Source organism: Mercenaria mercenaria, chromosome 14 (genome assembly GCF_021730395.1).
Source record: "Mercenaria mercenaria strain notata chromosome 14, MADL_Memer_1, whole genome shotgun sequence".
NCBI lineage: Eukaryota > Metazoa > Mollusca > Bivalvia > Venerida > Veneridae > Mercenaria > Mercenaria mercenaria.
In genome coordinates, this window is record NC_069374.1 from 13,811,163 (window position 1) to 13,883,251 (window position 72,089).

The following is a 72,089-nucleotide window of genomic DNA, read 5'->3' on the forward strand; positions in this document are numbered from 1 at the left end:
GAATAAAGTGAATAAAGAGATGAGCATCTAGTATGCGCATACAATGCCACAATGTTTGTAATAATCATTCCATATCGTTCTGAAACGGCAAATTTAATCAAAGTCAAATCAACACTCAATGTGGCAAACTAACGTTTCACTGCAGATGATAAAAACAAAACCGGAACTATTACGTTGTTTCGTCTTGTAACGTCATGACGTACTTCCTGTTTACCGCACTTTGTTGATACGCTACTGTAAGTGCTATAAGTGTATTATTTGTTAAACATTGCATGCAAAAATAAAGATTCAATCCCTGGTGGAAGGTCCGGCCCTCGGGTAACTGTTTAAGCTGTAACGAGGCGTTACCGCCTAAAAGAGTTACCATCGAGCCGGATATTCCCATCTGCAACTACCTCCAGTGAAAAAATCTTATATTCTTGCAAGCCAGACAGGATCTTTGCAGTGTTTTTGCCCGTGCTAGAAAATTCATCTTACACCTCGGGGTGAATGAATGCATGAATTCATTACGCTACTTTAACAAAAAAGTTCTTATTAATAACAGAAACACATTCTTTTTATTTTACTTCTTCTATTAATTGAAGAACACGGTATACAAGAAAAAGAGTATATCACTAGTTGAAGGAGCGAATGGAAATATCTAGCTCTCGGATAACTGTGTCGCGGGGAGTCGGCAGGGCCTCGTTACCGCTTAAACAGTTATCCTCGATTACTTCAACCAGTAAAAGATTCTTAGATCATAAATGTATATGTACAAAAAAGTCAAGCATTAAACATGGGTCTGCCTTGACATCGTCATTCAGCTGATCTTAAGATAAAAAGAAACAGAAACCGAATTACTTTTCAGGCAGTCCATATACAATAATTAGATATTATCAATTCCTAACTAAATTTTTAATGACAAGTCGCACACAGTCGTAAACTGAATTTATTATGAATTCATTAAACATTATGTAGATGAGTATACTAAGCAGCTGTGAAATTTATAATGAATGGACGTCTGTTCGCTGAACCATTTTCATATTAACATTTTTGTAGTATAAATTTGTGCAAGGTTTCTTATAATGACATGAAATAAGGCACTGCTTCAATCGGGAATCGCTCCGACATAACATTTGAAAAGAACTGTTTAATGACAGCACGGGACACATTTTTTAATTCGATAGTGAATATCTCATTCGGTATATCGCATGTTACCGTAGAGGGATTGATCCCGATTCTCCTCGCTACGCGTAGGATCGATTCCCTATCAATTTAAAGGTAGATTTTGGAACAAAAAACACTGCCAATATTGTATTGTATTACAGGTATTTTCCGCCTCTTGGATAGGCGCACTCTCCGAGGAGGTATATCTATTTATATGAACTGTGCTCACTGGGTGCTTTTATTTACAAGTGCAGACTACGTGTACGTGTACGTATACCATATATCCATATTTGTACTGATGTGCAAGACGTTGCGGTTCGGACAAGTTATGTGTACGCTTATTAGGCACAAGGAAAAAGCGTATTCTTCCAAAAAAATCCAAAATTTGATAGTATATATCTCATTCGGTATATTGCATGTTACCGTAGAGTGATCGATCCCGATTTCCTATAATTATCATCCTATTTATTACAAATTATTGTTTTGAACAAGTGGCAAAAACGTTCACATGTATTTACATTAAGTTACTGCAATTTTGAATTGAAATTAGACGTTTCTAAATGATACAAATAATAACAAAAGCATCAAATACATATCATTTTATATTAAAAATCAGTGATGAAACGACGATCGAGTGCAGTCGAGTAATTGTTGCTAACAGTGACAGATCGAAGTTAAAGTGACTGTGTTTGACTCGATGTCACTACTCAGCCTACTGACTCTGTTTGTTGCTTCGTGTCTGTGTCTATAGTTAAAAAGTTGCAATAAATAACGCTCAATCGTAACAGTAAAATTGATTTTCTTGAACAATATTTTATGGTTGAGCGTGCCTTTAAAGAACATTTACCGGAGTGACTTTTCGGTTGTCTGTGGAAAGCAGCCATTGAACTGTCAGCACCGGTCTTGTTATTTCCAATTTTATCTTCTGTAAATTACTTTAGCCATAAAGTTAACGTTCTGTATTTCAGCACAATGGCATTTTGTATTAAGTTAACAACAAAAATACCTCAGCAGTTATCATTTTATAAGGTTTTTACAAGCATTTGTTCAATAATAAAATCGAGAATTTGATATTGCAAGAGAAACACCCATCATAAATTTCAAATAGAGTACAACCTTTCCAGAGCGGCACTCTAAGCAAAAACCTTCCTATAACAACATCATCAAAATTTCCCTTAGCATAAATTTACTTTCAAATTTACCTCTCCCGAACAACAGCCTCTACATAACAGTCAATATTTGTATCTCCCAAACGGTGTTGCTCTACAGAGGTTGCACAGTATTCAATATTTAATAACATTTAATTAAAGTATTCATGTAATAATTTGTAGTCGAAAAATTTACCTTTGAACAGTAATTTAATCTTAATATTAATATTTTATCTACAAATACAAATAGCAAACACATTTTACCCATACAGAGAAAAAAATTGCAGTGCCAGCTAAATAGTTTGTTGTTAGAGCAAACTTGTTTGTTATATTTTTATAAAAAATAGAATAACTTCATATTATTTAAAACTTTTTTACTACGTTAAACGGTGAAGACATACTTTTAGCAGCCCGTACTCAATAGTCTGAAACTCGATATTAATACCATCCTATTAATTTATAACCTACCTACATAAATATAAAGATGAAATCAACCCATCTTATTAGCAGTTATAATTGTTAGTGCGATATTATGTGTACTATAACCGCTTACCCGAAAAACAAGTTATCATAACAAAAATAGTAAATGATACTCTCGCATTGAAACCGAAACATCTTTAGTGTAGAAATACAAGTTTATCATTCATTATCATAACACTTTAGGGAATATCAACTGACAGGAACATTTTTTGTACAAGTATAAATCGTAAGTTTATTTGATTTTTAAATAAAAATGTCTTCTTTAATTTAGCGTAAAAATTATGCTTTTTTATGACGGTTATTTAACATTGTTCTACACAAGACCGAAATATATTTAGACCGAGGAAAAAAACCCGTACCGGATTAGCCGAAAGGTTAATCGAATATGTTTTTTCGAATTGGTACGTTTCCAGATATAATTCATATATTAACATAAATTTGCAACACAAGATTTTATTCAATGTTTTTCTTAAAACAGTCGATTAAAAATAATTCATGCGGACACTTGTCAGTCAAACAAATTTTCACACTCCTTATGGACAGGAATCACATGTATACAGTTATTATATTCCATCTACCAAATTGTCATTAAACAAAGATATTCTAAATTTAGTCATTATTTACTTTTTTGATTGGGTTTAACGTCGCACCGACACAATTATAGGTCTTATGGCGACTATCCAGCTTTGATGATAGAGGAAGACCCCAGGTGCCTCTCAGCGTATTATTTCATCACAAGCGGGCACCTGGATAGAACCACCAAATCCGTAAGCCAACTCGATGGCTTCCTCACACGAAGAATTCAACTCCCAGAGTGAGGCTTGAACACACATCGATGAGGGGCAAGTGAATTGAAGTCATCGAACTTAACCACTCGGCCACGGAGGCCCCACTATATTTAGTCAGTAATATCAATTGAAACAGAAATTGTAAAATGAAAAACATGAATGGAAACAACGCATTTATAACAAAATAATGCAACATGGCATGAAAGTATTGTTCATACATGTTGAATTTTTAAAAAGTAAATCACATAGCAAATATCAGAAGTTTTAAATATATATTTTGCCCAATAAGGGCCAAGTGATACAACGTAAAATTTATATTGCTGTGCAATCAATCTGAGCTTTTCATGCTTTGTTTAATTATTTACCGTTACATGCTTGTGGAAATGCATTTGTAGGATTAAGCAAAAAGGCGGTAAAATAGCAGACCGATGAAATACCTTTTGAAATAATATTGCAAAATGTAAAGTCGCCATCAGATATTGCAAATGTAAAGTCGCCATCAGATATTACAAATGTAAAGTCGCCATCAGATAATATTGGACAAAAGTCTTAATTATATAGATACACAAAATAATGTTAGAAATACAATCACACACACTTTCGAGGTCGTTTTATGCATTAAGTAGAGCATTTGAATATTTACAAAAATTGTTGATAATACAATACAATATATTGCAATTTGATTCAACAGTAGGCTCAAAATATCTACATCTTAATGTATGCGTAGAAAGTAATAAATACCTTTTTTCATTCTTGTGACAACTATTAATACCGCTTAGTTATGTCGTTGTGGAAACAATGTTTTGACTTAAGATTGCTTTATTTACAATAATGGCTTAATAATGGCTTTCATTTGTTTTGTAATTCTTTTCACAACTACGGTATTACGGGAATGAAAACTCAAAATAACAAAACTACGATTGTTGTACTTTTTTGCAATCATCGTAGGTTTGTTTTAATGATCGGTACTGTTTGGTCAGTGGACGGCGTGAGGAATGTTGCATATTGTGTAACCTCTCATGAACAGACGCGATCAAACCGAGTCTGCTGTTATTTTGCCTGGTTTAAATTTGTGCTATGCTCAGAAAATTTTATTCATCATTTCTTGTTTTGACTTTTTAACTGTGGTAGGTTTTTTGCTTTTCCAATTTTACTTGACTGTTTTATTTTTAACTATCTTTGTTTCTGCAGTTTGTAATAATAGTAAATTTGGTTGTCGTACAGTATACATATAATTTAAAGTATATTGTGAAATGTTGTATATTTGCATTACAATATCTATATTCAGTTTTATAATGTTAACAATTGTCTTTTTTCAGTAAGACGGATAATGTCAAAACGAGGCAATTGGAAGAATTGGTACGAGTTTATTTTCTCGTGCATCGGTTGCCTGGTTGGGCTCGGAAACATCTGGAGATTCCCCTACCTGTGTTATAAAAATGGAGGCGGTATGAATATATTTAGAATAGATATCTATTATAAGTTTACTAGATAGAATTGCATTTTGACTCGCCTATGGATAAAGTGCTAGTATTGCAAATAATTCTGATTCACTTTTGAGCTTGCCTCAGACTGACTTCTACGATGTGCATACTTATAATCATATATACAGTCTGTGATAATGGCAACTGATGTATCAATATACTGAATTATTTATGTAATAATGTTTAAGAAGAGAGTTAAAACTTGCTATAAAGATGGACAATTACTTATCAGGGATAAAGGGCAACACGTTGATGATATAAATGTGATCCGATTATTTTAAACTTTACTTTATTTTTTTTCTATTTCAACACCCTCAGCGATCCACTCTACACGAAATAGAGTGTATCATAAGTTAAAAGATAACAGTAGAACAAACACAAGCATAGGGTATATAAAAATACTAGCTATTGATACAGTTGTGTTTCATATAAATATGTACAAAGTCCGCTATGAAATTTGCTATGTTATGTCCTTCTATGTCCTTTGAACAGGCTCAGTTTATAACACTTTCTTTTACAGGAGCCTTTCTTATACCTTACTTTATATTTGTGATGCTGTGTGCCATTCCGATCTTCTTTGTGGAGATGGCGTACGCCCAGTTCTCAAATCTTGGACCAGGAAAGGCATGGATTTGTGTACCACTACTAAGGGGTAAACACTCTACTTTGTGATAAAAATGTTCACATACATATATATGCGACACCGTTTATAACACGTCTATACGTTTTGAATAATAACACAGTGTAACTATAACAAGTTTATCTTTCAACTTAAACTTTAGCCTGCTGGCTACCTTTGCAGCTTACGCAGATCAAGATGCATATGTATGTTTTGAATCAATGCGTATCTCATTGTGTAATATATGAATGAGATTGCGAGGTTTTTTTTCAATGACGTCACGTTCAAGTGATGCATTTAGCAAGTTGATGAAATTGATGTTCGTTAATATCTTTTTCTGTAATAAAGTATAAAAATGTTTATTGGTTTTGATAAAGAATGTTTTAAGGCGATCCAACCAAATCACAGAAGTGAATAAACAGATTTTCACACGTTTATACATTCAAAACCTGTCGATGACATTCTGTAAAATCATTCCACAATGCTTTGACTTAAAATAAGTATATTTGAATATCACCGTGGTGATTGGACGCTTGTAAATACATACATTTATTATTATAATAAACATATCGTTTAAGGTATTGGTTTTGGTATGGTGACCATGACAGGTGTAGTCGCTATTTACTACACAGTGATCATGGCCTGGACACTCTACTTTTTTGTGATGTCATTCAGCGCTACACTACCTTGGAGCAATTGTAATAACCACTGGAACACTGACGTTTGTTACATGCGGTTATCAAAATCGGCAAACAGCTTATCAAATATTTCAAACACCTACATCAACCAATCAGATATGGTATTTACTGCAATCGCCAACCAGTCAGATTTGTCATTTACTACCACTTCCAACCAGTCAGATTTTATACTTGAAGATAGCACAGAAACATCTGTGACGCTGAAAACACCAACAGAGGAATTTTGGGAGTATGCTAGTATAGTATTTAGAATGTCAAACTTTCGGCCTCTAAATTCAAAATATTTTATCCTTTCTGTAGAGTTAACTTAGCTTGGACACCTCTTTTACATATTAACCGTGTCCATAGCTTTTTGAAAACGATGAACTTATTCTTTGTTTTTTCTTTACACATCTTGTTGCAAGACAATGGAATTCATCTCATTGATGACATATTCAGTAGTCAGACCGCTGCAGTTGCCTTACTTTGCTTGTATCGTACCTCTAATAAGCGCTTCGTATGCGAATAACTTAGTTTCTAATGCGGATAACGTTCGGTCCGTGTGCTATCGTTTATCGTGTAACGTTCTCGGATCAATCTTGCGTATACGAAATTGATCTGTGTGAATACAGTATAAAGATCTACATTAAATTAGATTGCATTAACATTTCAGGTATAGTTTGATATTCCCTTTAACATTTCAAGAGTAAGATGGTCTCGCATCTTTGCATCAACATATCTTAAGCTTTTTAAACGGTCTTACCGAGCAGTTTATTAAGGAAACAATGAAACTTATAAATAATTTACAAGTGCTGGGTAAGAAATATGACTTCTCTCAAATTTGTTATGTTGTCATACATTAAACTATCGTGCGTGAAGTGTTTTGTTTGCGTATATTGCGCGCCTCGTCTGCGTATATCGTTCGTGCAGCGTGCGTTGCGTGAAAACTACAGCGTTCTGACTACTGTATGAGTAAGAAAAAATATTAATATCTTTTTGAAACATTTATCCACATTATACAAAAAACTGGTATACTAATAAATTTAAAATAATATTTCAATAAAACAGGGGAAAAGCAAAGAACAGATAAAACAAATCAGTCTGAAAATACATTATTTTAGATCCTAATGGAGATATATTTTTATATAAAGCTTACATAGAATTGCTATTTATAAAATAATGTCTATGGAATCATATCTCGGTTCATGAATAAAACATCAACCAAATGTTGGTGTGAATTATGATGTCGTAAAGACAGATATAAAGGCTTTACCGCAGAAAGTTTTTTTTAACCTTTTGTTACAAAAACACTTGGTTTAGATTTCAGACACTGACGAAAAGACAAAAAGGTCACCTTATTTGTGATTTATGATAGTAAGAGTATCAAATTAACATATTTACCACTGGAGTTTAAAATTAATGCCCTTTCAACCCAAAGATGCAACCTTCCTGTTACCTAAAATAGCCTTCTATGCAATTAAAAAATAAAATACCTGACCTTCCGCACAGTAAAAGCAACCATTACGTACAGCATGTTCAAACTTACTTTTTAAAAAATGTTTCAGACGAAATGTATTAGAGCTCACAGATGGCGTTGAACATCCGGGCACTATACGCTGGCAGCTGTTGTTGTGTCTTCTGGGTGCGTGGACTATCGTTTTTCTATGTTTGGTCAAAGGCATAAAGTCATCTGGAAAGGTTACTATCGCATATTCTTACATAAAAAACATGCACATTTCCGTCCAAGATGGCAATATTAACGCCAAGACGACATATTATTTCGCGCATACGGACACCGAAAAAGAGTGCTGTAACATTTGATATACTCGCTAGATAAAAGGCGCTTCATATTCGAAGTTATGGTGGCATATTTCTGCCAACCACATATCCACTTATTTATCTCGAAATGTTTCGTAAAAAATGTCACTTATTCAGTTATTATCTGGCAAGTGACAAAACTGCGTGTTATTCACTTAAGCATCTTACCAGACAAAACTATAATATTATGTGTGTGCCTGCTACTGCCATCCACGTATTCACTTGCGTTAACTAGGTATCTTGATTTTTGTCAGTTAGTTAGTTATGATTACGATCTTTAAAATAAACACAGTTCAGTCCTCCTCTACATCAAAGCGCTCAAAGCACTTCTGGTGACTGCAATTACTGCTAATCAATTTTGTAAATTACTGGGGGAAAAACGTGATATATTAGCATAATTAGGAATTTATACTATAAATCAGATAAACAAATACTTTTTTTGTAAAACAATTAGGTTCTGAAATTTCTTTCAAAACTAATGCACGGCCTGTCATTGCTGATAAATACACACTGATTTAGTCTTTAGTGGATAATTTTTGGTCTTTATTTGAGTTTATTTTGGGAAAAGAAACACCACAAACATGCAAGCCAAATGTACCCCGCGGTCAGTATATGCCAGTAAGACATACAATAAAACAAGTGGAGATGCACAAAATGCAAAATATCTGTTACACACTAAAGTCCGCTATATATAAAAGCAGGCATCACAAAAGTGCTGGACAGACTGCCTTACAACTTTTGTCTGACCAAGAAAAAAAAATCGAAAAAAATGAGTAGCTGACGAAAAACAAAACCTTTTTAATGTTGACACATATTTTTCTAGAAGGGAAGGAGCATAAAACATTTTTAAAACCGTTTGGTTTAAACAATATTTTATTAATCACAATTCATTTACAATATGTACATATATCAAAAAGGCATACAGGACTGAGTAGGAAGCTGAAAGCTTATTTGAAACTCTCTCCTTATATATTTACGTTTACATGTTAAATCACGGTAACTTATAGTGATTTATAATGTAATTTGCTTGCAGTTTGTTCATCTACATTTGTTTGTCTTATTATAGGATTTTAGGTAATAACCATGTTACGCGCAAGAACGCAAAAACAAAATAGAAAATAATATAACATTAAAGTAAGGTTGTTAATTTATTAGATGTACTAAAATGTGTATGTCTATGTGGCAAAGAAAGGAAGTAGGAGGCGAAAAATAGGAAATTAGAGAAGAAATGAGTTGAGTGGTCGCTTTAGAGACTAGCTTGGATTTGAACTTTGTGTATTTACCGTGTATATATCTATATGGGTTAGTATGGCAGTGCATAATAATTATGCTTCGGATCTCTTTGTTTTTTTGTATGTACCTTTTATGTGCAGGAATATTGAGCTGTTGTGTGTGTTTGTAATCGAGGTATCAGCATAAAGAAGTGTGTGTAAAGTAACAGTTGTTAGTGGTCTGATATTGTTGAAGAATTTAGTGCGTTCTATGATATATTTTGGACAAAGAAATAAATAATGGTAGGTGTTTTCAACTTCACCGCATGTACACAGAGGACTGTTGACAATGCTTTTAGAAAAGAGGTGTTCATTAAGAGAGCTACAGTGAGTCCGAAGCCTACCGTGCAGTATTTGATATCTATATTGTGTATATTGTGTATGTCAGCAAAGAGTCTTCTTTTGAAGGTTGGCAAAGTTGGAGTGTTTCGAATGTCCGGTGGCAATTGGTTCCAGTCAGTTATAGTTGCCTAGTGTTTAATAAATCCATAGGCTTATACCAACTTTTTATAATTCCGATACTTTAAACACAGTTCTTTTTTATATCATTTCAAAAACATACAATGTTACAGGGCTAGTTTATATTATTTATGAATCAGTATTACTTTTCTTACTTGTTGTTATTTTCATTATAAGTACAGTCACAAGGTGTACATACCGTTGTAATACGGCCCTTTAAAGAGATTACTTTAATTTCTTTAACCTTTGTCTGAAAGCATGATATATAAACGTTATTACGTAGTAAAAGTATATGTTTAGTATGTGTGAAAACAATTCTGCAAAATGATCAATAATATTTCCACGACATTTCATCTTCTCTACGTTTTAGGCTAAAGGAATTACAAAAAGAAAATCTTTCTATAATAATGTGGTTCTATGTGTTTGTACCAAATAGAAACACTTACTAGGTAATAAGTCTCTAGACAAACGTGTTTTTTTATAACAAAATTATCTAATACAAGAGTATTTTATTTCTATTAAAATTTTCCGTTTAATTTCACTATTATCATGATTATAATAGAATTCCGCTTTTGCCGGTGTTCTTGGGCGCGAGTGGTGTCGCACATTACAGATACTGTCTGCTAGTATTTTACTTGGTTGTAATCTATGGTTCCAGTTTCAGTTTATTTGCATTAAGGCCTCCGGCCCATACACATAACATATATACATACCAATAGTTAAAATATCATATACATCATCATGACACAGTATGTTCATTAAAATAGCATATTTTAACAGTCTAGTCATAACATGTATAATAACAATTACAATTTAATTACGCATAAATTTTAATGCTTATCTACATGAAAGTATCAAAAGTTAACTGAGCAAACATTTTTAATTCTCATATAATCATCTTACATTTTGTTGTTCCCCAGTGTATAAATGAGCCGTGCCATGAGAAAACCAACATAGTGGGTTTGCGTCCAGCATGGATCCAGACCAGCCTGCGCACCCACGCAGTCTGGTCAGGATCCATTCTGTTCGCTTTCAAAGTCTGTTGCAATTAGAGAAACTGTTAGCGAACAGCATGGATCCTGACCAGACTGCGCGGATGAGCAGGCTGGTCTGGATCCATGCTGGTCGCAAACCCACTATGTTGGTTTTCTCATGGCACGGCTCAAATATGTTGTTTTACCTGATATGATCATTATTCCGACTGTGATGCTTCTTACAGGTTATGTACGTTGCAGCAACAGCCCCCTATGTGCTACTGACGATTTTGCTTGTTCGTGGGTTAACACTAGATGGAGCGATAGACGGACTCTTGTTTTATGTTGTTCCAAAATGGGATAAACTTTTAACTGTATCTGGTAAAGGAGTTTGTTCATTTTAACAGCAGCAGCCTGCATGTTTATTTTGTTTTCACGAAATTGACAATTAACGGAGCAGTAATGCAAATTAGTTAAGTCTATTCGTCATAGAGAATATTCGAACTCCCAATTTATAATTATATAAGATGCAATATTATGCGCCTAAATATAACTGACTGAGACGATTTTGCAGCCCAGTTTTAGGTAGACTTATTTGCAAAAGGCAAAAGGCAAAAGTTCCTTTCATAATAGGGCTTATTGATTTGTCAGAATAAAAAGCAAAATCGCCCGCTCTGCTTTTTCAAACATTCTTTACAGATGTAACAGCGAACATCCATTACAGGGTACATGATTATGGTCATTGTGGTGTGATAATTATATCTGAAATCTATTGCAAAAATGATAGCAAAACATTCAGCATCAAGCTTTATCGAAATATAATTTACATTTTAGTTTGGGGCGATGCGGCGGTACAGATGTTTTATTCCGCCGGTCTTGGATGGGGAGGGATATCTACACTGGCTAGCTATAATGACTTCCATAACAATGTTGCAAGGTAAAACAATTCAAATGTCCATGAATTAAAACAATTTGATTGGTTAAACACAGACGATCATAAATCGATGAACCCCATTTATCATTGCTTTATACAGGTACGTATTTGAGAGTATGTGTGCTTTTTGGTTAAACGTTTTTATCAACAATTTTTCAGTCATCTGAGGGACGGTGTCTACTTGTAGCAGTGAGCACAATGCCCAATTTGATAGTGCTGCCTCACTGGAATATCACCCCGTAGACACGTGACATGATAATTTACCCAGTCACATTATACTGCCACAGGACTGACCAATCCTAGTAATATCCTCTTAATATTGAGCGCCAAGCATGGAAGCTACTAGTACCATTTTTATGTCTTTGGTATGATGCGGCCATGGATCGAACGGACGATCTCCCGCACTAGAAGCGGGCGCTCTACCACTAGGTTACGGAGGCGGTCTGAACGTTGCGTGAATGCTGTAACGTATAGCAGTTACTGTAGTGCCCGAAAAGACAAACAGCTATAATTTGTTTTGAACAAAACATACTTGAGACCACTCATAATCTTAGTTAGATCGATGACTATCGTTTGGATTCAAAATGTTTTATGCGGAGTGCAAAATCATTTGAAGAAAAAGGGGTGGTGAGCGGGGGGTGGGGTTGGGTATAAACAGAAATAAATTGGTAAAATGTATGAAAAGTATGTAAATATGATCTTCATTTTACTGTTTATCTGCTTTTTTCTAAATATTTCTGTAGAACTATTAACTGTCTTTGTCCACTGAAATGTTAGCCATGTCAACACATGCACGTGTGGACTTTATTACATATCTTTTACTTTTCAGGTATATTATATAGCTTGAAAGCAATATATAATGTAAAACATTAATTTTAAGAATTACGAGCTTGAATAAGGCTCCATACACAACAAGTTCATGTGCAAAATTGGCTATATCTTTATAAACGCCAAGTGACCGAGGATCTGCAAAGAAGAAGAAAAAAATACACATATTGTTTTTCCTTATTTCCAGAGACGCAATGATACTTCCAATTTTAGACTTTGTCACGAGTTGGTTTGCCGGCTGTGTAATATTTGTCAACCTTGGCTTTATGGCACATTCAGCTGGGCTACCTATTGACAAAGTTATAAGTCAAGGTAAGGGAAAATGGTATATACTTCCTTGAACTCAACCAGTCATTATTGTTCAAAAGAGTAAGATAAACTTTATTATGAAGCAAAGTATGGGTGATACAAGTACAAATAAGACAGAGAATAGAGGTTCTTGATTAATAAAGACATACATTAACAATTCATTTGCTTAAAATAACAAACACAGTTTTTAATTCGACATGTCGCCCGAATCCTACTAAGTACTAATTCTCCTTAATGGAAATCTCGCAGAGGATATTTATGTGATGTGCTACGAACTTAGAAGCGAAAAGTTTTCATTTTACATAAAACATTTAAAAGGATGTGATTCCAAGTTTTCAACATGGTGGTGATGATTAAGAGTAAAAGTCTGTGAACGTTAAACGACTTAAACATCTGAGTGTGTTTATTTTTGTCATGGGTTATTCCGCGGTGGATCCCACATGTGCTCCATGTTTTGTTTTGATTTGCCTTTGTTGTCTGCTTCGTTTTAACTAGGAATCATTGGCACATTTATACTTATCCTTCTTATTGATATCGTTTCGTAGTAGAACAGCTGTGTACTTGTAACATGGCTATTTGTATAGGATCATTTTCATTGGTTCTAAGCATTTGCCGGAGTTCTACGTTAATCAGATCTGATGTCATTATACCTTTTGTATAATTTTACAAGCCCTCACCTTTCCAAGTGATACTTTTCAAGATTATACAACCCGGTAACCACAATAATATTCAGGAGTATCTTTTACTACCTCCCTCTGCTCCAGTCTTTTTTTTATAATTTCTAGGTCCAGGGATAGTTTTCATGGTGTACCCAGAGGCACTGTCCCAGCTCCCATTACCACAGCTGTGGTCAGTATTGTTCTTTCTGATGTTGTTTACCGTTGGACTAGACAGCCAGGTAAATTTTGTTTCACAGTTGAAAAGTTTACCGTTCTTTAATCAGCAAATTAGATGAAAAAAAAAAACTCAAATAATCCTTGGACGTACTTAATGTAATGTAACGCAATAAACATTTAATGCATGGCAGTTAGCTTTAATCGCGGCACTTCGTTAAAATATATCTACCACAATTATAACATGTATTTCCGTCTTACATTTATGCCAATATAAGCTAAAACATTTCAGTTCCGGCATATAGATGCACATTTATTACCAGAAAGGGTAGTAATATTATGAAAAATATTTAAAAGGTTTCTTTGCGATCGCGTATTACCTACCATAATGAAAATGATTAAGATCAACCAAACTGTAACATGTTTGTTTTTTCAAATCTTTTTCAAGTTTTCTTATTACAAATGTAACACATAGACATATAGATGTTTGCACTTTTATGCATTGTCATACTCGTACTGTTTCACACCCAAAGGAGAAATGAAACGTGACGGGTATGTTTTATTCATTTGTAGGTTAGAGATTGAAAGTATTTTGATAACTGCTCGAAACCGACAGTAAATAATTTCATGCAGTAAATGTTCAAAAGCTTGCAAAACTCTCATGTCTTCAAGCCGAAATGTACAGCAGCATTTTTGAAATACGGCGGAAAATAGGACTTTAAAAATAGAATGTGGCACGAAACAAACACATTTGCGTTAAAGATTGTAGAATTTCATTGAAAGCATAGCTTTTTACGCAAATACGAAATCGAAAACTGTAAGGTATTCACCATTCGGTCTGTGACGTTTTTGCGCTCAGAATACACTAATTATATCGTTATATAGCTATGGTGTGGGTGATTTTGAAAATGTTTGTCAAATATCACTGCCCTTTGTAATCAACAACAAAAGCCTTTAGCACTTTTAGCAGATGGTCAGAAGTAAAGCAGACAGTAGTAGATGAGTATTTTATCGAAATGAAATTGTGGTGTTGACTTTTTATAGAAATTTGGGTGGGATCATACCTTTTTGCTGAAGGATAGTTTAAGTAATAACTTTGTGTAGTTGCAATTTAATGTCTGACCGTGCGTGAAGACGTTGTAAATGTGTAGCGTAGACTGCAACTGCTATGACAGCAATAAAACTTTTATTTAGAGAGCTTTGGGGAAAAATGATTAGAAATGAAAAAAGTACCAGACATTTGATAGACCATTTGGGCAAAAGAATGATTACAAATCCCAACTGAAAACTTAATGAAAAATCACATAGATTCTGAAATTGAATTTATTTGGAGTTGATCGAACTTCGACAACGGTGAAATCTATTCTCATAGGAATTTTTAGTTACAGTATTTAGATACACAAGTTTCATAAATTGCTGCGTGGTTTTTAGTAAGGATGTAAGACACCTTAACAGTTTAGTTGCATATCATCTAATGGTAGTTTTGCGCGTTCGGATAAAACATATACAATATAGAAGTTGAATAAACCATGGTTTTTAAAAGCTTCAGTGTAATACTGAGAACACTAGACAGATAAAAAACTGTGTTTCCTATTGTATCCGAATTATTTGAAACATTTGGACCTCACGCAAGTTTGCATAATGGGAGTTACAATTGTAATGGTATTTTCGCGATTTTTTTTCTGAAACGTTTTTTGTCACAGTTGTAAATTGACATATTGTCATATTGTGTAATACAATGCATAGGTCTGTGAGAGTATTTTCTAGTACATTGTCCATCATTAAACTGAACTGCAAATTTCATTGTAACTTTGTTTTAATATTGATCTTTGTAAAAATGTTACGGCTTTTATGAATTTTCACAGGAGGTAACATTTATATGTAGGGAGATTTTCCTTTGCGTATAACGAGCAAAGTTTGCTGCTCTGTTTTACTTTTTTATTTTAACGTTACGCCATGACTTCCGGATAATCAGTTGTGCAGAAAAGTCTTAAAACATTTAAAAGTGATGTCAGGTATGAACTTTTTAATGAAATATAAACATAAGGAGTATCCTTTTAAAGACATAGGAACCAAAACAGTCTCAGTGATTCATTTGCAACATTTCTTAATTACTCGTATGAGCAATTTAAAATAGAAGAATTAAAAGCATAATATGTTTATTCTAATGTAAGAGCATTTTAAATTGCTCATACGAGTAAAATGAAAATTTGATATTAACGCAATTTGCATATTTTTCGAATGCAAATTGCGTTAATATCAAATTTTCATTTTACGAGGCTAACATTGTGACTGCACCTATGAGGATAAGCTGTCCAAATATTTGTTTTTTTTATCTTAATGTAAGCGGAAAAATGGTTTCAAAATGGACTGATATGAAAAAGAGTCGTGATATAAAATACCTCATACTGTCACTGAGGGGAATCACATGATCAAAATAATCTCTAAACTAAAGTTCTATTTTGAAAAAACATTAATAAATTCCCTGCCATGCTAAGATTTGAAATTCAAACATAGCCTAACATATGACTAATGAAAATTAACAAATTATTATGTAGTTGATAATAAAGATAAATATCCTGTTATAATTACAAACACTAAGGAAAAAAAGAAGTCTAAGTTTCTTGAAGTGTTCCAGATAATCAGGAAGTGATTGTGATTAAAATCTACGTAGTTTTAGGATACATCTATGTTGCCATATGATAGGCTATATTTTAGATTTACAGCAAAACTTGCTTCAATATTATCCCATATTATTCATAAATTTATTTTAGTTTAGAGATTATTTTGATCATGATTTGTTCTACATTAAACAATGTAAAAGATAGCAAGAGTTAACTTTGTAAAGTTAATTTGGAAATCAGCAGATCCATTTTTATGGTTAATTAATTGAGAAAGTCATCTGTTCAGTTTAAGAGATCCAGTGTGCAACAAAAAATCAAGGGGTCACAAATTTGCAGCACAACAAATTATATGCAGTTATTTTTTATAAATCTTCGCACTACCCTAAAATATGTTTCTTTTTAAAGAACTGGCAGGCCATATTTAGAAAAAGTTGAAATGAGCTATTTATTCCTTAGTATTACAGATAATGTGCATTCAAACTGTTTATCAGAAAGAGTGTTTAAGTTCTAAATTTACATTTACATAAATTATAGAGTTATATAATATTCAAATATGCATTTTCACATTTGACTAATTAATTGTAGCAAACGGTATTAGACACTGTATTTATATTTAATATAAGATATACTTTAGAACAAAGAAAATACTATTTTGGATAGTATTTCAAAAGTGCTAACCGCCATTTTGAGGTAGAACAAATTCATTCTGTGGCATTTAAATTCTAACTCGAACCTTACACACCTTACAAATCACACACACACACACACACACACACACACACATGTTTATTCCGTGTGTACACAAATATTGCATAGAAAGTATACTGTCATTTATATTTTTAGATATGAAAGTTGCACATAATCATAGTGTAGAATACGACCACTGCACCTCTATGAAAAAATTTAACCAAACCACATTGATAATCCTTGTCGTGGTCCAAAGTTACAGGGTAATGTAAATAATGTCATTCTTACAATCCTTAGACTAGTTCCTTATACAAATAATTTTAACAAAAATGTTTATCAGAAACCAAACATTGAGAGAGAAATTATTCTATAACTCTTTAACTAATTAAGCATAAAAATCATATAAATGGTCAAGTTTTGGTCTGATATATTCAGAGTAAAGTTTTACAATCAATGAAAGCAAGGAGGTTAAATGTTTATATAAATAAGTCTGCTTTAGATCTCATAGAATGAATTTTAGAATGAAAGACAATCTGTCAGATCATACACCTTGTCATTTCTGGCTAACAACATTGACGTGCATCCATCGTTTGCTGGTATTGTCATACTTGACAGGAAATTCTGCGCATTCATACTTGATATATGAATTCGCAGATTTTGCTGTCTAAAGGCTAAACATGTGAAGCTGAATCCCAGCAGAATTTAAAACTTAGAAATATTAGAATATAAATGACGCTTAAAGTCAGAATAGATAAGCGAGATAATGGTATTGAACAATGTAAAATTGAATGAAGTCGTATATTTCACATATATATTTCAGATACAATTGATATGTCAATGAATATTTGATGTATATGTTTCCTTTGCGAACCCAGTGCTCACCTACTTGACTCAATTTATTGTACACTAAATGTTTAATTATATCCTTTAGCAGTTGAGCATTAATAATTGTTCGTTCAGTCTTTATCCTGTATTTTGTGGAGTTATGAAATAAACACATGTCAAATGCTGCTCAAATGTCAAAAATAACGTTTGAATCATCAAACTGTGAAGATTCATTTAAGATATGTATGAAACTGTCAACTAAATAATGGGCCAATTTGTTTCACTCAACCCGCGGCCTGCAGTCACGTGAGCGGCAAGAAAATTATTCTCGCCGGTTTATTAATAAACGAACGCTTCGTCGGGCGTATGCCGGCCAGTATAAAATCCATTTTTTATGATTTTCTATTGCGGTCTGTTCCAAATAAGTTTGCAAAATATTTCTTGCGGAATGCTTCTACCTTTACTGGAATTAACGCCAAATTTCAAAATGTTTACCCGATTTTATATCGGAAAAATATATGATTTGCTGCTTTGCCTATCTCCAAAGACTGGCGCACATCGGCGTACGCTGGGCAGTGCCGAGAAGCCAAACGGACGTCTAGCCGGTTGCCCGCAGTGAAACAGTGTATGCCGCACAATTGAAACAAATTGGGCCAGGGAGTATAATTATGTTTCATGTGTTTAAAGTTAAAACAAAAACATAAAAATTACAAGTATCCATCTGCTTTTTCATTTAAAGTACATTGCACAGCAGGTATTCTATTAATTGCGATTCCATTCGGATAAAAAATAACAGTTCCTTCACACAATACGTTTAACTAAACAGATAAAAATATATGCCGACGGTGTTACAAATCTAACACTAGTTTATTTCCGCTGACGTTTACTTTAGAAAATTAGAATAATAGAAATACTGCGAGTAAACAATAACACATAACTAAACTCTTTACAGCAAAAATAAGGGTAAGATATTTTCAGTATTTTGAAAAATAAATTAATTGCTACACGAACATTTAGCAATGGTTGCATCAGCATTAAAACAGATCCTTTTATAAATGTTATTAAACCGACAAGTTAGAGAGTTGTTTGGGAATCGTATTAAAATTTTCATTTTTAGTTCTATGTGACTTTTATGTAATATTTTATCCACATGTAAATGTTGTCCTATAATCTTTCATGTTTTAATTCATTCCTCATAACGTTAAAATGAACAACAATCTACATGTCTATTTTAGTCTATACTGATACTAGATACCAATTTGTAACCGGGTTCATTTCAGGTACTGAGCATTCGATAACAAGCTCGTCTTTTTCAAACTTGATAAAATACTTTTTAAGGCACAGAATGTTGTGCCATTTTTATGGAGTATAGTTATATGGCAATTTGTTCTCAATTATCTATTGTCAAAAGCAAAAATACAAAAATAGCAGTTAAGGATTGTCTATCAAGTTAACTAAGGAATATATGAGCCGTGCCATGAGAAAACCAACATAGTTGGTGTGCGACCAGCATGGATCCAGACCAGCCTGCGCATCCGCGCAGTCTGGTCAGGCTCCATGCTGTTCGCTAACAGTTTCTCCAATTCCAATAGGCTTTAAAAGCGAACAGCATGGAGCCTGACCAGACTGCGCGGATGCGCAGGCTGGTCTGGATCCATGCTGGTCGCAAACCCACTATGTTGTTTTTCTCATGGCACGGCTCATATGGCTGTCTTTAAGTGCGCCTGGTTGACTTCTCCACACACTTTAAAAATATATTATACCAAAATATAAACTAAAAAGCAATGCTTTCACTCCTGAATGAATATGTTTCCTTCAATATGAAACGAAACGTGCTATTGGACAATCATAACCATATTCAATAAACATAACTTTTTTCGACCTCTAGTATTATATAGCATTAACTTAGAAATTGAGGGTCTAAAATGATTTAAATGTTATTAATGAATATGCTTTATAGTTATTCCTCGTTTATTGTGTGAAAAACATAATGTATGTTAGTTGAATATGTGGCTATTGCAAAGTGTAACTCAATAACCAGACATTTTGTGAACATATTCTCTTGACATATTGGTATATAAAGATCGTTTACTTTGCTTTTGATCAACTAGCATTATCGTAATGGTCAGGGAATACTGCGCATTAATGTTTGATAAAAGATGCAATGCATTTTGTCAAGAAAAAAAACACATTGAATAGAAAGACTCCCGATGGAAATCAAGACTACAAACATTTTAGCAATATAAATGCCGTCAACATTGATGATAAATAATTCAAATATGTTTGAATTAGTAAAGTTTAAATGGTTCATAGAAACTGTTTGTTGTTATTGATTTGGAAAAAAAACTATGAATCAAGTGTTCGTTTAAAACGCATAATCTAAATCTGAATATCCACATCATATCTGAAATTTTCTTATGCAGCAAATTTTGAACTAAGTTGAACTAAGTTCTTGACTTAAACTAATAGCATATCTTCACTTAAACTCGTTCGTATAGTAATTCTTCCCTGTGACAAGTATTAAAAAATAAAAACTGAACCGTGCTATCTACTTCAGTCGTACCACTTTATGACATTACATCACAGTATTTCTAAGTATAGACTAAAAGGGAATGGTCATACGACTTCGTGTTACTATGGTAGCGAGTAATACTCAACAGAACCTTGTATGCACTTTTGTTACCTACGTATATAAACTTAGTTTTTGATTTTACTCCTATTGTTTAAAATAGTTACTATTTTCTTACGAAAAGTAAGTCTTTAAAATTAACTTATTCTTAATGATATTTTATTTAAAAATATCACAAAAATACACAAAACAGCTAGAACCGACTTCTTATTGAATAGTTGACATGTTTCTGTTAAAATATATTAAGGGTTTGTTTAACGTTAGTTATACCGGCCGTATGTTCTTAGTATTTACATCTATAGAGAACCAGTTTTCCTTGTCACAAGATGTAAGAAATGATTTTTCAACAAGAAGCGCACTGTGTTCCTAGGCCATAAGGGCAATGCCAACGCATGACTGTTGAACATCAATGTTGAGCCTGCAACATTTTCGTATTTGTCGTGTTGAGCGACCTGTGAAGTTTCCACTTATTCTATTCTATCAATTTTGTTCCTATTCTTGCTATTTGAAACGTAAAGTATCTTGCATCTAACAGACCCCAGATTGTTTTCTTTGATCTTCTCATGTTCTTACTTTTAAAAGTACATATAGGCATCAAAATTGAAACAGACCTTTTTCTTTTGGGATTTTTTAAAGAAAAAAAGATGTTTAAAAATATCTACATGAATTGTCACAATTTCCTTAAATGTTCTATAAAAATCTCTTCTTTTTTTATCTAACTGATCACTAACCAGTTCAAAGTTCTGCTAAGACCAATTTATTTTAAATATGCATTAGGTAATTAGCATCTTTTGCATGAGATTTGACTAAAAGGTTGTCTGCATTTCCCCCAAACATATAATGTCATGACCATTTGTTTTTTGTCTCAAGTAACTCTTTTTGAAACCATTTTCCTGCATCTTTGACTGCACTTCGATGCAGTTACATATAGGCATGTCTAAAATATGTAGTGTCTACTTAAATTTTGTATTTTCACTTAGTATCAATCAAATGACCTTAGCTTGACGTGTAAAAGAGTGTATGTTCTATGTAAAGTATCATCAAAGTGTAAAATACTTATGCATTTTTGCGCATCTTTCCGCAGCATTTCTTAGCAACATCTCCGATAGCAATCTGTGAACAAAAGCTCCGTCAAAATATCGTAAAATGTAGAAAATCCTTCACTTTTTGGAAATATCAGTATCTCGATGTTATAGGCATTGTCTTCACCTGTGAGACTAAATAAGCTCGCCGCCTAGTGCAATAGAGAATGCGAACATCTACGGATCGCGGAGTCGTATGTTCAGTTCAAACTCCGGGTGAGGCGTGTCGATTTGATAAAAACCATTGTTTCTGAAATTATTCGTCCTCCACCGCTGATTCAAGTGGGGCAGTTGAAAGTTACTTACGGAGAACAGTTTTATACAGGTACAGAATCCAGAAACACGGGTTAAGTTAACTACTCGCCGTTACATAACAGAAATACAGTTGAAAAAAACGGCGCTTACCCCGAGGCAAACAAGCAGACAGACTCATAAATAGCAAGTTTACACCTGGTGTCATACATTTTGAATACCTTACATGTTTGTACAATGAATGAAACCTACAGTAAATATAATTTTAATGTCGATCGCAGCTTTTTTTATTATTAATTAAAGGTAATGTTGATCGCAACTTTTTATTAATTAAAGGTTAGAGATAAAAGGATTTTCTAAATTCGAAATCAAACAATCGGCATACACTGTGCTTCGTTGTATAACTGTTAAATTGTAATTGTAAACAAATTAAACCGTTTCCTTTATTCCCCCTACCCCAGTAAAATCAAGTTTTCGTCATGACAAATGGGGACTGTATCATCAGAATTGTTTATTAAAGGTCTAGAATGTTCAATGAAACATTTCGTTTTATAGCCTATTCATAATGTAATATTTCATGATCATGAACCGTAATTGAATATGTACACAAATGGGACTCATGATTTTGAAAATTGTAAACAATTAATCAGAAGTATTTCAGAACATAGTCTCTAGATATTTAAACTAGCTAACATCATTTAGTTTTTACATATTGAGCTGGAAATGTCTCAACGGTCAGGGAGTACTAAACATTAATATTTTATGAATGATTTTACACTTTTGTTGCCATAAAAGATAGACTGATTCCCAATAGAAATTAAGACTACATAAATACGACCAGTTCTAAAGGATGAAAATATCATGTTTAGACCAACCGTAAAATGTCCCAAGATACGGTTACTATATGGTAACTATGGTACGTAGATACCGCTATCACATGGTCCATAATTTCAATAAATCAACAATTTTAAGAGCGGGATCTTTAGTAAATACAGATATGAAACTGTGTAATGATAAAAAAATTAATTGGACATCAGAATCGGCAAAAACATTTGGTATGACATTCTCGAACAATATTAATCTAGACCCGAAATTAAATAGCTTGAACAACTGTTTGTTCAATGGGAACACAGAAAACTACCATTACTAGGAAAAAGTACAGTGATAAAAACTTATATCTCCCTTTACAGTTTTACCAAGTCTCTGAAGAAAAATTAAAGGTAATAATAAACTTTAAGATAATGTATAACTTTATATGGGACAATAAACCAGAAAAAATAAAAAAAAGATGTACTACAAATTGATTACGAGAGAGGAGGACTAAAGATGATAGATATTAAGTGTTTTTTGAACTCGATAAAAGCCTGTTGGATAAAACGATTTATGTGTAACAGTGAAAGTGTGATTTGGGGTACTTTCTATAATGCAATTCTCCAAACAGCAGGGGGAAAGTTAGTATTTGAATGTAATTTGAATCATAAAGACATTGAAAACATATGTAAAAACAACGTATTTTAAAGATGTTCTTATTGCATGGTATACCATTAAGAAGGTTGAATTAAATGACATAAGTGGAAAACAGATAATCTTGAATAACTCTGACAAAAGGAATGGGAATAAAACGTTTTATTACAAAGAATGGCATGAAAAAGGAATAAGATATTCAGAACACTTATTTGATTACAGGAAAAAAGATTTTTATTCTTTTGAACAATTCAAGTACTTATACAATCTGGAAAATAATGAGTTCTTAAAATATTTTCAAATTATCACCAGCATCAAGCCGGACCTAAAAGAATCACTTAAAAAAGAAAGCATCATATACACTACTACAGACAACCTGCTAAATAAAATTCAGGCAGCAAAAGCACAAAACAAAGTACTATACACTAAACAAGCAAACGTAAAACTAAAACTAGAAATAAAATCAGAAAAGCACTGGGGATAGTTCCAACAAATAAGTATTTGTTCAAAATGAAATTGACTAGAACAAACTTATGTGTGTTTTGTAACATGTAAGTGGAAAGTATATAAAATCTATTTTGGGAATGTAATCATGTTCAAATTTTGTGGAATAGACTAAGTAACTTTCTTTCAGCAAAGGGAATATCGTGCCCTTTCAATCTAGAATGTAGGCTATAAGTTTTGGATTTGTGCAAACGGGGTTAGAAAGCAATATCATAAATTTCAAGATTTATTTGATGAAATATTATATTTTTCAAATGCAAAATAGACGTAAGGTTCCCGTATTCAACCAGTTTTTATCCTATTTAAATATCAGACTTTGTCTACAAAAAGAAATAGCAATCATGCAAAATAAACTTGATTTAATTTATCATTTAAAGAAATAGTCTTTCTTATATCTTTAGTATACATCCTTACCACGTACATTACTAAGACACACGAAAAAAATATTTGAAATAATCTATTTAAAAGTAATCAAGAGCGCACATGGGTAAACTCTATGTTTTGTTTCTCTACTTTTATCTTACACAGTGTTAACTTTCTTCTCAAGTTAAGCGTCTTATCATTCAAAGTGGACACATTTATTTATCTTTTTTGACATACAAAACGATTTTATAAACAAAGCTGAGCGGGAAATGATGCAATTGTTTTATGTATCTCAAAGATATTATTTCTGTTTTATTATAATATATATATGATAGGTCTGCAGAATTGTACAAAAACAAGTGTAACGTGTTTGTATGATGTACGTCATAAAAAAACAACAACAACAACAAAAAAAACAAAAAAAGACAGTAAATTTCTTAAATGTCTCGCGCTTTTACAAAAAAATATGCTGTTTATTGAATTTGTGGTGTACATTACAATAGTGAAATGATATATACGGTCGACCAAGCACGAATATACAAACAATTAAAAGCATCATATAGAATTGCTTTGACACTGAGATTAAACTTATTTACAGTCCTACACAGAATAGAGATTTACAGAAAATATAATCATAACTTTCAGACCGTCTATAGTCAACTCAGACAAAATAAATGAGAACCAATTCCCAGCTGAAAAAAAAAGAATAATAAAAATCATATATACGCGGTAATTTAAATTTATTTATAATTGATTAAGCAAAAGGTCGGTGATGTGGCAATGGCGAAAAATATACTGAAGGGACAGTTATACACTTAATATTTCGATCTCAAGTGATATATCGAGGGTTCAACGCAATAAGGGCGTATCACATATGATTATTATATGTAGATACGCCCTTATTGCGTTGAACCCTCGATATGTTACTACGTTGATTCCAGTATAGATACAAGTCAAATGGTTTATCGCGGCCAGAAATTTGTACAAACCGGACAGAAGTTGCGAAATTGTCATTTGTTCAGGAAAGAAGCGTTTACCATAATGTCCAGTACTGGACAGGTATAGTGACCATGCACGGACACAGCCAATTTTCTCAGAGGGGGTCCGATCCCCCCCCCCAACCCCACCCTGGAATTTTTGAAATTTAGCACTTCATTTTTTTGCGTTCTGGGACAGTTTTATGGACTAACCTGTTAAATTTGGGAAAATGATAAAATCAAGCTTTCTTGAAGGTAAAATTCTTAGTTTCTTTTAGATAAATAATATGAATTATGTCGGGGTCGTATGTAGCAGCATCCGCATATACTTTACATGCAGTCCTAATGTTGCCTTTTTTTCGAAAAACATTTTCTTTCCTTCTTGTCTTCTTTCTTTTTTTAAAGATTTTCCAGAGGGGGTCCAGTCCCCATCCCCACCTCTGGGTCCGCGCATGGTGACATATCATGCGTTATGTTTATGAAGGTAAACTTGTGTTTGGTTAAATTTCAACAGAGCACAATTGTCTGAACAGTGTACAAACTCATTACTGTTTTTTCAGGCAAGTGTGGAAAAAAGTGGTAGACAATGAAATCAGTAACATTTTTATTAAAAAAAAAACAATGAGACAAACATTTCCAACATCTTTGGACGGCTCAAAAATCCCATGTTAAACATACGATAAAGCCCGAAACGCGTGAAAATGTTCCGAATGTAAATCGGGTGAAGTTAAGCGCTCTATGTATAAAGTTAGATTATGCGTCTAGATTGATTAAACTGGGCGAGTCTACTTACTTATTCCTTGAGGATGAAAAAAATGTGTTTTTTAAATGTTGCTCTTAAACAAGGGTGGCGGTTGAACTACTAAAAGTACAACAACAGTTAATTCACAACAAATCATACGGTATGTTTTATAATCAGTAGAAGCTAGTCGTTTTTACACTTATGAGACCTGTTTCACCCACAAGTAAAGAATTCACAGGTCCATCATGAAATATTTTCCCCAGCGCACATATACTTGTCCTATTCAATTTGATCGCGGCCTCATCGGAGGCGATCAATAAACTCCTTTTAACACGTAAACAGTAGTGTCTCAATGGATATGAGGAACAAGAAACCTTCAGGTTAAAAAACAGCAATTCTGCATATAATTTAGTTCCTAACACATTTTTATAGAAATAAAAGTGTAATATTTTATTCTTAGAACATGGATTACTACATTAAATTGTGCTATATTATTATGATAAAAGTTTTAAAAAGATACATGTAGCAAAGGTAAAATATATAACATTAAAACACTTAGTCTAGTAAAAGCTAATTAATTTTTGGGAAACAAGGGATTTAAACATATTTTATTCCTTCCTTTTTATGACAACATATACAATGTACATATACAGAACATATACAAAACACTCTAAGAAAGGTAAAAGGGTTGGACCACAAGTTCATATAACATTAGGAAACAAGGGAAAACATCCAGAAAAGCAATTGTCCAAATAACGCAGCCATACTGTTCAGATGCGTTTAATTATATCACTGCACCCTCGTGATAAAGCACACTCGCTTCTGAACTCCAAACAATGATTTTGTTCAACGATATATCAGTGACAGGGATACATTTAGTTCAGATACCATTTAGTTCAGACACCTAAAGTATTAATATCTTATAGATTCGACACCCATTACACAAATCTTAAGATGTGCCCTTCATATTATATAATCATTCGATTATATATATCAAAATCACAACATTTATATCTCTTCTAAATAAAAGTTGCGTGTTATGCGCACTGCTACAAACTAGGAGACACCATTGCTTTTTCTGTAAGCCATGAACACAAACACAGTTAAAGAGAAAATGCGCTGATGAACTGTTACACAGTATGTGTTATATTTACAAAATAGTCAAACAGACATTTTAACCAAATAATTATCAAAACAGCAAGCATTTCCTCCCTTCTTTGTAGTGTAATCAGAGAGAGGATCATAAAAAAAAGTGCAAATAGTGGAACTATTTTTGTCTAATATTATTAGTTTAAAATGTAAATGCACGAATATAGTGAAATACGTTCATTCGCGTTCGCCAACATTTCATTTCGAGACGGAAGAATATCAAACACAAATCTTGAATTAAGTATCCCCCTGATATCTAAAACTGATATCGTTAAGTTTTCCGACTGTCACTGGCACTGTAGTAATGGACAGGGAATACCGTGCATTAATATTTGATAAACGCTTTTATAAATTTTGTCATAAAACTGGACAAAGCCGGAAAATACGGCTCCCCGTAGAAATTACAATTACAAAGATACGAGTGCTAAAAACGACCAACGCATCGTGATTAAATCACCAAAGCAATGGTTTGGAAATATGTTCAATTATTGTAGGTGAAGATAGCGCATAGCCTACAAAATGCAGTCAGATACAATAATTCGATTTACAGAACATTGCGCTGCCACGCGGCTTTATAAGCTGCGTGATGTTACTGGATATCAATTGTAAGCTATCGTTGATTTAATTCATTTTATAAGTCTACGGTATAATAGTTAGCAGTTTGTAAAATTATGTGAAATCTTTTGCAAACATTGAAGGCAACTGTGCACATTTTTCATAATGGCTCCAAAAGCTTCTATGTAATGGTTTAGGCGGAACTCTGTCATAAGTTAATATTGAAATGAATCCATGACCCCAGTGGACCAGAAAATCTTAGAACAGGGTAACATTTTATGGCCATCAAATGGCACGTAACGACAGTATCCATGAAAAGATCCAATGTGCAATTCAACAAAATATGGCAGGTACATTTTAGTTTGATTTAATCTGTTCATGAGAGGTTATAAAATATGTGTGTATTGTTACAAACCGCTACCTCTCACACAGACAGACAGAGACACGCACACACCCAAGTGCGAACGCTCATGCGCAACTATTTCCATTTATGTCGTGTTGGTTGGACGACATATGGTTTTCCACTTTTTTATTTTATTGCTTGCAAAAACATTAAGGAAGAGACCTTGTCTGGTTATTTCAAAATCTTTTCTTGTTATTATGAAACTGTTATCTTGTAATTACGAAATCGTTTCTAGTAATTACGAGATATTTTATCCTAATTACGCGAAAAATATTTCGTTACCACATGTCAAGATAATATATTCGTTGCTTACTTTTCATTTGACACGTTTTTGCTTTCCTAAAACTACCGGGAGTTATAAACTTAGCTTTTTAAATTATAGAATTCAAATTAAGCATCGGACTATTACTACAGTGATATAGCTTTATGTGCACTTATAATCATCTATTAACTGCAGTGTTTGTACAGTATAAAAGTATCAAAAGTATCATGTTAAGTATTTGTATAATATATGATGCAGTTTCCAGCCAGTCGAATATGCGAAATTGAGCTGAGAGGTAAGCTAAAACAGACAGTCTAAGGGCGAAAACTGCTAGATGTCAACAGTTGAGGGAAACATGTAATGGTTGCTTTTCTTTCAGTCAGTAAGGCAATTTTGCAATATGTTAACAATATAAAGAGCAATTTAGCTTGAACACCACTAAATCGGGGTATTATTTTTATATATTAATTTACTTGATAACGTTATTTCGACAATTTCGTTCAGAGTCCTATATTCAAGAAATATATTTCTATAGAAAAAAAGTAAAATGAAAAAGGAACGCTAGCTTTAAATAACGAACTAAATTAACTTATTTGAGCTTCTTTCAGTGTCACTTGTTGGCACCTAAAATTTTTACGACTTGCATTAGCATATTACATAATGTTTTATCTGGTTTTGCTTCCATTCTCAGGATACCCCCATTTCATATCACCGTTACAAAGTTTTTGAGAAAATCTTTAGGCATGTACATTTGATAAAGATCAATCCTAGTTGAATACAGTAAGCAAACACTAGGGCAGTGTAAGCAAATATCTTGCAGTATATTGTATTATTCATTCATTTGGAAGATATTTGGGGAATATTCTAAGTAGTTGTAAAATTGAAGCGTTTAAAGCCATTAGCATTGTTTTACTCTATTTATGATACATTAGCGGCTATCTGATTGTTTTTTTAGGGTTTGCCCAAATTATAAATTGAGCACTATTCGTTGTTTCATAAAGTATTTTTCTTGCTTGATAAATTCAACATTTTCCAGTATTATAGAGACTTCTTTTCCAATCGAAAATTCAAGTTTTACTGCAGAGAAAAAAGAGAAAGATATGATAGTTTTAATGTTAAAAAAGTTACGGTTATTATCTACAATGCCTTCAAGTATTTTGTAATCGGTGACACGTATCAGAAGTGTAAAAGGGTAGTAAAACGTTTTGGTATATGAGATCTACACCTAGCAGAAAGCCTTGCTTTATTGTGACATTTGGTACAAATGTAAGAAAGTCTCTCCTTCAGTGATCTATGGTATCTACGGTTCAGTGATAATGGTTAGTTTTGTTTTAAATTAGAACTTTACAGATTTGTAATAGTTTTTCCAAAAAAGCGAAAGAATTGTTTTATATAATTTCCTCATGAATTGGAAGCCACAAATCTTTGAGGAATTATAAACAATGTTTTATAAAATGTCACACATCACCTTCAACGGAATTCTAGAGATATATCAAATGGAATTCTGTGATCACAGAGAACAGGCAAATATTACAACACTAAAATAGAAAAAGTGGAAACGCCACAGGTCGCTCAACACAACAAAAACGAAAATGTTGCAGGCTCGGTTTGACTGAGCCTGTTCATGGACGGTAGTCAAAATGCATGCTACCGTTCACGCCCTCTAGCCCCGGGTTGAGCAGAACTCAAAATTTACACATGCTAAAAGTACAAAAAGCAATTTAGAGACATCTGCAGATGTGTTCATACGGCGGTGCACATGGAACCTTCAATGCTACACTAGCGTGTAATTCCATGAAAAGCGGCGTATGGTCCCCAGTTAAAATAATGGGTTTGCCCTAAACGAGAAAACAATGAGCAGAACTAAACAAAACTGGAAATTAGAAAGGGGATCTGAGGTTATGGAGCCTGCATATCACAGGAACTGCCAAAAGACAAAATTAAAAAGCAGGCACCATATCCAAGGGGTGATTAAACAATACCAAAAGCTATGAAAGCGGGAGTATTGGAACCACCTAGGCCGAAATGTTCAAGTCAAGCATTTCTCTACTGGCCTCAAAGTCAATAAGTTTTTCTATATCAGCATTATTGCATATTCATTCATTCGCCTGAAAATAGACACACCGCACTAATACATCTGCACGTACGCACGCTTGCACTCACAAACACACACACATACGCACACACACATGCACACACAACGGCAAAAAATAATATGAAGATAAATGTAACATTGTATATATTGACGATAATTTTTTTGATTTATGTAAATTTATACACGAAATGTTTGAAGATTAGATATATAAACAATTAAAAAAAAAACAATGAAATAATATGTTGTCATGTGCCTTTGAAGTGAAATATCATCACGTCATTCTGTGTTTCACGTTTTTTTAATACGTGGTGTTTTGTCACGACAAAACAGAATCGGACAAGACGGTATTTCTTTTTCAGCATGTACGAGTAATTTCCTACTTGCCTCATATAGTCTCACATGTAATATCTGTTTACCACGTAAATACAATCTTTGCATGTGTGCACTTTTTATGGTATGTTTATACCAGTAAGTAGATATTTAACATTTTATATCAATATATTACACGCGTGTCAACCCGTTGATATTCAACTTAATTACAGATTGTGCATGTACAGACAGTGACAACTGCGATAATTGACACGTTTCCAAGACAACTGATTCAACGCAAGCTGCAAGTCACTCTTTCTGTTTGCCTCGTTTCGTTCCTGCTTGGAATATCTTGTGTAACTCAAGTAAGCGCTTCTTCCTTTAAACTTGCATATAACATTATATTACATGTAAGATTTCAAATTAACACTTTTAAACCGACATATCAAATTTATAATTTCGAAACTGATAATGTTTGAATATAGACACTGCTGTTTGAGCCGTTGTCGGGGAACGATTATGCCCATTACTTTAAATATGACTTTTGACATTATGCCTTGATTTCATGTACCTATGGTTTTACCATAATGTGTTTCTTAATGTTCACTTTAGATTTACTTTTCTTTTAAGGGTGGAATATACTTTCTACAGATTCTGGACTGGTATTGTGCAAGTATAGCCGTAATGCTCCTAGCTTTTTTGGAAACAGTTGGTCTAGCCTGGGTGTATGGTATGTCTTAATAATTTGCTTCTTTGATTGTGCTACTCAGAGTCAAAATTGTATAAATTTTCTGTTTCAGTGAAGCCAATCGCAGATAAAGGTGGCCTGGTGGTCTAGTTGACTGTCAATTTCAAAGGTCTGGGATTGGAATCATAAGTGAGATGCTGTTAAGTGTCTTCTACCTAGCTAAGAGGCATGTACTGGTTCTTCCAAGGAAAAGTAGCTTCGCGTGTATCGGTGCTATACATCGACATCCGATACGTGAAAGAACACGACTGTCCATTTGCAAAGAGCTAGGCTAAGTTATCCTGTATCTAAAAAGGATTTCTCCCTCTATTCTGGGGGCTTTTCCTTACTCTGTCCGTCTGTTCTGATCGCTCTGTGTCTGTACTAGTAGAGGAAAAATTTCGTGCCCTGAGTGGCTGCGTTTTCGCTATGTACAGCGCCTTTGATGACGTGTTTATCATGTAAATGGCTCTATATAAATCTTATAATAATAATAATAACAATAATAATAATTCACCTTTTGTCCTCTAACCATGTTTAAAGTGAACATGGTCCAGAAATAAAATTCATTGACAATACATTAACAAAATAAAAAAAAACATATGCTTCCAAAAACGGTAATGCTATATAAAGGGTATTACTAAAAGATTAACAAAAGTAACTTTATATAGTATTTAAATAATTCCTATATCAAATGCTGTCAAATTTTATACCATCAATTATTTAGATTATGTTATATTTTTAAAATATTTGTTACATTCATCTCCATACAAGTCGTTTAACGTCTTTTGGGCATTAGAGAAAAATGAAAGAATTGTTTCACCTTTGTAATACAGAGGGCATTGCAGCAGAATGAATGTGATATTTTTTTAAATGGGTGATAAGTAAATTAGCTGCTTAATATACGATATGTTAAGAGAAATATACAAAATAAATTTCTCTTGAACACAGGTATTGAACGGCTGTATAAGGATATAGAGTTGATGATAGGCAGAGCCTTGCCGTCTGTCTGGGGAATCTTCTGGAAGTACATTACACCATTCATTATCCTGGTATGATTACTTAGTAGTACGATCGATAGGTAACGTGACGTTGCCATATGGTCGCTGCTTAAAACAGACAAACAGAAAACGTTTGCGTTTCAAACATTTTGTCAATAAAGAGGCGTTGATGATTCCAAGTTGTCTGTTTGCATGGAATATGTAATATTACCATTTATGAAAGTGTCAATGTCCAACGATTTGAAAATTGTACGTGTCCTGATTGAAGGCACATTCATTTGTAAATAGAACTTGACTTAAATAATATTGTAAACAAACAAATAAAAAGCAGAAGTATAGTCATTACATACAATCCACAAACGCAGTATAAAGATTGTAATAGGACAATATGAGCACAAGTGGGTCAATTAAAAGAGTCCTAGCTAGGCTTTCCGTTTAGTTAACCATCGTCATCGTGCATCAACTTTTTCTCACTGATTAATGTTTAATATAAAGGCGTGTATATCTGTGTATATAGAAATGTATGATATATCTAAACATTAGTTTAAAGATAACTTATTTTCTAACAGCTTATCTGGATTTTTAATCTGGCACAACTTGAGGCAGTGAAGTATGGTGATGTGACGTATCCCAGGTGGGCTATCGGAATAGGCTGGGTTATAGCGTTTATATCCCTGATACCAGTTCCAGTTTGCATGATTCAAGCGCTTCGTAAAGCAGAGGGAGACACACTTTTAGAGGTTAAGTAACTCAAATTTTATCGCAAGAAACAATCTTAAGGACTTTTTGATGTTTCGCTAACACTTTTTTAATTTTGTAAATTGCAATATGAGAATATCTAGTAGGAAAAATACCATATTCATTTGACTCTTTACAAATAACCGTTGTACATTTCGATACTTTAGTCCATGTACAACTAAGGTTATCTATATTAAGTTAAAGCTAGACATTTCACTCTGTATTCATTTGGTTTTGCATTACATGACAAAAACTTTTCACTGACAATCACAACCTTATATATCTATTGATAATTATATGTTTTTCTTTACTAAACGTACATTACTGTACATGGTTAATTTTTTGACTGTTTAGGATTTTATGCTGACTTGCCTATTATTCCGAACAGTTTATTGTTAGTACTGCACGTACCCCCAATATTAACTTCATATGTAAGATATGATGATATAACAACAGAGTGATCCAACAAAATACCTAAAATGCGAAAACATTTAAATTACATTTTAGAAATTAGCAATATTTCAAAACTGAAACAAGATACTGAGATACTGAGACTCTTTATTTTTTAAAATCAGTGATAGGAAAAAATCAGTCATGTTACAATGGAGACATTTAATTTACGTCGAAACATGAACTGTCAAGCTAAAAACGTTGATCTACTTATAACATACAACATGTGCAACATGCAATAAGTTGGAAAAGCCATGCAACATTTTTAAAACGTATTTAATATATGTAATTTTATTGATCTTGCATTCTTATCCAATGTTGCCATACATTTCATTTCAATGAATAAAAGTATGATTTTTTTTCCCATTCATGCCGAATGATATTGGAAGAATAATATTAACCGTCTCTGTAAAGAAAATTTCTAGATCCATAATTTAAAACGCAAACTACAGAAGGGTTAAATTCAAAATAACTGTTTACCACAGATCAGTTCCATGAATATGATATGTAATTATGCTTTTACATATGTACCCTGGTATTATTTCGTTTCTTTCTATCTTGATTTTTTTCTTTAGAATTCTGATACAGGAATTTTTGTATTTTCATATCCTGGTTAGTACCTATTAAATATAAATGTATATGCATTTTGATATTGTGCGTAACCTTTCCCACCATTTGACTTTACGTTTAACGTCGGGTCCATGGTTTATATATTCTATGTTATTCTATATACATTATACTGATAAAGGTGTTAGCCGAAACGTTAATGCAATAAATTACTATAGACAAAACTTATATACGTGTTTGCTGTAGTACCTACCACATGCCTCTTTGAGAAAGCTTGAGTTATTTAGAATAGAACAGATTATTTTGCCAATTTCAAATGCAAATTTAACCTTGAAAATGTATTTGCCTTTTGCATTTTTCAGAAACTAAAACAAAGTACAAAGCCAAGCCCAGAATGGAAACCAGCCAATCAAGACCTTCAGGAACAGTACCTAGAAATGATACAGAATAATGTCGTAGTGTTTGACGTTAAAACATGATACGCCCGAACTCGTCAATTATTTGTTATATCAGTATGATAATTCATAAGCATTTGTAGTTTGTCTTGTAAGACACATCACATAGATGTCTGATACTTTGTAAATATAAATTTCAATCGCATAAATTATGTGTAATTATATCTTTATCTTTGTATTATTAATATGAAGTGTGCACAGGAAAAAGTTGCATGTGTGTAATATTGAATACAGTGTGCTGTATTTACGACAAACATACATTCACTGAGGTCAAGCATGAAAGTGACAACTGGCAAACTATATCAAAAGTAAAATGATATTCCTCAGGATGCAATGCGATGCCACATATTTCATACCAGATGCATCATTTAACATGTATTAATCACGTCTCGATAATATTACAACTGTTTTGCGACAAATGTTTGTATTTAATTCTCTATAAAGGGTTTTAAAATAGATAGATGTTTAAAAACATGGTGCTCCTTCTGTTCTGTTTATTTCACACACAACAAAAGGCATTTTGTATTTTTGTATTTCTCATTGGTATCATTGTAGTATATTCTAATTAAGCCGATATAGGGTTGCCTTACCCAGATCGTCTGTGTGTTTCAAGACACTTGATGGTTTTAGTCAGAGCAGAATTTACATATGTAATGTGACATGGATGCAAATGGTTTGAATGTTATACTGTTTCATGGAAGTGGCTTGAACTGTTACAGCGAAGTGGTTTATAGCTCATCAAATGCTGGTTTCAACCTTTCTATGCTGTCAGCGCTTTGATTAAACAATGATAAACATTATTTTGTAATTATGGTCACGAAAGACAAAGTGCAAAGGAAAGTTTTACTTAAATCATAACAGCAATAAGCATGTTTGATTTTTTCTAAACTGCCAATACAGTTGCCGTCCATGTAAACATAAATGTAATTAGAATATTTTTATCCCGTCGGCAAATGTTTTTAATGTCTCATTTGGACGTTTCTTCGCTAGTTTGAATAAAACGTTCCATACACAGATTGATCTTAGACGAACTAATATATTCATTTCTAGATAAATTTCACTCTTCCGTTATATCCAAATTGCCTGCCGTGAATAAAGTTTATAAAGAGCAATTATTTAAGCTTGATAACAATTCTAGCATATAACTGTGATTGGTATGTGTGTCAAACTGTTATCCAACCCCCAAGTTAAACATTATAATCTTCTTCCAACATATAAGTCACTAACATATTAGTCTGATTCAATTACCTTAGTACCAAAGAAAAGCACAGATTGTCTATCAGCTATGTGTTGTTGTCGGGTATTTCCACAGAGTTTGTTTTGCAAATACTTTTTATTAACAAGTTGCAATTGTACAGCATTTAGGACGCTATTGACACAGAACCGATTAATAATAAGGACTGCAGATGAGCCTTCTTTGTGCTCTTATGTGTAAGATGAAAAAGTGTAAATAGTGGAATTTTTTTGTCTCATATTCCATTTATTGTTTAAATGTAAATAAACGAATGTAGTGAAAAAAAAAAACGTTCATGGGTGTTTACCAACATTTCGAGACGGAATAATACTATATAAAGAATTTTCTAGTAAATATTCCCTTGATATCTAAAAATGATAATCGTTAAGATTTTTTTCTGACTGTCACTGTCATTGTCGTAATGGACAGGGAGCCACACATTAATATTTGATTAATGATTTTATACATTTTGTCATAAACCCGGACAAAGCTGGAAAATATGGCTCCCCGTAGAAATTACAATTACAAATATAAGAGCGGTATAAACGACCAATACACCGTGATTAAATCATCGAATTTATAGCTTGGAAATATGTTCAATTAGTGTATGTAAAGATATCGCATAGACCACACAATTATGTCAGATACAGTCGTATACAAATATTATTCGGGTTACAGAATATTGCGTCGCTATGGAAGCCCTGGAGAGACAATTGATTTCCGTACTTCCCACTTCTCGCTTCTAACTTTTGCACTTCTCACTTCCAACTTCTTGACTTCCTACTTCTTACTTCTAACTTCCACACTTCTGACTTCCAACTTCCTGACTTTCGACATCTGATTTCCAACTTCCAAACTTCTTACTTCCGACCTCTTGACTTCTTACTTCCTTCTTCTAACTTCCTGACTTCCGACTTCCGCACTAATGACTCCCTACTTCCGACATCCGCACTTCTGACTTCCAACTTCCTGACTTCTTACTTCCGACTTCCAACCTCCACACTTCTTACTTCCGACTTCCAAAGAGGGAAAGTTGGAAGTCAGAAGTGCGGAAGTTGGAAGTCAGGAAGTTAGAAGTCAGAAGTGTGGAAGTTAGAAGTCAGAAGTGCGGAAGTTAGAAGAGGGAAGTAAGAAGTCGGAAGTAAGAAGTGTGGAAGCTGGAAATCAGAAGTCGAAAGTCTGGAAGTTAGAAGTCAGAAGTGCGGAAGATAGAAGTAAGAAGTGTAGAAGTTGGAAGTCGGAAGTAAGAAGTCAGGAAGTTGGAAGTGCGGAAGTTGGAAGTAAGAAGTCAGGAAGTTGGAAGTCAGAAGTGCGGAAGTCGGAAGTCAGGAAGTTAGAAGAAGGAAGTAAGAAGTCAAGAAGTCGGAAGTAAGAAGTGTGGAAGTTGGAAATAAGAAGTCGAAAGTCAGGAAGTTGGAAGTCAGAAGTGCGGAAGTTAGAAGTCAGAAGTGTGGAAGTTAGAAGTAGGAAGTCAAGAAGTAGGAAGTGAGAAGTGCAAAAGTTAGAAGTGAGAAGTGGGAAGTACGGAAATCAACTGTCCCTCCAGGGCTTCCATACGTCGCCGTGTCGCTTTGTAGGCTACGTAATGATACGTAATATCAATTGTAAACTGCCGTTATTTTATTTTATTTAATAATTCTAACGTATAATTGTAACACAGTTGCAATTCTGTAAAATTATAAGGAATTGTTGGCAAACATTGAACGCAACTATGCACTTTTTTATGTTTGATATTATGTCACTGTGCACCGGTTTAAGCAGAAATCTGTTACAAGTTAACATTGAATGGAATTCAAGACCCCAATACACCAGAAAATATTGTAGGTAACTTTTAGTGGCCACCATACTGCACGTTTAGACAGTAGTTTTGATTAATATCTATGTAAAAGTGCTTTGGACGCACAGAATGTAATAAAGTGAAATAATAGCAAGATAGATTTGTCGGTTTGATTGAATCTATTCATGAGAGGTTATGGAAATGTGTTTGTATTGATACAAATACACTACACGCGCCTGCTCAATTATATATAAAGTGAGGAAAGATCTCAAAATAAAGCGAAAATATCTCATAATTTCGAAATAGTATTCGCGTAATAACAAGTTTGGATGTTGTAGATAAATTGGTTCTCAATGTTTGATTGAAATTTGTTTCCTAAGGTCAAGCCGGCCGTATCACCACTTTTAAAAACTAAATTAATTGTGACAATCTACTAAGTAAATTAATGTCAACAAGCCTATAAGGTTCTAGGTTGAATAGTTGTAAAGTTATAAGCTGAAACTATTTACAATATCCAGACCCTGTGACCTTGACCTTTGACATTTTGGATACAACATCAGTAAGGATCATCTACTGGCTAAGTTTGATATCTCTGTGAAGTTTGAACTTTCCAGGTAAAATGGTGTTCAAGGTATTGAGAGAAAATCAGGCTCCTGTGCCTTTGCCCTTTGTCCTATTGGCCCTAAAATCAATCGTGGTCATCCTCTTTACAGAGTCAATATGCCATTGAAGAAAGAAGGCTCTAGATCGAAGGGTTCTCTAGTTATTGATCAGAACTATTTCTCAATGCCTAAGCCCCTTTGTCCCTTACCACTATCTTATTGGCTGTAACAAACAATATAGAAGAACATCTAGATCTGCATTTTCTGGTTGTTACGAAACATTTTATTTCAAAATCTTTTCTTGTTATTACGAGATTATAAGATTATTATCACGTAATTATGAAATCTTTCCTAGTAATTACGAGATATTTTATCATCTTCACGAGAAAAATATTTAGTTATTACGAAATAATATATTCAATACACATTCATAGAACTAAATGTAACGGGAGTTATAAATTAAAAAACAAAGGCAAATATCAAACAGGGAATGTCACGTACCAAAAACGCAGCTTCCCCAAAACGAAACCCACAGCACGCAGACGTGCACACCACAAACACACACACATACACACGCAAACTTGAACACAGGACAAAACGAACAAACAAAGGAACACAGTGGGGCACCGCCTTGGAACGGTCAGTGGCAAAAACACCACTGCGGTGCTTAAACCGGTTTATGGTGCGCACCCAACCTCACTCTTACCCCCACCATGTTCCAAAGATACAGGACAGTGTAAATAAAAATAATCCCCTCCAGGTGAATCTCTAACACACGTAATGGAAAGAAAAAGGCATGGCATGTAAAACACAAAATGCTCGTGTATAAATATATAAAAAGCAAACCTTAAGAACGAAAAACGTATGTACTCAATGCCGTTTCAGAAGACAAAGCAACAAGAGAAACACCCTTAAGGGCCCGACGAAACAGGCCAGAAGACAAATATCAAAACAGTTCAGTCCTGGTAGGATTTAAAAACCGCTTATCATAAAGTCCTCTCCCTCTTTCGTCAGACACAATCAAAGGGGGAAGCATAGTGTCCAACTGTAAACGGGTTGAACACTAAACATGCGGTATGTCTCAAAACAGTTGGGTCGTAACCTATTTTAATAAAACGTTTTATAATTTTACCAAATACAGTTGGAAAATTACCATGACCCAAGATCTCACGAAGTTTGTAAACCACGCTTTATGAAACATTTAAATTGACAATCTGATTATTTGTACAATGATATAGCTTTTATGTGTATATTTAATCATATTTTAAATATTTTAATATTAATACAGTTACTTGTTTTAAGAAAGATAATGTCAAACTGAGACCTGTATAATCTTTAAAAGTATCATGTTTAGTAGTTGTGAAGTTTATGAGGCACTTTCAATCGTTCTGCGTTCAATACGCGAAAATGAGTTGGATAGGTAAGGTGGAAAAAAAGGCAGTCTAAGGGAGAAAACTGTTATAGGTCAACAATGGATTAAAACATTCAATGGTTATTTTTCTTTCATTCAACGGAGGCAATGCTTGTATTATATTAACGCCAATTATTCAGTCGGGATAGTCTCTCTTTATACTCACTTACTTGACAATTTCTTTTAGAGTCTTATATTCGCGTCAAGAAATATACCTCTACTATAGAAAAAGGTAAAAATATACGTTAGATTTTATTTAAGAGAGGTATGCTTCTTTAACAACAACGCACTAAATTAACGTATTTTAGCTTTTTTCAGTCTCCATTTTCAGCAGCTAATATTCTTACGCCTTACATTAGCATATAATACAAAATTGTCTCAGTTTTAACGGGTTTCGCATCCATTTTCAAGATTCGCTCATTTCATTTAACACTAGTTATACACGATGGGCGGTTATACGTCAAGCGTAATAATTTCACGAGGGCTCAGCTTGCACGAGCTATTGCCTACTTGCATCACATAGTCTCACATGTAATACGTCTTTACAATGTAAAATGCAATCATTACATGTGTGTACTTTTTATGGTATTTTTGGTTAGATATTTTAAAGATGGTCAATCACGCTTGAGCAACATTTTAAGACATTTTTTTCTGATTTTATATAGTCTGTAACGTACAAAATGATCTATTACACAGAGTTAGATCCCTATTGTAAATGTTTATTTTATCACTGTTTATTTTTTGTAATTACTTCCCTTTAATATCAAGGTATCCAAAAATTGATGATTGCTTTCGACAGCTACAATATACTTCCGAGTTTAACACTTGCATTTGATAAATATTGGGATGTTTTAACTACCTGAATCAAAAGGCAAGTTTTAAGACAGCGGGTAGCTTAGACTTCAACTTTTTCAAGTTATCTTGGTTGTAACCAAGACAGACAAAGGTATGGGTGGCGGTTACCGCCAAAATTAGTAAATATACAACCCATTCATTAACAAGCCAATCAATGCAGTGTAATTTAACGCCGTCTAGTCTAACATTCCATCCCGTTCAGTAATTTTTCACTCAATGCATTGCATTTAGATAAAATTTAGTACAAAACTTCATTCCATCCATTTAAACATGAAACGTTGTTGCGATGCATCGAAATGTGAAACCGTCGGACAAGTTATGGTGCCATGCAGCCCAATTTGAAGACGTTCGAAGCAACCTTAGTTCATGCAGTGAAAAATAGATGATTCATTAAAACTAGACGTCATCCAATACATATTGAAACCACGTTGTTTAATACTAAGCGATATATAAGAACGTGATGCCATGCAGTGCAATGTGAAACCGTCCGACAAATTATGGCGGCATGCAGCCCAGTGTGAAGACGTTCGACGCAACCCGAGTTCGTGCAGCGTAAAATGAGATGATTATTACTTGAGGCCGTCTAATGCATATTGGAATCGCGTTGTTTAATATTAAGCGATGTATTAAATCTTGATGCCATGTAGCGCAATGTGACACCGTCCAACACAACTTCTATACATGCAGTGCAAAACGGAATGTTGACGCCGTCTAATGCGTATTGAAATCGAGGTGAATAAATTATACTAAATCTTATTATTCAAGAAATAGGTCTGCATGATGTTTATAGACTTTACAGGCCACAGGTATTCCGAGCATGATACCTGACTTAACTATATGTTGCTTTATTTAAATAGTCCAGGTTGGTTTCAGGTTTGCAAAACGTTTGTTTAAAGTATGTATAACTTAAACAAATACATAGAAATAGGAAAAACACCACGTTGGGTACTAAAAAATGCCGTGCCAATTTTCTACGCACCTGTAAATGTGCGGCATGGCATTTCGTTCTGCATGAAAAACTCGTGCACATTCGGTAAACACGGTGGTGATTATAGATTAGCAATGTTTATTTAACACATACTTTCAAAACACGGATTCGTCAGGATATACATGTAACACAGATGTCATTTTATCACAGTTTTAGAACAACTTCGAATAACTCAATTTCTTAATTTGCTACTTTGTCGAATATATGTAATCATTACATTATAACAAGATCGTCTTGATCACGTGATATATATTTATATTTATGCTAAAATAACGTTATCTATGTTGGGCAACCAGGATAGGAAACTTAAATTTTAGAAATAGAAACACTTACGTGACCACATGTATCTAATAATAATTAAGGTTTGAGCAAATCCATTGGCTGACCAAAATCTGATTAACCACCTTTAACACTATGTATTAATATATTACAAGTGTGTATGTCCATTTATTGAAAGTTCAAAACAACTAAATTATAGATTGTGCATGTTCAGACAGTGACAACTGACATAAATGACACGTTTACAAGACAACTGTCTGATTCGACGCAAGATGCAGGCCGCTGTTTGATCTTGGAATATATTGTGTAACACAGGTATGTACTTCTTCTCATAAACATGCCTATTTCCTATAAGCTATACAATATGTCCTAAGCACACACTTTTGGACCGAGAATAAAATCTAATTTCAAACATATTTCATAACATTACATTTTCAATTTTAATCATTAAAGTAAATCGTGGATTATCTGTGTGAAAATTGTTAAAATCATGAATGCGTTTACGAAAAGAAGAAACTAAACGATGTCATATGTTAACTTTTTATACACCACTAGAAACGTTATATGTAAATATGTGCGGAAGCACGTGTAGTAGGAATGCTGAATTACGCCAGCATGTCAATATGGTAGAAATGTTTTATTGATAATCACTCGGTTACTGTGAATTAATCAGTCTTAAATCTTGATAACTATGGAAATAGAAAATTAATAACATGTTTCTGTTGTCATGTTCTGAACGTCAGATGCGTAATGTATTATTGTACACTCCTTGAATAATCGTGCCTCATGCGGATAAACTTTACAATTTCGTACCCTTCTTGACATATACGCCAAATTTGGGTAAATGTTATAATTAGCGTATCCTGTTTATAGTATCGTTCCTAATGTGGGTAAGCCTTAAAATAGCCGTACTGTTTTTAAAATATAGAGCCTAATGCGTGTAAACGTTGCATTTAACGTATCCTTAATATCGTTGACAAAGTTTATTTCTTACTTGAAATATTGTTAGCTTTAAAATGTCTCATCCCTTGAGGGACATATAATAGGACGAATGTTTCAATGACGTATATTTCATTGAAGATCGTGCATTACGCAGGTTATTTACAAAATGTCAAAATATACTTGAAGTATCGTGCTTACACAATCCTGTAGGCCCACCTTTATTTAATTTCTTCGATCGGCACAACTCATATTCACTTTAAAATTGATCAATTATATATTTTTGAAACTGATAGTATTTATGTATATAGACTGCTATATGAGGCAGTATCACTGCTCGAATTTTACCAGTACTAAAAAGATGGCTTTTGATTTTGTTCCACAGTATCTTAATTTGGTTTTACCATATTGTGTTCCGTAATGTTCAGTGTGTATGGTATGTTAACATATATTAGACTAAGTGCTTTTCAGTTTTGTATGATTATGTTACGCAGGCACGCAAGTACATACAGTTTCAATTTTATTAGGTTATCGGCTAAAAAATGCCTTTAGCCATCTAACAGTTTAAAGTGAACACAGTCAAGAAATGCAACACAATGGCAATACCTTAACAAGCTTTAGGAAATATTTTCAAAGGTATTTCAGATCAGTTAAACAAACGCAGATTTATATAACTATACTATTATTTCTGCACAATAAGTTCTCAAATCATCTACATTTAACTACTTACATTCTGTTGTGCTCTTTTGTAATTTTTATCGCATTCATATAATGCATGTCATTCAAATGGTGTTGGGGATTAGTTTCTAGAAAAAATTAATTTCTTTGAATTTCTTCGAAGGAGCAGTTGCTCCTATGTAACATATACTGCATCGCATCAGACAAAATGTGGCATTTTCTGAGATGAGATCATAACAGGCCAAACTCTTTGGTTGAATAGGGTTACGATTTGTAAATGACAGATACAAGACCTTTTCTCTCGGACATAGGTACTGAACATAGAGCTGATGATAGGCAGAGATTTGCCGTCTGTCTGGGGAATTTTCTGCAAGTTCATCACGCCATTCATTATCCTGGTATAGTTTCTTACGATAAAGTTAAGTTATAAACCTAGGACAATTTATGCAATAAATTGGCATTTGTCCACTGCTTAAAAGACAAATATAATATGTTTGCAGTAACACAATTTTGTCATCAATTTTGTCATCAAAGAGGCGTTGATGGTTCCAAGTAGTCTGTTGCATAGGTGTTTATTGTCATTTATAAAAGTGTCAAACTTATACAATTGTAATTTTAAATCGTGCGAGTATTGATAGATAGCACATTCATAATTATGTAGATGGAAAATGACTATACTTACAAATTAAAATCAGACGTGCAGTCCTTGACATAGAACAATAAATATCCATAAACGCACTATAATGATTGTAATAGGACAATATGAGCACAAACAGTTTAGTAACAGAAAACCTAGGGTTTCCGTTTAGTAAACCATCGTGCGTCAACGTGGCATGTTTTCTCACTGATAAATTGTGAATAAAAAGAAATGAATATCGGTATTAATAGAAATATATCATAATGATACCTCTAATCTGCCGTTTTAAAATAACTTTTTTTCTAATAGCTTAATATATGGATTTTCAATCTGGCACTATTAGAGGCAGTGGGGTATAGTGACATAACGTATCCCATGTGGGCCATTGGAATAGGATGGGTTACAGCGATTATGTCTCTGATACCAGTTCCAGTTTGCATGATTCAAGCGCTTCGTAAAGCAGAAGGACACACACGTTTAAAGGTTGAGTAATTGAAATCAATTTTGAGGCCTGTTCGCTGTTTCGCTAAATTAACACGTCCTAGTTATGATATGACTATATGAAGTGAGAAAAAATTATCATATTTAATCGGCTTTATTCGAATACCCGTTAAACCTTTTTCGATAATCGATGATGTACTGAGGTTAAAAGGTAATCATATAGCAACAGAATGATTTAAATGATACAGCAAATGGCCTAAAAACGAATCATTTGAATTGTAATTTAGAAATCAGCTATGTTTTCGAATTGAACAAGATAATGATATTCTGTGAGAAAGCTTAAGGTCTTTCAGATGGAACAGGGTTTTTTTTTTTACCAAATTTTTTGCAAAATTAACCTTGAAATTGTGTTTGTCTTTTGCGTTTTTCAGAAACTAAAACAAAGTACGAAGCCAAGCCAAGAGACTCAGTGAAAATCAGCAATTCAAGATCTACATGAGCAGTACCTAGAAATGATACAGAATAATGTCGTTGTATATGACGTCACATCACGTAGATGTCTGATACTATTATAAATGTAACTTTCAATCTTAGAAATTATGTGTAATTATATCTTTATCTTTGTATTGTTAGTATGCATTATGAACCGTTAATAATTGCAAGTGAGCAATATTGAACACAGTGTACTGTATTTACGATAAACATTCATTCTTTGATGTGTCGCATGGAAGCGACTACTGTCAACCTGTATGAAAATGATGCCGTGTATTTCATATAACAAGTATCATTTTACATGTATGAACTACGTCTCAATAATATTACAACATATTTCGCGGCAAATGATTGTATTGCATCTTCTATGAATGAATTCTTTCCAAAACTTTCTAATTCTTTATGAAGGGTTTTTATTAATAACTAGATAAATATTTTAAAACATTGTGTGCATATATTTCTGTTTATTTTACACACAACAAAGGACAGGTCATACGTTAAAATGCTCCTACTACAATATGTGTGTGTTTACAGAAGCTAACAGAAATACAGTTTAATTCATAATATTAAAGATATTGCAAAATTTATAGTCAAAAGTATGTGTCAGGTCAAACTTTACTCCGCACTGGGCAATCAAAGGATATGATGATTTATAGAATTATTTGTAACAGTATTGTCGATAAACCGTGTCAATACTAGAACATTCAATATGTTGTCTATAGAACATGTACAATATGTATAAATATGTATAAATTTATACAAAGTGTGAAATAATATGAAATGCATTTGATTATTTTCTGAGACTCGATCTCTTTATTCCAAGATAATCTGTCTGTTGTTAAAGAATTAGAATATCAAAACACTTTGTATTACTCTTACAAGTTTGTTTTTCCAGCTGCATTAATATACTTTTATTTTTGTCAGTGGTAACTTAAACCAAGAATAAGAGAAAGAAGTACATATGCTGTTCCTTACAATAAAGAATTTCGTAGTGAATAAATTGGTCTTTGTCAAGTTTCAACAAAGCTTTGTTTGAGAGTGCCACGATATTCTCAACTGCGTAAAACACCAGCGCTTTGGTGTTATTGCAGTCAGATAAAATGTATTAATGTCAGGATTCAGCATGAATTGAATAAATTTTATTTTAATATATACAGGCTAAAAAACTACGCCCTTAATAAAATTTCCTTTTCACAAAATAGCATTTCATTGCGTCTGATTTCTAATCTTTTAGAACTCACGATTTCGCTATAATTCATGTAAGCATTACAAGCAACGTTATGAACACTTTAAAAAACAGGAACACTATACTTATTATACACTGTGAATGAAATTTATGAACACGATATTTCTAAAATAAAGCATAATCAAATATAAAAGAGACTTATGAAAAAAACGAGAATCCGTAAACCGTTTATAATGAGAGAATAACATCTACATTTCAGTTTATACGTGAAAACTATAAAGTAGACTTGCAAAGATTTTTATAGGAAGCATCTTTAAATAAGGACATTTGTGCAGTTATGTTTTATGTTAAGTTTGCCATCTGCTTCCTATTTTGTGTGGGGACGAATTGTCAGTCTTTGCCTAATGAAAATGGCACCAAGGGGTCAGAAATTGACGGCCAAACCTTGTTTAGGTTTGGAAGGAAATATAATAAACCTATTTTGTCGGCTGTCGGAATGGCAATACTAAACCTTCATCCATGTGCGGAATGGACACAGTGGTCAAGCTGTCCCGCAACTACAGCTGGCTTTTTTGGATTCAGAACACGGACCAGAAAATGTGGAAAACTTGACGATTCGAAACAGGATTTAAGCTCGAGTACTGAATCAGACTTCGGGTTTTGTGAAGGCTGGTGTCCAAGTGATTATAACTTAACGACAAATGGATTTTGTATCAAGCTTTATGTTGACAAAAAAGACAATGCCAATGCCGAGGATCACTGCGTAAATGATGGAGGCCATCTCATAAACATTGATACGGACAAGAAATATAGCGATGTGAAAAGTATTCTGACAGGATACTCACTGAATATAAATATTGATGGACGCCGGAAAGATGCAAGTTCGTCTTGGGAGTATCGTTACGGTTCTCAGGCTGGATTCTTTGCGTGGTATTCTGGCTATCCTGGAAATGCTCTCTGCCTAGCTCTGAGCAATCCAAGACTGTTTTACGACCACTCATGCACCACCAAATACTCTTTTATCTGTGAAATATCGAATTAACTTTGCACTTTATCAAGTGAACGAAAATATGCTATGGATTGATCCAGGTTTCGTTTGAGTTGCTCTCAGCGTTCTAAACATTTCAGTGTAATATACGACTGTTGTGTAAGAAATGTATACAATGGTGTCGTACCTAAGAAGTATTACAAAATAGTTATAGGATTTAAACTAAAAATCTTTGAAATTAGATAATTCGTAGTCGTGTGGTTACAGTTCTGGTTGACATGGAAACAACAAGTTATTAAACTATAATGTACATGAATAAATTTACGGGAGTATTATTTTAAACATTAATTGTTCCATGAATGAACCTACGTGCATTGTGGAAAAATAGAAAACTCAAAGAATAGAGGAGAAACAACAGTTAAATATCGAAAACTGGATTTTTTAACTATTATTATTTCCCATCTAACTGCATAGTTAACTAGTACTAGTAGTTTAACAATATACACATTTTATATGTATCTAAACAAGTTTAAATTAGCTTTACATGACATTGTTATAAAATCGTACATTTATTACCAATGCTGTTTGAGAACTAAGAAAACAAATATTATTTATCTTGTTAAAATATCGCGGGAATATATAACTAATATAATGGAAACCAAGTTTAAAACATGTACGAATTTTGTCTACACGTGACACTGTACCAGATACTATCACAAACTTAGCTTCAAATTTTATGTTATTATTAATCACTTGCTAATATCTTCGCATTAAGATAACGAACATAATATTGAGAGGAGTTTTATGCAATTAAATCTTGATGTAATGATGTGTAAGAGCCCAGCCCATTTAGATGAATAGGGAAAGCTCAGATATACGGTTCGCCGAAACATTGATTTGATTCCCAGGCGAGGCGCATGTTCTCCGAATCGATAAAATCGTTGTCGTCCTCCATATCTGGTTCATGTGGAGAAGTTATTCGAACGCTTTTAGATATAAATATGTTCAAATGATAATTTGAGAATAAAGGCTCAATAAATAAATAATAAAATCTGTAAAATGATCCCTTGGAAGCATAGACTGCGACCAAAAAGAATAATAGCAGACTTGGTTTGATTGAGTCTGTTCATTAGAAGTAATGAAATGTGCAACACCTCTTAACGCCCCCTAGCTTAAGCGGAACTCTAATACACATCTATTGAATGGACTCCATGATCCCAGTTGTAATGATGAACCGATTGTGTTATAGTCTGTGTTTTGCAAACGGACATTTTAGGATTGATTTTTCATTTTGGTATTCATACATGTGTAAACCGTGCGAATAACGCACACATATAATACATTTCGGTTTTATGTAAAGTATCCATTTACATGAATTTGCACTTTGCAACAAACCTTTCAAAAGTTTTTCTTTTTGTGTGTCAGATTTTGAAATGAAGTCATTATTATCGTATAGGAAATAATCTAAGACAAAAACAAACTGCTCATCCCGCAAACACCCGACACTTTTATCTTAGACATTAAACGTAATTTTTTTTCTGATGTCGTAAAAAACACAAAATATATTTCTTTTAATGAAATAATATTTCGTTCCTATACGAAAAACTTTTACTTCTGTCAAAACTGAGCCATAGATAAATATGATTTACATTATAATTGTGATAATATCTATTTACATGTGTTTTACATGCATGCACATATTCAAATGAACAAATAATACATATAATTAACTTATTTCAGATTATAGAAATAACGAAATGTGTTACTGATAAAATGCCAGACATGAATCCTACACTGTTACTAGACATTGTAGTTGAACTATATCATACTGATTTACTTGAAAAAGTGTTCTGTAAACAAAATTTATATAAGTGTGTATTCATGTCAGTCAAAAAATGCATTAACTTTAATTTCTTGCTGTAGACTGGTTAATATTTACCGTGTGTTTTCTTTTTTTTTTTTTTTTGTTGAAATTCGTGGATATTAAGCAGTATTAAGCAATTTTATCTGCCACGTGTTCATAATAATGCGAATACGTTTCTTGCATATTGAAGAGTTTCTTGAAATAAAACTGACGTAAAGGTACCTTATCTACAGGTGGAAAATATGAAGTTTTTATAAGTACTCGTATTGTAAAATGTCTTCTCTTATTTACCACTGTATTATTGTAGAAGAATTTATAAAATATACAAATGTATAAGACAATTATAAATAAATGTATTATCAGTTGTTTTATGTCTTTATATATTTGTTGTTCAGTTTGGCGTAACATCGTGTATCACAGATGTATACAATGGAAAGTTTACTGAGCTCACTGTAACTAGAAAAATTATACTTATGCCCAAAGGGGTCCGGCACATGAGTGGATTAAGTTTAATGGCTTATATTTGAGTCCTAGGACCATAATTATGTAAAAAATCATACTAATATAACTACTCCCTAGACAAGGGTTTTTACCCCGCAGAAGCTATGTTTTCAACTACTTTCTTTACATGGCCAGGAAAAAAATATTATCAGCTATTTTCCCATTCAAACATTGCATTCAGTTATTCAAATGAATCAACTTTTAAAATTACCTCAACATATTTTCATATATTTATCTGTTTTTCGACAATTCGACATCATACCGAACAATACACAGAGCGAATCCGAAGTCTAACAACATCGCGTAACAACGAATAAAGATATAAGCAGTCAGTAAAATCAACGTTCTGGGCCATTCGCGAACAAAACAACCATTGCAATATGAGTTTTAACTAAAAACTACAAACTAACCGCCAAAGTTGTATTTACATAGCACCAACACCGGCCATAATCCTTATTTCAAACTTTTTTCTTTCTAAAATATCTAACTGCTACCATTTTGTTTCGTACGTCATATGTTTGCACATACGCGCTCTGATTGGCTCACTATTTTTACCTGACCAATCGGCGACTAATTGTATTACGGGTTTTTCCAGAGTCGCGTGATTTGTAATTTGACAGCTACTTTGATCAAATAAAAATAATAAGGTGTTGGAGACAACCTTGGCTTTACAGGAATTGAATTTTGCTGGTTAGATTATTGTTTTTATTCACCATTTGTATTGCAATGGTTGCTTTGTCCGCGAATGGCCCAGAACGTTGATTTTACTGACTGCTTATATCTTTATTCGTTGTTACGCGATGTTGTTCGGTATGATGTCGAATTGTCGAAAAACAGATAAGTATATGAAAATATGTTATGGTAATTTTAAAAGTTGATTCATTTGAATAACTGAATGCAATGTTTGAATGGGAAAATAGCTGATAATATTTTTTTCCTGGCCATGTAGTAGTTGAAAACATAGCTTCTGCGGGGTAAAAACCCTTGTCTATGGAGTAGTTATATTAGTATGATTTTTTCCATAATTATGACTCTAGGATTCAAAAATAAGTCATTAAACTTAATCCACTCATGTGCCGGACCCCTTTGCTTATGCTAAAACGTTAAAAAATTCTTTAAATTATTTTAGCCTTTTGAAATTTTAATCTAACTACTCGACGTTGATTTTTATGGACCAAGATTATGTCTGTATTGGATGATTGGACATTTATGTAAGTTTCATACTCAGTCTGATGTTTTATCTCATCAGGTACAAATTTTCATGTCACTCAAACGATAAAAGCAATTTGATTCTATTAACATAATTATAAAACTTACTTTGCTTTAGTTTTAATGTTGTATTTTGTTTCGTTCCTACAGTATCGATTTAAAATTAGAATAAAGCCAAATAGTTCATTCGTTTGCCATTTTATATCAGATGATTTACAAATTCGCTATACGGTGCTACATTTTATATTTGGGTAATTATTATTTGATATCACTTTAATGTTATTTCAACAATGAATTTAGATACTAGTATTTGTAATTAAAGATATCCGATGACTATTTTTCTACGGTGCCCTTAAAGTGACATGTTACGCACTTTTTTTCCACTTAGGTAATAAAAAAGTCTCACATTACCTAAGTGGAAAAAAAGTGCGTAACATGTCACTTTAGGGGCACCGTATTTTTCTCCAATATATTCTATCTTTAGATATTTACTTCAAATAAACTTTAGGAAATCCTCATAAAATGTATTTGACTTTACTAAATGTATTGATTAATTGTGTATGTACAGCTACATGCATGATTAAATGACAGGTAGTTACAGTTGACTGGTAAAAAAAATGGTTTAAAAAAGTTTTAAAAGATAAACATTTTTATACTGATTTTACCTATGCATGTAAACAGTATGTACTATTCTAAACGTAATACAAAGTCTTCTTAACACACAAAAACGTGATAATTCTATGGTTTAAAAATCATACATTTAAGAAATAATTTATAGCAAAAGAGTGTTTTAACACTATTTATGCACGATGGGCGGTTATACGTCGCGCGTAATTATTTCACGAGGGCACAGCCCTCGTGCAATTATTTGTACGACGTATTATCACCCGAGTGTATAAATAGTGTTAAAACACGCTTTTGCTATGAATTATTTCAATTCTAATACGCCCTTGATCTAAAACAGTAGATAAAATATAGTAGCGCTCTTTTTTGGTCGCAACAAAATCTTTGACGTCATTCTAGCGTAAGTGTAACAGAGACTGGCATATTAGAATTAATCATTCAGGTTTTCAAATACAGCCTGGGTCAGCTCTAATATACATTTAAGGGTCGATATTTGCTCCTGGAAACGCTAAATATCTTAAACTGTAACGATAGAAAGGATAATACGATATCACGCAAAGGATTCCGCATGACTGTGGTAACTTTCACTGTGGTAATTTTATTGTTCTGTTGTAAACACGAGAATTATACTATTCTAACTGGGAGGTAAGTCATTCAATTGTTAATCACAAATACGAATACGTGAAACAATGAATAATAAATCATTCAATGTAATGAGACCAACACATTTATCATTAAGGCAGTTCTACCATCTGTGCCCTGATAAATTGAAACTTGATGGCTTATTTATCCAACAGCTTGCGACGCCGCTGACTGACATCGTTTGTCATTACACTGAGAACACACGCAATATTTTATTTTAATATGTTTATTCCCTTCAATAATGTCCCGTTCAGTTACTGACATAGAAACGATAATATTATATTTCCATCATCATGATTTTGATACTGTGAGATCTTGATCATTTTAACGAGACGAAGCCTGGCAAACCTCGCTCTTAAGCACCATTTAGCATGTCTGGCAGACTTCATTATATAAGTACAATAAATGCATTTAAGGAAGATTGTAACTGTGTACAAATAAAACAAAAACATTGTCTCAATAACTTCTGGACATAGACATAGCCTCCTAAAAATCTCAATACATAAACAAGTAAAGACATGGATATATTATTATTTTGTAAAATATTGCAGATGAATATTTCATATTTAACAAACAAAATCGCTAAGTTTAAGGATGGGCATCCTGAAGCTCTGTTTACGACATCCGGACCGTTTTATTATAGTCTAAAACAAGAAAGGGCTCCCGTAATATGCGTTGGCACTGGGTACCACTTGTAATACAATTATGTGGTCAGTCAGGAGTTGGGTGGGGGTACGGTTACTGTGCCAGTCACTTGGTACTTTCTACGCCCAATGTAGAAGTTTTGTTAGTAAACAATATAAAATAATATGTTTGGGTTACACTGGCTCAATAAGATCAACTACATTGATCATTCAGATTGCCATTTACTTTTATAAATTATTGAAATTTGTATTTTTTTCTGAATGTGTGGCTCGTAATCTGGTAATAGTATCCACGAAGATCATTTACAACTTGATTTCCCTACCGTCACGATGTTCTTGTGCATATTGTCGATATACATTGAATGGCTCTACGCGCATTGCTCACCAACATTAAATAGAAAGTTCTCTCGACAGCCAATAACCGAAATTTCATTCCAAAATATAAACATTTAAGTAGTTACGTTGTTGTAAACTGTATAGTTAAAGAGCAATATAGTAAAAGGCTTCCTTTAGAGTACAATAACGGTCCATACATGGGTAATTAAATAGTTTGTAATTATTTTTATCGGTCTTAAATGATCGCTGTAAAAGAAAACTTCACTTTTACTTTTGAAAATTTCTTGAAAATCAACAAAACCTGCTCGTGATATATTACCTTTTTATAAATGTTCTAATTTCTTTTATATTCAGGAATGACCGTGGTGCAATTTATTAACATATTTTCAAAAATACTATACGAGTTTAAAACAATTATGTCTTGAAGTTATAACCATCTTTGTGAAAGTAATTAGACTCTATAATTACCATGAACCCGTTTTTACTTCAAAATTAACAGTATGAAAATGATATTAAATGATATACATGTACTACTTCTGCAACAGCATGGCAATAAATGAGAACAGGGTGTTCAAATATTTTTCGTATAAAACGTACATAGTAACTGTAAAAAAAAAAAAAAAAAAAAAAACCCGTTGAGCGTTTATTGTTTCATCATTACAAAATAACAAAGTTTGACATTTGTAATCGTAACTAACTGATCGGGATCACAGTCTTCTAGCAACACATGTTGTTTTTGAAATAAACACAAGCAGCTGATATATAAAATGATGCGATTTGTTATATGATCATTTAACCAAAGAAAACAAAGTGTTTCATACAATATGATTTACTCACAAGAAAAATTCGCTTGTTTTCTGTTTGTGGTATTAACGCTTTTGGTCGTTGATATCCATGCAAGTATGACTGTTTGCGCCTGTCAGAAAACACAAGGTCAGTGCAAAAATGGGGAAACAGAAAATGGGAGATGTACCATAAATGGAGTGGTAAGTAGTATCAGTTTGATCGTGTTCTAATCTCTTTTTTTCACGACAGTAGCAAAATAAATAATTTATTACAAATCGTGTAATGAAAACAGAAACTATTATTGCCTTTCTTGTCGGCTACAAAACTCGGAGAAAACACAAAACAAAACAACAAAATAAAACAATAGCAAAAAAAAGCATTTGTGAATAAGTATGAGCTATCAATTATTTATATTTACGTAAAATCCTTATCTTACGTACGTGTTGTGGGTCAATGACCTGTTTCACAAACTTATGAGTACGAAGTGTGAAAAAGAAGTATGTAATTTTACGGGATCATACATCCGATTCACAAAACGAAGTCAGAGCAAATGTGAATGAAATTATAATATATTACAACTAAGAACAGTTGTTTTTTTATATTTAAAACTATTTAAGCCTGTTTACGACTCATGGCTGTTCAAAACTAATTTTCCGCTTTGTCTAACATTTATTACACATTTGATTCAGTAGGTAATATCCTTTTTCATAACAGTTCAATGAGTAATGTTTGTATCAGTGGTAAAAGTTTATTTTATTTCAGAGAAAAAAACATATTATTCATAGTATTGCATAATTTCAGACAAATGTATATTGATAATTGAGCCGTGCCATGAGAAAACCAACATAGTGGCTTTGCGACCAGCATGGATCCGCGCAGTCTGGTCAGGATCCATGCTGTTCGCTAACGGTTCCTTTAATTACAATAGGCTTAGAAAGCGAACAGCATAAATCCTGACCAGACTGCGCGGATGCGCAGGCTGGTCTGGATCCATGCTGGTCGCAAACCACTATGTTGGTTTTCTCATGGCGCGGCTCATATGTATGCCACCTGCAAATGCCCACGCTAGTCGTCAAGTGCTTCCAGTTAGGCAGTATGTAAGAGTGAGGTTACGGCATTCTCACTAACTTCCAGATAGTAAATATAATGTAAACGCAGCTGTAACTGCCATATGTTTAAAAAAATTGAACTGAATTTTTTGAATGACATTCGGGTTTTATTCTGAAATTAAATGCAGAGATAGGCACGGACCTTCTGTGCCAACTGTATGGCTTTCCCACACGAAAAATTCAATGCCCCAAGCAAGGCTCGAACCAACATCCGTAAGGGGCAAGTGATTCAAAGTCAGTTGCCTTAACCACTTGGCCACGGAGGTCCCGTGAATCGGATCTCTTTTACTGCATTAACAGTATTCATTTCTTATTTTTGCAATATTTGCGACATCTTATATCTATTAAAAAGGTCTCTAGAAACAGCTTTTCTCCCCCAAAGCTAACGATGTAAACCATCCTAGTCATATCACTCCTGCTAAAATACACAAATATCATTATTTACGTCTTCTTCGTTCGTGATTTTTGTGGCACTAGGACAGTTCTTAAAATATGCGATTAGATGTAATACATGTTTTGTTTATGATAGGCCGCACAAACAAAAGTTCTAGGGAAATGTTTAGCGAATGTATTGCGAATACTTAGCACTTTACCATGTGACATTTTCAGTTTGCCGATTCCGTTGTTTCTATAATAAAAACTAGTAGAACTCCGGTTTCGACACTAACTTTTGAGGCAAAATGGCCCAAAATGCACACCTTGTGCGATCTGCATAATTTTATCTGCATATGACTGACCTAAAACATATGTATATTTTTAAAGCATGTGACCAGATAAAAATAATAATAACCCTTTAATTTTATCGCAAATCTGAATCTGGATAGATGGATGACCGTTTCCATTTCGTGTGACTTCCGTTACCTCAGGTAAGATTTTAGACCCGGCTTGGAAAATCGATTCAAGCACATATTCATTTTACACAATAATTACTCGTACGCAGGAATCCCTAGTTCTATAATCATCATAAATAACCAGTTGAATATAAATGGCTTTAAAGTACATCTACCTATTTTATTATAAAAACGTATCAAGGCCAAATACAAAACAGGCCCCTGCCACTTAACTGCGTATACCGTAGGGATTTCTTAGTTAATGCTGTCTGATAAGACGAAATTATGACATGTGCAAACATCGAAGTAAGAAACTAGATGTTAGAGGAGCCTCCCTGGCTTCCGTGTTGAATAAACACACGAGCTTATCTTAATTTGTATTAAGATCAAGTGGCAAGTTAGAAATTTGAAGTAAGAAGTGATATAATGATCGCAGTATGAAGTTAGAAGTTGCAATTTAGACCATGGATTTCGTTCGAACCGTAAACACTGCAACCCTTAGTATTATGCATACATAAAAGTGCAATACTTGATTATAATTCCTACATTGGAACATCTGAGTTTGTCTGATCATTGTTCAACATTTGTTTAGATTAATACTCCAAGGATTGCCTGATCCGAGGTTTATTTGTGTGGTAACTTTTAGAAAGACGACATCTGAATGTCATGGATATCAAACATTGGTAGGTAAAAAATCTAATTTGTATTATTTACAATTCTCCCTAGAATGTCCCACGATGTTGTAAAACCACTGGTCAAGATGATCATTGCGATTGCAAACAAACCTGTAGTCCACAAGAGTACCAGAAAGATGTCTGCTCGACCGGATACCTGTGCTGTCCGAAAACGTCTCAGTGGTATAATCCAGACCTGGGCCACGAGTGGTAGATCAAACGTTTGTAACGTAAATAGGTAATTTCCGATTTTGTAACAGAAGATATTTCTTTGCTTTTAGACCGATATATGGTAAATAAATTATTAAGCTTAACGTCAACATGTATATTCAATAATTTTATTACTATAAAAGGATTTGTGACAGCTTATTTAAAACAGTCTTACTTTAGAAAAAAAATCTTATAAAAGATGTCTGAACGTTGTATAGAATACATAACTTCAGATGTTACAAAAAATTTAATACATGATATGATAGAATAAAACAATCAATAAATATTGTTCATATATTTAATTAAAAACCGTCAAAATGATACAGAGATAAAAAAATACAGGCGAGTGGAGTTAGAAAAAATGCCGAGAATATTTGTGTTTTCATGTCAGGTTGGCACGAAAAGTATCATTTCAACATATTTGCTTTTATAGCATACGGTATCTTTATTTCTAAATATCAGTAATTTCTGATATGTTTACCTAAAGTTCTAGATGTTGATGCAGCATTTATCTATATAAACGTTCTCTTCTTTCAGAATGATCAGATTTGCGTTACAGACGGGCACCAGAAAACCACAAGACAATATGAAATTCATGATAAACATGTAAACATTCTAAAATAAAATATCACACGTTTATTGAATCATTACAAATATTTTGTTAAGTATGATTTGTTTCCCTCCAGGTTTGCTCTAGATATATTTTCATTTTTAGCAAAGGAACTTCTTTTGGCCGTCTGTTTTGAAGAAGAATGTCATACAGAGTATTAGTCATCGAATAACTCACTAATTTTTAGATCTACAGTGTAATGCTTAGAGCATGGCCTAAAGTCTAGTGAAGAACATAGTCAAAAATGCATTGCATTTTGTTTGAAGATTACCTTGACAGTTCCCTGCCATACCAAATTGATGTCTGGTGTTACTTTATAATATATGTACGATAGAAATTCCGATCGTTTGGGTGCAATTGCTCACTACAAACTTTTACGTCAGATATACATGATTAGTATATCAATATATCACTTCAATAATGGTGATTACACTTTATACCCCAGTCACACACACGGCGCGGATAGCTACGTCCAGCTACGGATAGAAACGTAGTAATCCGTATCGATCCGTACCTGAGCCGTACGGATTGGTACGGATTACTACTTTAAGGTACGGATTTCTACGGATCGATACGAATTACAACGTTTCTATCCGTGGCTGAACGTAGCTATCAGCGCCGTATGTGTGACTGGGGTATTAGGTCAGAGTGAAGCAAGTCATAGGGCTACTAATTGATTGAAAATGTATAGGGAATTCCGAGGTGTATATTTCCATGTAACGTTGTCTCCCATTGGTGTAATATGTGTTGAGTTTGTTTGAAAACTGTCGACATTCATCAATTTAAATTATAATTTAATGATTTCTGTCTAAAATTAACCTAGTTCAAAGAGGAAATTGTGCTTAAAAGTGATGGTCAGCAGGTACAAAGTATGTACTTTCAATGTATATTAGATCCACTGCTCGGACAAAATGGGAATGTTCCTTTTTCAACCAAACGATAAAAGCCGTCTGCTGCTAAAAAAATAACCGCATTGATTTTGATGTCAGCAGGGATACACGTTTCGCGTATTTCTACCTCCACAAGTATTCGTTAAGTGTAGTTTTAGAACGCCCTCTTTGATATATTACAAATGTCAACAATGCTCTGTGCAATACAGGAATTTATTTGAAAAAGTACCCAGAAGGTACATTATATTCAACTGACCTGCTGACTTGTCTAGAGCTGTTATCCTGCTGAGAAAACAATATATTCCAAATTGCACAGAACGCTGTTAAATAGTATCTACATTTCATTGATACACCTATATGCATATTTTAAATCTGGTCTAGTATTGTCTCATAATATCACAGAATAATATTCTTCGCATGTCCCCTTATTTTGACATAAGATCCCCAATCTCTGAGAAAAGAGAAAACTTAAAGGCGTACGCTAGAATTCCCTGTATATGAGATGGGCGAAAATTTTGCCAATAATAGAATTTCTTTAAACTTTGGATATTGAAGGACAATCATCTAAGAAACAAAAATATGCAATAAAAATCATAGGTCACCGGTATCGAAAAAGAGTTATCTGCCCTTAAAAACGTCATTTTTGGGGAAAATGCCGTTTTCAAGGGCAGATAACTCTTTTTCGATACCGGTAACCTATGCTTTTTATTGCATATTTTTGTTTCTTAGATGATTGTCCTTCAATATCCAAAGTTTGAAGAAATTCTGTTATTGGGAAAATTTTCGCACCAAATTCTAGCATACGTCCTTAAGCATATATTAACAAAGGATTTCACGTTTCCATGCGCTGCCGTTCTACTATTTTACTTATTCGCGTACCAGGGCAATACCGAAATCTGAGGTGCTCAGATGGACACAATATTATCCTAGAACCGTATTCAGTTAATCACAAAACGCAGCAGAGTAAACAATGATACTGATTTCTCCAGTATTGTAACTGAACAAATAAATCAAATGATGTCCTAGATGCACATTTGTGCATATTAATTTCATTTTATTTCTCTGAGGAAAGGAAGAGCTTGTGAAGGGAAAACGGCGAGGAAATGAAAAAGAAGTAAGAGGAAAGTAAATTTATATTTGCATGTAAGTTATAAGTACCGAAACCGTTTAAAATTCATTCTATATATGAGCCGTGCCATGGGAAAACCAACATAGTTGGTTTGCGACCAGCATGGATCCAGACCAGCCTGCGCATCCGCGCAGTCTGGTCAGGCTCCATGCTGTTCGCTTTTAAAGCCTATTGGAATTGGAGAAACTGTTAGCGAACAGCATGGATCCTGACCAGACTGCGCGGATGCGCAGGCTGGTCTGGATCCATGCTGGTCGCAAAGCCACTATGTTGGTTTTCCCATGGCACGGCTCATATGATAGACAAAAGATAATGCATGGTAAATGATAAAATGTAAGCTCTTTACAGTGTAAATAAAATCTAAGATAAAAATATTTATTCAGTTAATCACAAAACGCAGCAGAGTAAACAATGATACTGATTTCTCCAGTATTGTAACTGAACAAATAAATCAAATGATGTCCTAGATGCACATTTGTGCATATTAATTTCATTTTATTTCTCTGAGGAAAGGAATAGCTTGTGAAGGGAAAACGGCGAGATAATATTATCCTGTTGATTTTAGAATACCTACAATTACACAATTCGAAGCAGCAGCAGGCGTGCTCCATCATATTGATGCATGAATGATGGTGCGTCAACATATCAAAAAAGAAAATGAAAAGGTTAATGATCTCTTCAGTTGACAATTGGAAAGACGAAATAATTCTTTCCTGTCAGACATATTCAGAATAGGTTGAAACAATAAAACGACTGCACATATGAAAAACAACAGAAACGCAGTGTTTTAAGGTTTATTTTCATTTCATGTGACATAAATATTCGATGTTAAATGCGTAATAACTTCATCTACGTCACACCCTGAAAGAAAAGTAAAATGATTAAGTACCGAAAATGAACATACCATTTAACAATAAGTGAGAGAATTGATCTTTAATGCAATGCTAAGTAAGTATTTTTAAGTACATTTGTAATTGCTTTTGTCTATTCTGACCATAATACACAGTTCAGAATCATGTTCGTGGTTATTTCTTAACAAACGTGTAATAAATATTAACCTACTATTGCTTAGAGAGTTTTGCAGAAAACAAAATGCAATAAATGCATATACAATTAATGCAACTGTATAGTGTAGAAATGAAAATATATCGTGTTTGTTGTGCTGACAAAATGAGATGTGGATAAATTAATTAAACGTTGAAAAGAAGTGAGAAGAAAGTATATTTATATTTGCATGTAAGTTATAAGTACCGAAACCGTTTAAAATTCATTCTATATATGAGCCGTGCCATGGGAAAACCAACATAGTTGGTTTGCGACCAGCATGGATCCAGACCAGCCTGCGCATCCGCGCAGTCTGGTCAGGCTCCATGCTGTTCGCTTTTAAAGCCTATTGGAATTGGAGAAACTGTTAGCGAACAGCATGGATCCTGACCAGACTGCGCGGATGCGCAGGCTGGTCTGGATCCATGCTGGTCGCAAAGCCACTATGTTGGTTTTCCCATGGCACGGCTCATATGATAGACAAAAGATAATGCATAGTAAATGATAAAATGTAAGATAAAAATATTTATTTGCGGCCTTTGTTTTACAGTTATTGACTTATGTTGAGGTCAATATGTGCTTTTTACAGTTTTTGTTTTTATAATTGTTATATAATATGCACTTCTAAAATGCACTCATTTGACTGGCTCATATTTCATACATATAAGAAAGAGGCATTATCACTTTTGCGGGTCAATAGCGCTTTTTGCGGAATCGCGCGTGAACCCCTTTTGACCAATTAAATGAGAAGGGTATATGATATAATGTATTTAACTGGTTTTACTCCAAAACTATGAATTCAAACTAAGTTTTGAGGTATATCTCAATATGCAACCTAGTTACCTAGTCAAATGGAAAATAAAAATGGTAGAGACCTTCGAATACTCTCATGCTAAATGTTTGGAACTGTCCAAATAATTTTTAAAAGCTGAAACTGTATTTAAAGTGGAATTATGCGCATTCTTCAAGTAAACATCCAGCTAAAACAGATGAGTGTGTAAGAAGGGGAGAGGAAATTATACGTTTTAACCCAATATACCAAACTCTTCCTGCTACCAGTACGAAATAATAACTTTCCAAATACGACTTTTCTTATTTTGACTGGGGCAGTTTTTTTTTAAAAAAGTCAAACTGCACGCAGGAGTTGCTTCCCTTCAACTTCAGAAATCGCTATCTATAGGTAAGGGAGATCTCTGCGTAGAAGACTGAAGAAAACAACTATTATTTTATTAGTCCAATTTCTTTATTTCTTAACTATCAACTTTAAATACTTATCCGGCATTATCGTTAATGTAACACATTTAAATGTACAGCAACCAAAAATTGCTTTTATAAAACATTCACCAAAAACACACTACGTGAAGTAAGATGCGCATAATGCCACTTTAAAATCAGTTGCCTATGCAACAACTATTTTAGGCGTTTATGGACACATCATCTTTTAAGGGTAATAACCCAGAAACAGATATCCATTCAATTTTTGTCTAATGTATATATTTTTTATTTACCCCGATGTTCCAAAGTGATGAAAGGTTGTCCTTTGTTTCTTATGTGTAGTCTTTGTGCTTTTTTTGTGCGTTAGCTTGATACGCCACTTTTGACTGGCACCCAAGTTAGGATTTTGTAGAAGCGACTGCCAGTCGAAACCTTTTATCCCGCTTAACGCATTAGTTTCATCGCCACTGGAACCTGTAAAGCAGACAAACATCATAAGTGTGCTTGATATTTGTGTTCTGGCCTTTTCGCTTTTTCTATTTTAGACCACTCATTATGTTTCTAGGCATTGGATGCATGCGTTCATGATGCTTTTCGACTTGCTTTTCATGAAGTGTACAAGTATTAGAACATTGTCTGTTCTAAAAACTATTTGTTCTTGCAACAAACCGTACGTGAACGACATCATCTGGCATATTTACTGCCAGGACTGTAACTTTGGAACAAGGTTGTGGCGGGGATAAGAGTAAACTTTAGTTCACAATGTACCGGTTTAAACTTCCCACTGTTTTTGCAGACCGTACCTCGGCAATGTCCCACTATATGTTGCTTTTTGTTTTGTTTTATCCTTAGTGTGTATATGTTTTACTTTCCTTAACTGTTCAAATGTATACGTAAACCATGCACATAATCTTACATATACTTCTATTGGTATAGGTTTGTGGAGGATGCGTTCTATGAAATTATCTTAATCAACTGCATTTCCATTCCCGCCAAAAATAAAAGCGAGGTATTGCCTATTCACGCTTCTGCCTTTTAAGAAAAGCAAATAAAAGTGTGGATGAAATGTCTATGCCTGCAGCTCTTAAATACAGAAATGCCAAAGACCCGAGGAAAAAATCCTAACATTTTCACGCTTCAAAAAAGGTTCGAGAGGTCTCTATACACACTTGTTCAGTTACTTACTTCTGTGGATATTTGCAATTTTGACATGGAATTTTTTCGTACATAAAACTTTGATATATTGTGCTCAACACCAGATACCCTACATATAAAGAAACGGCTATAATGGACACAAACTAATGTCCATGCGCATATTTTAGGCAGACTGAGACCTGTACTTTAGCCCTTGTGATAGACCAAAAACATGGCAACTTTCAATTTTGCGAAAAGTCTGTGCACTTTTGTTTTCATAACGTGGAAAAATTATAGGTCGTCTGGCGTCATGTTTTGTCAAAAGCGTACGTGTGCCTTGTGAGAGTGTATATAATTTTTCCGTGTGCATTTGTTTATTTTCCTTTGTATTTCTGATGTCAATTTCAGTAATTACAAAAGTGAGGAAATTATCATCAAAGTAACTGTTATTTTTTGTAGTTTTGTGTACACAGACTTCGATCATTTATGGTGAATTCTAAAAAAACAACTGGTCTTGAACTTATCATCAGAGCCATACTTTATACGGTGATTTGACGAACTAATTGAATTATTATTTCTAAACAGCTTTTACCCTCTTTCAGGCTTTGTCATTAACACATATCATAAATGTAACTATGGTCAGTAAACGCACACGAACTAGTGCTAAACTGTTCGATGTAAGTAGAAAATGCAAGTTTCCCATTCATTCCAAAGATACAGTCGTACTTTTGCCTAAAAATCTTTTCCAGGAACGTCGTTGAACATTGAACTGCCGATCACTAAGTAGAAGATACTGAGATCTCCTTTACAAACATATATACATTTTATTCTAATATACTTGTATCTGTTAAAACACGCTTACGCTAAAATGACGTCAATATTTTTGTTGTTATAAAGAAAGAACGCTTTTATATTTCATCCATTGTTTAGGTTAAGGCAATAATGTATAGCAAAATCGTGTAATTTACCTTAATTTATACACACAAAATCGGTTATACGTCAGAAAAATTCCGTGGGCGTATAACCTCTTTCCGTGTATTATTAATTAATTCTATATATTATTTCATTATTTCTATGTTCAACGCTGTGGTCAAAATTATAGCAAAAACCATTAACCAAAAATATGTCTAGATTATAAAATCCTATTCGCAGTTGATTTTATACAAATATTCTTATGTCTGCATTTCTTTTTTTGTCATGTTATTTATTAAATGCAGAAAAAAGGTAAATCAAACTTACCTGGTAGAAGCAAAACTATAGACAATACCACTAATGCAACTACTAAGAAATCTTTCATCGTGCTGGATGTCAATTGTTCAGAACTACGTCCTACTTATGCTGAAGATAATATCATCACTTACAGAAATATGATGACTTTATATACGTTCGTGTTAAACAAACTTAATGTCTCCGGGGGCTTTTATGTTCTAATTAAGGCAACGAACTATACTCAATTATGATGTAATATATGACGAGGAATGTTAAAAAACCGATGATAATCATGAGTATAGAGTGTTTTTTTAATGTATTTCAAACATTTGCATGCTACATTTGATTTGTTTTACTTTGCGCTGGTAAACAGATAAAAATATACATCTGTAGATGTTTCCTACCAGGTCGAAGTTCGTTTCCACTCTGTAAGTCTTAAACCCCTTAAAGGATTTAAAAGAAACTTGACATACATATTCACCACATCAGGACAACGTGCAGAGCGGATGTTTTGGATGGCTCACGTCAATGTAAAGGTCTAATTTAGGTGTTAAAAGTCATATGACTTTGATTTGTGTCCGCTCTGTAACTCTTGAACTGCTTGAAGGATTTTAAAGGAACTTGGCACAAATATTCGCCAAATCGAAGAGACGAGCAGAGCGCATGTTTCGGATGGTTCACTTTAAGATCAAAATTACACTTAGAGGTCAAATGTCGTACCTTCGAGTGGCAAATGTCTTACCTTCGAGCGTATATTTCTCCGCATTGCGGTGCTCTTGTTAATATAGAATATAATCAGAACTTATCTTATTATGCCTTATAGAAAGATATAAGCATTTATGAATTTATGAACGTATATATTGTAATGATGAAATAGGTATGTGATATTCTAAAATTAGAAAAAAAAGAAAGCTTCAGGAAAACGGCCCACTGATATGAAAAAAAAACATTTGCATCGATATGTCTCGATACAAATGAAGAAATATGGATTTTCTAATGTAAGACGTACATTGTACTATATTCTTTTTATATAAATGTACGACAGCCATTTTGTACTGTCAAGCAATTTCAGGACGTAGTGTGAACTAAGAGAATAGCTTAGCTACATTAGTTTTAGTTTAAACTAATTCATTTTAGCTTGAGTTAGCTTGAAACGTATTTTATCAATTTCATCTCGGGTTCGCTATCTGTGTCATTTAGGAAGGTATTACAGTCGTCCAGCCAAGCCCGAAGTCGATATCTCTGCGATACATCAGTCATCAGATCACGTTCACTTTCCATTTCACTATTAACGCGTTCATTTATATGCAAGTGTGCATATTCCTATGTACTTTTAAAAACCTAAGCAGATATTTTCCGTTCAAAATAGAGCTGTTTGTATTTTTAAAATACACAAACAGTTGTCCTACCCTTTTATAATGAAATATAATGCAAAACGATCACGCTGTACAAGCGGAAATCAAAGGTTCTGCAACGCAATGTGTTGCACACAACTTATAAAACGTATAAACAACAGATATGATATATAACACGACATGAGAGATGTTTCCTTTGAAGAGCTAATGCCATTGGGCAATGATTAACATATCAATCATTGACAAATGCTTCTGATAAAAAAGAACAATCAGCCAATCCTGGATGAAAATATATAGATAAAAAACCAGTGTACCAAGTCTTGTAGGCTATGGTACACTGAAGGACTAAATGTCAAAGGGGTGTCTTGTAGACCTAAAATATCTTCGTAAAGGGAAGAATTTCAGTTACAAAACAACAGGATCATGTTTATTTTATTACTTGTGCCGAACGAAATAAACTCAAATACGTTTAGTATCACGGAAGTTATGTTTAACAGTCCGTCTAAAATACATATTTGTCTCACAATTTTTCACATACGGTTATGACGCTTCAATAACAGTTAAACCACAATACGTAACTATATTTCCTACATATAATTAGATCACTGTTTGTTTATTTTTATTGTTATTATATTTTTATCAACTAAACAGTTTGGTATGCTTAGACAGTCTTTAATTTCTTTGCGTCAAATCAAAGTTGAAAATAGACAAAACTAAAACTGTAACTCATTTTAAATATCTTGTTGAATCGAAAATATAAGACTTTTTGTTAAATCAGGGTACACTGATTAATTAGATAAACCGTTCTAAGTCGACATGTACTGATTTAGAAGTAGCGCTCCTTCTTTATATATACATGAAATGGTTTTGTGTCATATAATATGGTTTTACAATATGTTGACCATAAAAAGAAGTAGAAAAATGAGTTTAGAAATCGTTTTTTTTTTTTTTAAATAAGTGTCAATTTAAAGCTTTCTGAGCATTATAATCTTTTCATTGGCAATTAAACTCTTGCATTGTGACTGCGCTTGCATTGTGACTGAAAATGATTGTATAACATGGTAAACGATTTTACACTATTAGGAGCCTATAAAATCACATAAAGGAATGGATTTAAATTTATAATACTGAAATGTCTAACACTCATGGTTTTTATTTTAGTGACTCTTCTATAGATAGTTACAATTAACCTCTAGCGTTCCTAAACAAAATGGGGGTAAACAAAAACTACGAGAAAGTCGCCATGTAAATAACTTTTGAGACGGAGCTGTATGAAGTGACGAAAAATAACACTTGCAATCCCTTCACTTGTGATTTCGAAATCAATTGTCCACAAAGAAATAATGCTTGCAATCATATTTCAAAGCTAGCTTAATGTTTTGCATAGAGTGTACTTTCAACATCTGGTTGCATTTCAATAATCAAATTGAGCAGATTGGGTACTATACATTGTTTTTCAAATTAGAAGTGACATGTCACTAAATGGTACCCAACTTTCAATACTGCGGATGTCTCTAAATTATATTCTAGTACTTATAACACGTGTTAATGTTGAGTTCTGCTCAACCCAGGGCAAGAGGGCGTGAACGGTGGCCTGAATTATAATTATCGTCCATGAACAGGCTCAACCAAACCGAGCCTGCAACATTTTCATTTACAAATGTATGTCGTGTTGGGCGGCCTGTGGTTTTCCACTTTTTTATTTTATTATCACAGCAGCGGTGTTTATGCCGTATGGCGGCCGAAAAAATATCCCAGCGGTGGTTCTAATAATCCAACTTTAATAGCTTTGTGTATTGTTTATCACTCCTTTGATATTGTGTCTCCATTTTAATTTTGTCTTTTAGCTGTTTCCGTGATCTGAAGGCTCCATATCCACGTCGATCTGTGTTTTTTCCACAGTTTTTTCCAAAATTTACCTTTACCTTTTACCTTTTTCCCCTCTCTAAAATCCAGTTCTGGCGATTTTCTCGTTTAGGTCAAAAACATTATTTTATTTGGTGACTTTGCACCGCTTTTCATGGAATTGCACTCTTTGCATTATTGCAGGTTCCGTATGCATCGCAATATGAATACATCTGCAAATGTCTCTAAATTACTTTCTGGAACTTATAAAATAAGTAAATGTTGAGCTCTGCAAAAGTCGGGGTTAAAGGGCGCGGACTGAAGCATGTATTTCCACTACTGTCCATGAACAGGCTCAACCAAACCAAGCCTGCAGCATTTTCATTCATGCCCTGAATGTCAACCTGTGGTTTTTCCACATTTTTATTTGTTATTGGACGGCTTTACAGTTTCGTTTAAACGTATAAAAATTTAGGCAAATCTTCCATAATATTTATTGTAATAGACAAGGAATCCTGTAAATGAAATATAAATCATATAATTGCAGTAGGAAAACAGGCAATTTGTATGATCAATTTACTTGATATGTCACTCATACACATTTAAGTGTGAAAACCATATTTTGATTTTGTAACAAGTTGTTTTTGCCGAATAAATTCAAGTTTTTTTTACAGAGTTTATACTTCCTGATATCTGATGACGGCTGCCAAACACTTAGTCATATGTATGTGCGTGGTTGCTGTTATGTTGAATCAGCCAACCAAATCCTGTGGCAGCCCCTTACCGACTCCGTTTAATCAGCCAATCAAATCCTGTGGCAGCCCCTTACCGACTCCGTTTAATCAACCAATCAAATCCTGTGAGAGCCCCATACCGACTCCGTTTAATCAACCAATCAAATCCTGTGACAACCCCTTACCAACTCCGTTTAATCAGCCAATCAAATCCTGTGACAGCCCCTTATCGACACCGTTTAATCAGTCAATCAAATCCAGTGACAGCCCCATACCGACTCCGTTTAATCAGCCAATAAAATCCTGTGAGAGCCCTTACAGACTCCGTTTAATCAGCCATTCAAATCCTATGACAGCCCCCTACCGACTCCGTTAATCAACCAATCAAGTCCTGTGAGAGCCCTTACCGACTCCGTTTAATCAGCCAATCAAATCCTATGACAGCCCCTTACCGACTCCGTTTAATCAACCAATCAAATCCTGTGACAGCCCCTTACCGACTCCGTTTAATCAGCCAATCAAATCCTATGAGAGCCCCTTACCGACTCCGTTTAATCAGCCAATAAAATCCTGTGATAGCCCTTACCAACTCCGTTCACTTCCTTGTAAAGAATATCAGCATTATAACTTTATTCAGTTGATGTGCGTAATACCACTTTAACTTGCTTCCGTGGCCGAGTGGTAAAGGTCGCTGTCTTCAAATCACTTGCCCCTCATCGATGTGGGTTCAAGCCTCACTCGGGGCGTTGAATTCGTCATGTGAGGAAGCCATCCAGCTGGCTTACGGAAGGTTGGTGGTTCTAGCCAGGTGCCCGCTCGTGATAAAATAATACACAGAGGGGCACCTGGGGTCTTCCTCCACCATTAAAGCTGGAAAATCACCATATGACCTATCATGTGTCGGTGCGACGTTAAGTCCAACAAAAAAATGTTTAAATATTGGCTGCCGATTGTCAATGAAATCAAATTATCGAGTTTTCACTTGGGATGAATATTAAGACATGATTGTAATTAACCAACGATTTACTGTATTATGTAAACAAATGAAATCCGTAGGGAAATCCTTTAAGAGGATCGGTCGCTATCATGGAAAAAAGTACAGACTTGATTTGATGAAGGATATGAAATGCAACATCCCTATGCTTCTAGTATTTTGTTTAATGAAATCCACGGAAACCGTAACGACTTTAATTCTGAGTACATTGAAATGTTTACTGCCCCCACATAAAACTTGAATACTGCATGAGTTTAGCATGGTATCACAGTATTTTGCTGCAGGTAATTATTAACATTAATTATTAACATCCGTTCACGCCATCTGAATTTGAAAAATACTTTGACAATTGATCGAACAATTATTTCAAATTATGACTCCCCGACAACCAGTCTAACCTGTAGTGATATAAACAGGACCAATAAGAGACTACCGATAAACGGTATGTTCCTCTCCTTGTTGTTCCTTTACGAATAGCGTCCCTTGTCTTATTGGTCTGTTTTTATCAATACAAGCAGACAGATTTTACCTAACTGTTTGTCAAACAAACAGTTGAAAATCTGAAGCAGTTTCAGGTATTAAACCCCTAATAGCAATGTTTACAAAATGGCATTCGCTTGGTATATTCTTAAAGTTGACCGTGTTTTGCACTGTGTTGCAATTTTTAAACAACCTTTACCGTGTATGGCATGTCAAACGTTGCTGAATTATATATGTATGTTATTATTATTGTATGTTTGTTATTGTTATTCAATGTCTTGTCATTCATATTCTAAAAGTCATTATTGTTATTCTGTATTTCGTTATTCTTATTGTATCTTTGATATTGTTATTCAATGCCGTGTCATTCATCTTCTAAGTCTTACCATTGCTATTCTATATGTCGTTATTCTTATTGTAAGTTCGATATTCTTATGGTAAACGTCATTATTGTTATTCTATATTTCGTTATTCTTATTGTATCTTTGATATTGTTATTCAATGTCGTGTCATTCATATTCTAAGTATTACCATTGTTATTGTACATGTCGTTATTCTTATTGTATGTTCGATTTTCTTATGGTAAAAGTCATCATTGTTGTTCAATATCTGACGATTCTATTTACAAAACGTGTCATTCTTGTTCTGTGTTATGTGACTGTATTTGTATAGCGTCGCTGCGCTATTTATATCGCGGAAAATCGCACATACAATAAGAATATCAAGCTTACAAGACAATAATGAATATACAACAACTATAACGTCTTTTACAATAAGAATATCGAACATACAATAGGAATAACGACATATAGAATAACAATGGTAAGACTTAGAATATGAATGACACGACATTGAATAACAATATCAAGGATACAATAAGAATAACGAAACATAGAATAACAATTATAATGACTTTTACCATAAGAATATCAGACATACCATAAGAATAACGGCATATACAATAACAATAGCAAATTTTAGAATATGAATGACACGACATTGAATAACAATAACAAACATACAATAATAATAACATACATATATAACTTAGCAACGTTTGACATGCCATAACCGTGTCGTTATATAAATTTTGTATAATTTTTGGTATTTCATCAAGCTCAAGTACAGACAAATTTCAAAGTGATGGTCACAATCCAACTGTTTGCAAAGAATTCATTATACAATTAAATTTGATAAAAGAAACATGAAACTATTGGTCATGTTGGTAAACAATTATAAAACACAAAATAAAACTGTCAATATCATTTTTTCTAGGGTGCCTCGAGTAAACGGGTTTAATGAGACAGAATTCTAACTCCTAACATTGAAAAAATGAGGTCGAATCCTGCGGGTCTGTTTTGAATTTTGCTCACTTCATTCAAAAACAAGTGAATGAAGTATTGCCATGCAATACAAAGTCCCCTACTTGAAGTCATTTAATTTCTTCTACTGCAGTATAACATAATGAACTGATATTGTCAATGATGTTTAAACAATATTGTACTATATACACAATGTTATAACAAAACACTTGGATTAAAATTTGCATATATAGAAACATACAGTTGTTTTCATATGGATTTTTTGATCGATTAAAAAAAAAGTTATCATATAAGTTATTTATAGTAACAACAAAGTGAAATTAATCCTAAAAAAATCTATATAATATAGGTCCACGAGAAACTCTTTACCAGGTATAGATAAGTCAACCGCCTCGGTAGCCTAGTGGTAGAGCGTCCACTTCGAGTGCAGGAGGTCTTGGATTCGATCCCCGTCCGCGTCATACCAAAGACGTAAAAAATGGTACTGGCAGCTTCCTCGCTTGGCGCTCAGCTTTAAGGGGATAGTGCTAGGACTGGTCAGCCCGGTGCCAGTATAATGTGACTGGGTGTGGTAACATGCCACGTGTCTACGGCGTGATGGATTATAAACCCGCTCTATAACTAAACTTCTATCTGTTACATTGTCCGTAGCCAATAAATATTTATAGAGAGGGTTTATAATCGATCAATACTCTGCAGAGACCTAGGAACACAAGAAGAACTACATACTGAGACCACTGATGTTATCGGTAACATGGTAGTTGTGTACGTACCATTCTATTTACAATGAACATTGGAGCCTACAGAAAATTAGGTCTGAGAATTATGAAATTCCAGTCTTTGATCGATGAAATTTTGTTAGCTATGACTGCAAGAAAATATATTATTTACAAGACAGAAAATATTGTGTTTTGAGTAACTGCTTTTATAAAGCGGAGTTTCCAGGCTTAAGGTAGTTCTGCATGTTTGAATCGAAATTTTTTCTACAATGTAGAATTTGATTAAACCCCGATTTTTCAAAACTTCAGAATATACCTAGAAAATGCAGCAAATAAAAAAGATAGGGTCGTGTGCTTGATTTTTTGCTAGACTGATTTAAAAAATTGAACCTCACGCAATATTTCATAATGGGAGTCTATGGGAAAATCATAATTTTCATGACATTTTTGCGATTAGAAATTTTTCTACAAAGTAGATTTTGATGAAACTTCTCACAGTTGTAAATAAACATATGGCCTAAATTAACGTATCTTTTGTTTTAATATCAAATTTTGACTAGAAAAATATAGCAACAGTGTCACTGCAATAAATTTACTCACAAGTTTCGATTAATTCATAGAATGATTTTCATTTCCGTACGCCGAATCCAGGCTTTATTCTACGTTTTCCGGATAAATGACGTTACGCCATCACTTCCGGTATATCAAACGTGCAGAACTACCTTAAACAACTTACAGCAGTACCCCTCGTCTGACAATTTCTAACGCAAAAATCATTGTGCTTGCAATTATTATTCTCATGAATAGTGTTGAAATACAGATAAAAGCTGAAGTCGTGGTCCTTA

At 33.6% G+C, this 72,089-nt stretch overlaps 1 protein-coding gene and 1 long non-coding RNA gene across 2 annotated transcripts; both read left to right on the top strand.

Moving 5' to 3' along the window:
• The first annotated feature begins 2,859 nt into the window (after positions 1-2,859).
• Positions 2,860-35,103, top strand: LOC123526425 (sodium- and chloride-dependent glycine transporter 1-like). Its single transcript, XM_045305561.2, has 14 exons — positions 2,860-3,000; positions 4,882-5,010; positions 5,567-5,698; positions 6,244-6,592; positions 7,908-8,040; positions 11,110-11,245; positions 11,699-11,801; positions 12,814-12,938; positions 13,721-13,833; positions 30,924-31,055; positions 31,321-31,420; positions 32,369-32,469; positions 32,988-33,158; positions 34,536-35,103. The coding sequence occupies exons 2-14, from the start codon at positions 4,893-4,895 to the stop codon at positions 34,650-34,652; spliced, it is 1,830 nt and encodes a 609-aa protein (XP_045161496.2). The 5' UTR covers positions 2,860-3,000; positions 4,882-4,892; the 3' UTR covers positions 34,653-35,103.
• An 18,633-nt stretch (positions 35,104-53,736) lies between these two features.
• Positions 53,737-57,218, top strand: LOC123527986 (uncharacterized). The gene is made up of 3 exons (XR_006681873.2): positions 53,737-53,941; positions 56,407-56,592; positions 57,102-57,218. It is a non-coding gene; the product is annotated as an uncharacterized LOC123527986 (long non-coding RNA).
• The last annotated feature ends 14,871 nt before the right edge of the window (positions 57,219-72,089 follow it).

Excerpts from the sequence above, each read along its gene's own strand:
- LOC123526425 (XM_045305561.2), top strand. The coding sequence starts at position 4,893 with ATGTCAAAACGAGGCAATTGGAAGAATTGGTACGAGTTTATTTTCTCG. Across the intron at positions 11,246-11,698 it reads TAAACTTTTAACTGTATCTG|TTTGGGGCGATGCGGCGGTA; the intron begins GTAAAGGAGTTT and ends TTTACATTTTAG. Across the intron at positions 13,834-30,923 it reads CCGTTGGACTAGACAGCCAG|ATTGTGCATGTACAGACAGT; the intron begins GTAAATTTTGTT and ends ACTTAATTACAG.